This window comes from Monodelphis domestica, chromosome 1 (assembly GCF_027887165.1).
Source record: "Monodelphis domestica isolate mMonDom1 chromosome 1, mMonDom1.pri, whole genome shotgun sequence".
Classification (NCBI taxonomy): Eukaryota; Metazoa; Chordata; class Mammalia; order Didelphimorphia; family Didelphidae; genus Monodelphis; species Monodelphis domestica.
Window position 1 is genome coordinate 238,400,324 of NC_077227.1, and position 72,089 is coordinate 238,472,412.

Below are 72,089 nucleotides of genomic sequence, written 5' to 3' on the forward strand. Positions count from 1 at the left end.
TTTCAGGTAATCTGTATTGATAGGTGGTGAGGAGAGTAAGAGACTATCACCATGTTTATCCGGAAGTTCCTCTATCCAAATTTCTTGTTGCTAATGAAAGAATTAAAATTAAACAATATGTGTCCTCGAATCTAGAGTGTAGAATTTTCCATATTAAAAAAAGGGTTTTTGGAGGAAATTTGTGGATCACTTCAATTGGTACTTTGTTTTCTGTATTTAGAAGTTCTAGGTAAAAAAGTGTGTATGTATTTATGTATGTAATACATGCACCTCTATATAATTTTCAGCATTTTGGTGTATTTTGTCATTATTGTTTGCCATTTTATTTCTTCTGCTCTCCTGGAAGAAATCATCTTCAAGTTATCCTTGTGAAGTCTTTCTTCATGGGCAATCACTGTTTGGTACAGAGATGATATATTCTTTTAATGTTATTGCCTTTCGTTTCTCTTTTTATTTTTCTCCAATTCAAGACTATACCAATGCTTTCATTGAATTGTTAGAGAAATTCTCCACTCTGTATTTATTCTTTCCCATCTGATAATTGAGATATTATTTATATATTTCATATAGATATTTATATACAATCTATATACATATACATATGCATACATATACATATATTATATATATATATGAAACTCTAAGCTCTGAGCAATATTCTTTTCTGCTTTTTTTTATTAAGCATTCCAGGAAATTTTTTGCTGTTTCATATCCTCTTGAGAATCTTGAGGATTCTATATTTCTACAGACTTGATTTACTTTCCTTTTTTGTTTAATATTTGCTAAGTGATATTTACAATATTTTTTGAAGATTTAGTATTTTTTTCCCCTCTAGTTCTAGGATTTTTAAAAAAATCTTTTCCACTTTTGAATATTTGAGGATTTAGATTTTTTATTTCCTTATTGCTATCCAGTTTCTGACCCTTTTACCTTTGCTTATGGGCATACTCATAATGTTGGAATGCAAATCTACCTCATCTTCTCCCACATTAATGGATTTATGGAATATTGATCGATGTTTCTGCCTCAAGTTATCTAAAGAATGAGTTAGGGATCCTTCTTTTTCCCTTTCATGTTTAAAAGCATGTGCCTCACTTCCCTCTCTTTGCTCATTTCCTTCTTCAATTGGGCAGAATCAACATTTTTAACTTTATATAGCATGAATATTGAGGGCAGGTGGAAAGGGTGGTGTGGAGGTTGATGGAAGTGAGCACTCTAATGAATAGAATTCTCCAATGTTAATCCATAAGGATATTAGATTATTATAGTTCCTTCTTCTTTTCTTATGCATTCAGTTATAAATCACCTAAATATAACTTCTCTAAGATTCTGTTTCCTTTTAACATAGTGTAACAATATACATTACCCACTTGAATGCATAATACAAAGAAAATAGTTCCTGGATCTTTAAATATTACAGATTTGAATAATTACTATTATAATTGTTAATACTAATTAAGCTTCATGTGATCAAATAATCACATGGAAAAAGTCACAGGTTAAAGGTTATGAGATTCAAACTGATATATTCCACTAACTAGATACTACTTTGAAAACTTTTTTTAAAAATTTAAAGTCATACTAATGAGTTTCGTTGTAAAAACTGTGCAGAAATATGTCTTTGTGAAGACCAGCATTTTTGAAGACATAAAAAGCTTCAGTATGATTTATCACTTTGAGAGCAATAACCCCTAAAATTGTTGGAGGGGTATTCTTTCATCCGCAGTAAGAACCCATTAACTACAAAAAAAAAAAAAACATACTTTTTTGCATAACCATTTTTCTCATGAAATCATTAGCTTCCTCATAAAATTGTTAGGGATATAAAATGATTTTTCAAAAAATCATTAGTTACAGGCATTACATTATAAAAATCATGGGCATATTACTCTATCATTTTGCATAAAATGTGTCAGATATGCAAGATCATTTATGTTGATAAATAACTTTTTAACTAGACTCATTGTCCAATAGTCAGCCTGTTGTTAGCTATTCCATTTCAAAAGTAATTTTTGTGGTGAGGACATTTGTTAGTTATGAAAAATCTTGAAATGAACTAGAACAAACATCACTTTTCATCCAACTGAGAATGACATTTTAAAAAAGCAGTTTTGTTCCATGTAATCTACAGCTCAGATGTTCACTGGAAGCAGCTGTTCCATTCTATTTGCCATCATTTTGTCACTGCTTCACTTCTATTCACTAAATTTTTTGGCTTCCTTCCCTCTCTTAAAAAAGGGGGCAATAAAATTTTTTATAAAAAGTATCAAAGAATTGCCAACAATGGAAGATGAAGTGTTAATGACTGATATCACCTTAGAAAACTTGTTATTAGATCAATATCATATAGATAGGAGGCATAAGAGATGACCTATGTAATGGCCATTTCTTTTTTTTCTTTTATCCACAGATTTTTGATTCAAGAAAAATTTCAATCAAATGCCAAAAAGTTTAATGCAGAAGATATAAAGTATCTTCCTTCTCTTTGCTTTAATTTGCTGTAAATAAGGAGGAATTCTATTTGGACTACTCTTCTGCTTTAACAACTGCATCCTGTGATCAAATGTGATCGACTTTGCTACTAAAGGCAATGATCCAGGACAACATTGAAGGACTTATGAGGAAGAATGCTATCCACGTCTAGATAAAGAACCGTGGGAGTAGAAATCTAGAAGAAAATATGTGATTTATCACTTGTATTTATGGGCATGTGATTTCGAGTTTTAGTTTTATAAAAGATTGCTCTTTTACAAAAATGAATATGAAAATAGGTTTGAGTGATATATAGATGTATATACATATATATATATATAATACACACACACACATATATATATACACATATATATATACAATACACACACACACACACACACACACACACACACACATATATATATATATATATACATATATATAACCCAGTGAAATTGCTTGTCAACTCCAGGTGGTGGGGTAGGGATGAGGGGTGAGAGAAAACATGAATCATGTAACCTTGGAAAAATTTAAGAATTAAATAAATTAAAAACAGCTGCATCCTATAATATGTACTTCTTTAATAACAATAATCTATATTGGACTCACCATAGATTTGAACTCAGAATTGACTCAATAAATATCATAATTTTTTTTCATATAAATGAGTCATATTTACTTAGAGAAGGCTTTCAAGAAAATGAGACAGGAATGACTGACATGATTCTAACAAAAGGGTAGACTATAACAGCTATAGGGATTTATCTTTCTTTCCTGTACTATTTTGCAAATGAATAAACTGAGGTTCAGAGATGAGACCATGATGTCACCAATCACATAGCTAAGCAGTGATATAACTAGGGCAAGAGTCAGACAGGTAGGAAATCAAGTATTGTGCCAAGTGCTGTCAACTACAAGCAAGTTGTACAAATAAATCAAAAAGAGACAAATTGTCGCACTCAAGGAGTTACATTCTAATGGAGGAAGACAACAATTTAAAAGGAAGCTGAAAAGCAGAGAGAGAGGAAGAAAGTAGCTTAAAAGTAGAAGAGAGAAGTCTAGAAACTTAAAAGCAGAGACAGGTGGGGAATGAAACATAGGTGGCGTTGGCCTTCCCCAAAAATGGAAAAATAAGATGGTTGAGAGATGTTCCAGGGTATAAGGATCCAGGTGCTGATGGAAATTCCTAGAGGAAGGCAATTGAGTCACGTTGGCAAAATAAAAAGTTAAAAACACAGACAGGAGAAGAATTAGCCCATTGAACTTTCTTGTGGATCTAAGTCCTGGCCTTTCTCCAGTGAATTATATAGTATTGTCTCAGCTCTTATGTCTTTTGAATACTTCACAGGAAGAGAAATTTCAAGACTTTATCATCCTCATGGTCAAGAATGTGACACATCTAACTGAAATTTCTCTTAAATTTCAACATGCTTAAACTATGTTACTTTTTTTGTTTCTCTATTATGAGTAGGCAAAATAAAAGTATATAGAACAAAATTATTAATATTTCCTTAAATGTGTTTTACATAAGTGTATGTACATTTGATACCTCTCTCCACTAATCCCCTTAAGTTTTAACTTGGAAGTTTAAATAATTTCTAGAAATTATAATGCTACTTAAAAGAAGTACAACTCATAAAATAACCAGTTTTACTATTTCCATTCTGCTGTTTACACGTAGATTAAAAAAAAAGACTGAATCAACATATAAATGTGTAATTTATGAGAAATTATACTTTCCTTAACTTCATAAACATATCTTCATCAATTTGCCAAGCTGCTTCCAGGATGCTTTGTTAAAGGCATAGATGATAGATTGCTCTCTTTATTTTCATACACTAGATTATCATGAGAGCTTATTCTGTAACACTGAGAAATTAAGATTTTTCCTGCAAGAACTAAAATGAGATGCTATTACTAATTGAACATAATGGTATCACCTTTAGTTTTATAAATATGGAATTTTAGAATCAAAAGGTGGCCAATAGAAGCTCTCCCTAGCAAGACCATCTCAAGTAGGAATGTGAACTTCTAGGGATTGCCTCCAACCTCTCTCTCAAGGGTGGGAAAATGACCCTTGAATATTATTCTACCTTTTAATGGATGGAATATAGAGTAGAGAAGGACTTATGTATAATTTATTACATCTAAATCACTGTGCCTACCTTATAAAGGTGCTAGGAGAATACTTAGGATATTTGGAAATGCTGTTTGAGATCTATGAAAAGGTGTCACATAAAAGCATTTCAGGCATGCAACCTCCTTCTCTGCTTCTTTCATATAGACTCATTTTGTAGAGGGGAAAAATAAGCAGAATCTGTTCCTGTTATTGTAACTGGTCAGAACAAATAATTCTAACTCTTCTCTTATTTTCTTTAACAATCAGAAACCTAAAGATTTATAGGAAATCAATGATGCTGCCCTGCATTTATAACTAATTTCCATCCAACACATATCTCTAGTTTTTGTGTATGTGTGTGTGTGTGTGTGTGTGTGTGTGTGTGTGTGTTTGATAGATTAATAGGTTAATGTTTCTAGCAGCTTCCTTCCTTTGCTCAAGAGAAAGAAACAAATCAAGTGGGGAAGAAGGAAGGACAGTGTCTGAAGGTGGGAAGAAAGTTCACTAACTGAGGACCTCATGTTACAATTATGTAGAGGAAAATATATTATTTTTCCTCTCACTTAAATAGGGGTGGGGTAGTTAAAATCTTTTGAAGAGAGAATTGAGACAATTGTTTAGAGGATTACAAATTAGATGGTTCCTAGGTATGTAGAAGGGTAAGAAAAGAGTCAATGAAAGAGTGGTACTGGTTTGGGGTTGGGATTTGGGGCAGGAGTGCTGAAACTCATTGTTTCAATCAGTTCCTATTACTGTCACTGCCTCTCTCCCAATTGGGGAAAATAAATGTGTGGGTGGAGGCAAAGAAAAGACTATAAGTGGTGATATTTATCAAGAGCTACAAATGAAAAAACTCGTGCCTTTCTTGTCTTTTACCTTCTTTTACTCTCACGTAAGATCAATATATTCCAAACTATATTTTTGAAAAATAGTCTGTTTTCTGCATTTTTTCTATATACTTCTCAAAAATAAACTTCTTTTTCCTTTTATAATTTATATCATGTATGTGTGTGTGTGTGTGTGTGTGTGTTTGTGTGTGTGTATCTGTTTTTGACCAAAAGTAAAAGTAGCTAAGCAGGATTATGGTTACTCTCAAGGATACCCAAAAAGAGGAGAGGGCAGGATACTCCTTTTTAGTGATCCAAATGAGTCAGCCACTCTTTCAGCTCAGTGGCCAATAAGAGTATTGCTTTGTCATTTAAAGCTACAAGTCTATATTGTTAAGCAACGTATATCATTGGAGCCCTATAGACCTAGTCCCATGAATACTACATGGGGAAAACCTCCTGGAAATAAGGAAATAAAGAAGAGAAAGAAAGTCAATGTAAATAAAATGAAATGAACTATATGTGGTTCTACTTTGATCTTGTTTTTTTTTTTTCCCCAAATGCTTCTAGCTCCAATTTCTATCATTTATTTGTCTATTTATTATGAAAAAAAAAATCCTTATGTCTCACACAGCTTCTTTCTCTGTACTGTTCTGGTGCTCTTAATGTTTAATAAATGCACAAAGCTAGAGTTCTAAAAATAATAGCCCTCCCAAAAGACAATTTGCTACCCAACATAGTACCCACTGTATTTATCACCCTTTCTCTATAGCTGTTCATATTTTGAACAGTAAAGAAAACAGCTTCCTGCCTGATGTCAAGAAATATTCCTCTCCACCCAATTTGTTTGCTCAGAGCCAACAAGAAGAAAAAAGATGAGTATCTTACTTAATTATTATTTTGCTTTAAGAATGCTCCAAAGGATTAAGGCCCTTAAATTATAACTGTTTATGTCCAAAGGGTGATAAAAGACTGTCTGCCCTTTGATCCAGCCATAGCACTTCTGGGCTTGTACCCCAAAGAGATAAAAAGGAAAAAGACTTGTACAAGAATATTCATACCTGCACTCTTTGTGGTAGCAAAAAAAAAAAAAGGAAAATGAGGGGATGCCCTGCAATTGGGGAATGGCTGAACAAATTGTGGTGTATGCTGGTGATGGAATACTATTATGCTAAAAGGAATAATAAAGTGGAGGAATTCCATGGAGACTGGAACAACCTCGAGGAAGTGATGCAGAATGAAAGGAGCAGAACCAGGAGAACATTATAACACAGAGATTGATACACTGTGATACAATCGAATGTGATGGACTTCCTTATTAGTAGCAATGCAAAAATGATCCAGGACAATTCTAAGGGTTCTACAAGAAAGAACACTATCCACTTTTAGAGGAAGATCTGTAGGAGTAGAAACAAAAAATAAAAACAACTCCTTGATCACATAGGTTGATGGGGATAAGATTGGGGATATAGACTCTAAATGATCATCCTAGTGCAAACATCAACAACATGGAAACAGGTTCTGATCAAGGACATATGTAAAACCCAGTGGAACTGTGCATCAGCTACTGAAGGGGTTGGGGGAGGGGTGGGAAGGAACATGATTCTTGTAACCAGGGGAAAATATTCTAAATTGACTAAATAAAAATGTAAAATAAAATAAAATAAATTGAAAAAAATGTTTCCCTAAATGATATATGTAGATTCATCAGAAACATACTTAGAAACTTTGCTTCTGTATTATTTGTTTCTTTTAACAATCTTTTCTTTAAAAATTTTTAAGTTTCAGATTCTCTGCCTCCTCCATTGAAAGGAAAACAATATATTAATTACATATGTGAAACCATGCCATATATATGTCCTCATCATTAAAAGGCAAAAAAAGAGAAAGTTATTCTTCTCTTTGAATTCAGATTTCATCACTCCTTTATGGATGTATATAGTATTTTTTCATCATGAGTCATTTAGATTTGTCTTAGATAATTTTATTGATCAGAAAAGCCAAGAATTTCACAGTTAATCATCAATACAACATAGCTCAAATTGTGCAAAATTTTGTTACTGTTTTCACTTCATTTTGTACAAGTTCATAGAAATCTTGTGATGGCTTTTTACCCTTATTTCCCAATCTCCCTCCCCATGGCACTCATAAAATTAATAACACAATAGTCCTCCAGCACTATTATATGCCACAGCTTCTCCAGGTATTCCCCCATGATGAACATCTCCTTAATTTCTATTTCTTGCAATGATAGAAAGATCTGCTTATATATGTTTTTAATATTGGTCCTTTTCCTTATTCTTTCATCTCTCTGAGGCACAGATTTCATAGTAGTATTACTGGAACAAAGAGTATGCACAGTTTTATAGTTCTTTGATTATAATTTCAGATTATTCTCCAGAATGGTTGGACCAGTTCACTACTCAAGCAACAGTTACTTAAAGTACGTTTTTCTTCCCATTGTCTCCAGTATTTGCCATTTCAATTGGTATGAGATGGTACCTAAGAGTTGTTTTAATATTGTAGCAGTTAAAATTTTAGTTTCTCTGCTAAAATTATTATATTTTAGAGGTTTATTAAAGATTAAGAAATAAAGAAAATACAAATATAGAAAGCACGTGTCTAGGCCTAGAGAGCCCATTCACAACCACTCACTCTACATCTTGCCTGCCTGGTAGAGAGCCACATGTGCTAAGAAACAGAAACTGAGAGAGTGAGCCTTGTGTACAGTCAGTTTAAATACCCCCTTTTTTTTTCTCAGCCCAGGTGAGCACTCAGAGAGATTAGAGGGAATTCTGGGAGCTACCAAGGACTCCTGGAAATTGAAGTCTGGGGTTCAAATCTCCATTTTTACATTTCCACGTTTGATCCTATTGGGAAAAGATTTTCTCCAAAAGGATCATGACAACATAATCAACTTAAAGATTATAATAATTTGAGGATAAGAGGAAAAAAGAACAAAACCAAAAATTGCTAGATGCATCGACAAAAAGCCAGTTAGGGGGCAGTCCCCTTTGGCATGAAAGTATACATACAAATAAATGTCCAATCAACCACACCCAAAGTTCATTCTTGATCTTCTCGTGCAGCTTGTGGTCTGGAGGCATCTTCATGGTATCTTCTCCAAACAGTTCAGTTTCTGGATTCAGAGAGGTAGCATGTTTCTTAATCTAAAATACTTCTCAAAAGGAATTTAAACTTTGCAATTTAAAATAATATTATTTTTACATTTCCCCATGAAGAGGGTGATTGAAAAACACAGGATCACTTAGAGATGCATGGCTGAGTTATGAGGTATATGAATCAATTGGTAAGAGAAATTAAAAAGACATCAGAAAAATCCAAATAAAAAAAAAGATAATTTCTGGATGAAAATATAGACTATCAAAGTCTTATGTGTAAAAATTCCAAGTAAAGGAAAAGTAAATCTATAACAGGTCCTTGAATCAGGGCCCAATTAAAATGATCTAAGCAATGATGCATTTACCCAGTCAGTAGCCAGGACTACAGAAAGTTTGCCACACTATAAAAGACAGAAAAGGGACTAGATTATAGGAGCCAAGTAGGAGCCAAGTTTGGGATACTCAATTGTAAGTATTTTCACAAAGAGTGTGGATACAAGGAAGATCTATGTCTTAACATATGTTAAGCATCTCAACCTTGAATCTTCACACTAGGTTCAAGTCCTTTGTATTGGCTTAGAAGTTCATCAATCCATCCTGGATTGGTTTATCTTTGGCCCTATGCAATGGCTCTTTTGTGTATCTTGTCCTGGAATCAGACAGAATCATTAAGCAAAGTCACATAATTTTTTTAAAAAACAATTAGTGGCATCATCTTTTATAAAGAGATTATATCTCAAGATTTTGGGGCATGCATTAGCAAATGTATTTTAAACTTATATTACTGCAAAATCAAAAAGTTAAGGAAAATCTTAATTCTGGTGATATGTGCTCCAAATATAAAAAGGAGAGAAAAAATACTGAAATAGTATATTGCACATGCAAGAAAAATATAATAAAAGAGTTTTAAAAATAAAAATATAGCTTATAATCATTGACACACAGTGCCAGCTAAGAAAATATAGAATACAAGGCTTTCTCACCAAAAATGAGATCCATTTCCTCTTCATATCTGGCCATAATCCACTGTGAGCATAAGCAAATGAATTTCACAAGGTAATTTTTTTTATAAAGAACAGTAGTATAAATATGTAGGAATCAGTATCCCCAAAATTCTCAATAGCCCAGTTAATTACAATAACAAACAAATACACTATTATTTTTACATGACTTGCTGTATGGCATTTTTAAAAGCCTATGAACTAATGGATATTTGTCACAATTTTTACAAACATAGCAAATCTTTCAACCTTGGGAAACATATTTTTAAACAAAGTAAAATGCATTTTGGGTTTAGAACATCATCAAGAAATCTAGATATCATTGCAAAAAATGTGGCAGAGGAGTGTAGGAAAAAACCCAAACCTCTGGAAAGTGAGCTGAAGAGTATAAATGAGAGATACTCCCTTTTTTTGTTTGGGAAGCTTTTTAGGGGTACTATATGCCCTGGGATTAACTTCCCAACTTCCATTCACATTCTTATAAATGCGGGAGTTGGGGTTTATAATTGTATTTCACTTCAGCTATTAAAATGGGCCTTACCTCATGGTAGGGGCAGGCAAAGTGACAAGAGATTGTTAAGAAAAATTCTAAAAATCATGTCTAAAGAACCCTTAAAATCAATTTGAGATATTTAGCTCATTAAATTTTGCAAAAGTTGTAGCAATTTTCTGATGGAGTCCATCTATCCTCTAAGTGACAATTTACAAAGTCAAAAATAGAAAAGCTATTTTTATATGGGCTTACTCAATAATGTTTGTTCAGTATGGTTATAGGGGAAAAGCAACAGAATTTAACAGTAGTTAACACCCAGTACATTAAAATGATTCAGTGTAGCAGAATAGTATTGAATGCAGTAATATATGAACTTAAAATCACAAATTTAAACCTTAAACAAAACAATCAGTAAAATGCTATAGAACACAGAGAACCTTTTTTATAAAACATTGGAGTCTGTAATGCCTTAAAAGTATAACCTCCAGTCTATTTAAAGTTCCTTAGGTTTTTTATCGATTTAGATGCCTATTGTCAGAAGGCAGGAGATTGGTAATGGTTAGGCAATGGGGGTTAAATGACCTGCCCAGGACCACACCACCAGGAAGTGCTATAATTTTTGTATTAATTCATGTTATTTTTGGGAAATGTAGCAAAATGTAGTTTTCCTGATTATCTCTTGGAAAAAGACCCAACTTTGCTTTTGCTTTTATCATGATTGCTACATTTACTCTCTTCACTTTAGCTAAAGCATAATAGACTCTGCTCTGACCCTTCATTTCAACTCTCTGTCTGCCTTTCTGTCCAAGTGTGTCTCTTTTATGCAACATATTGGTGGATTCTTGTTTCCATTCATTATACTATCAACTTTCATTAAATAGATTTGTTTATCCCACTCACATTCATACTTATGATCATTGACTGTGCATTTCCATCCACAGAATCTTCTTGTTTTTCTTTCTTTTTGCCTTCTGTGTCCTTAAAATTCTGTCTTGACTATGACTACTGCATCATATAATCTGCCCTCACCTATATCATTCCCCACATCCAATAATTTTGAAAACAGTTGCCAAAATAAATCTAGCTTGGGACACTGTCCCCATCACCACAGGAAGAGAGGCTAAATTTAATAGTATTTTTAAAGTTAAATGTCATGAAAAAGGCTGGTAAAGTGAAAAAACAATAAGAAAGAAGTCATAAAAAGTTAATATAGAGGCAGGGAAGATCAAACACAAACAGTAGAAAACAAAATCAAAGCTGCTACATTCAAAGCCTCAGAAAAAATGTGAATTGATCTCAGGCCCAGAAAGAATTCATAAAAGAGTTTTAAAAGATTTTTTAAAATCACATAGAGAGGTAGAGGAAAAAATCAGGGAAAGAAATGAATGATACCAGAAAATCTTGAAAAAGATGTAACAGCTTGGAAAAGGGGGCATTCATTACACTAAAGAAAAGAATGTCTAAAAAAGAATTTAGGAGAGGCACAAAAATTCACTGAAGAAAAGAGATGTTTAAAGAGGAGAACTTGTTACAAGGTAAAAAGATATTCAAAAATTCACAAAAAGAGAAAACTCCAATACAATTAGAATTAGAAAAGGAAAAGCCCTTATTTGTACAAAAACTATTTGTAGCAGCTTTTTTTCATGTGTGGTAGCAAAGACTTGGTAGTTGAGGGGATTTCCATCAACTGGGGAATGGCTAAACAAATTATGTTAATATGATTGTAATGGAACACTATTGAGCAATGATAAATAACTACCAGTTATTTTATTTATTTTTGATGAACAAACTGTGAATGAGCTGGTCTCAGCAGTAAAGTGATCTAAGACAATCTCAAAGACTCATAATAAAAAATGCTACATGTTGATGGACTATGAATGCAAACCAAATTTTTTTCCTTCCTTCCTTCTTTCCTTCCTTCCTTCCTTCCTTCCTTCCTTCCTTCCTTCCTTCCTTCCTTCCTTCCTTCCTTCCTTCCTGCTAATAATTATAATTTGTCTCCAATGTTAATTTAACAATAAATGACCCCAGAGAATCAACCAAAAATCTAATAGAAACAATGAATAACTTTAGCAAAGTTGCAAAATATAATATAACCCCATAAAATCATTAGCATTTTATACTACCAGTAAAATCCAACCAAAAGATAGAAAGAGAAATCCCATTTAAAATAACAGTAGACATAATAAAACATCTAAAAGTCCATCCACCTGCCAAGAAGGACTCAGAAATTATATGAACACAATTATAAAACAGTTTTCATATAAATAAGGCATATTTAACAACGAGAAAACATTAATTGCTCATAGGTAGACCAAAACAATATAATAAAAGTGACAATCTACCTAAATTAAGTTTCTTATTCAATGTTCTTATTTCAATTTCAATTTCATTATTCAATTAAACTACACAAAATTATTTCATAGAGTGAGAAAAAACAATAAAATGTATTTGGTAGAACAAAAGGCCAAGAACATCAAGGAAATTACTGAGAGTAAATGAAAGAAGATGGTTTAGGTGTTTTGGACCTACCTTAAACTGTATTATAAAGTGGCAACTATCAAAACAATCTGGTACTTGAAAAGGAATGAAATAGTGGATCAATGGAATCAAATTGGAACTTGCTATGTAGTAATAAATGACCATATTAGCCTAGTATTTGTCATAACCAAAGATTTATGTTTTTGGAAGAAGTCATTATTTGACAAAAAAAAATACTCTGAAAACTGGAAAACAATAGTACAAAAACTAGGCCTAAACCAACATCTCACACCATATCCCAAGACAAAGTCAAAATGGATACATGAGTTAGAAATAAGGTGATACCACTAATATATTAAGGGAGCACAAAATATTTTTTTGCTTGGGAACAGAAAATATTGTTTTTCATACTTGTGGGTAAAGTAAGAATTATGACCAAATAAGATTAGATGTAAAATAGATAACTTTGACTACATTAAATTATTTTAAAAAGTTTTTGCATACAGACCCAATCCATTGTCTGAATATAAGATTAGGAGGGAAACAAGAAATATGGAAAAAACCCTTTTTGTAGCAAATGTCTGATTAAGGCTTCATTTTTTTCCAATATATAGAGAACTGCGTGAAATGTATAAGAATATGTCATTCCGTAATTGATACATGATCAATCTCAATGACTAGACAATTCTAACATAAACCAATTAAAACTATAGTCATATAAAAATGTTCCAAATAAAATTTAATTGGAGGAATACAAATTAAAATAACTCTGAGGTAGTATCTTATTCTTTTCTGATTGGCTAATGTGACCAAAAAAGAGGAAAATGACAAATGTTAGGCGAATATGTGGGAAAATTGAGAAATTAACACATTGTTGGTGAAGCTGTGAACTGATATAAGCATTCTGCAAAATGATTTGAAAACATGTCCAAAGGGCTATCAAATTGTGTATATCTTTTGATCCAGTAACATCACTACTAGGTTTATATTCCAAAGTGATCAAAGGGAAGGGAAAAGGATCTACTTGCAGAAAAATATTTATAACAGATCTTTTTGTGGAGGCAAAGTATTAAAAATTAGATATCCAATAATTTGGGAATGGCTGATACCTGGTTTCCATTAATATAATATATTCAGTCAACAACCCAACAGTTGTTTTTTTTAACCCTAAATTTTACCCCTAACAGTCAGTACTGCTAGAAGTTCTACCTCTGACCTAAGTTCTGTGACTACATCTTTTCTTAATGCTATAAGGGGTTTGGTGATTTCCCCATAGCAAGGAATCCACTGCATGCAAAATCCTGTTGTTCCCAAAATATCTCTCAACTGTCTCATAGTGGATGGGGCACTCACATTTTTTATATTTTCAACATGCTTAGGGGAAATGAAATGGGCACCATCCGCTAAAACAAATGCTAAGTACTCCAGTTTTGAGAGACACCTTTGAAATTTTACCTTTGAGATCTTGTGTCCTCTCCCATAATTCTGACAGGAGATGCTTGCAGTGGCACATGGTGAGGCCAAGAGAAATTCATCCACAAAGTGCATTAAACGGCTCTCCTTAAACTCAATATTTGCCTAATGTAGTGTCAAAATATGGGGAAAAAAAGTTGGATGCTCTACATATCCTTGAGGCAAGCAACACCACATTAACTTAAACTCTTTCGAGGTGAAGGCAAATATGTTTTCAGATTCTTCATGGATTCGTACTGGAAAAAAAAAAAACCCAACACAAGTTACTACTGTGAAATATTTAGCAATACTAGGAATAGAGGAAATAATTGTGGATGGCCTTGGAACAATAGGATGTCGTTTGATGACATGATTATTAACAGCCCTTAAATCTTGAACGAATCAATAAATAGGTTTTCCATTTTCATCTAATTTCAGTTTTTTAATTGACATAGGTGTATTGTATTCTGATTTGTATGGTATCATTATTTTTTGTTTTATTAAAGAATTTACCACTGGGGTGATTCCATTGATTACTTCTTTTGATAATGGATACTGAGGAATGGGAGGAGGTAGGAGTTTTATCCACACCCTGACTATCTAGAAAGAGTACAGGGAACAAGTTTAGAGATTCCTCAGGTAGTTCTAATGTAATATCGACATCTTGAGTACATACTATCATGGCTCTTAATTCACCCAAAAGATTTATTTCCAATAAATTAGTAGGGGACTTAGATATTAGAAGGAATGGATGTTCCACAGATAAAGGTCCCAGACACCATTCGTGGTAAAAGCTTTTGGACTTCCAAAGGTGTTCCAAATACTCCCAAAACATTTATAGAGTCAATGAAATTACAATTAGAATCAGGTATATTCATCAGCACAGATCTTGATTCCCCAGTATCTAGAAGACAATTATATAATGTATTTCCAACATTCAGTGTCACATGTGCTTCTTTGCTATTCAAGGAAGTGGATGACTGGTGTAATTATATCAGTGTCTGAAAAATCAAATGTTTTAATCTTTGATTGCAAAGTCCATTTTCCCCCCTCATACTTTCATAAAGGTCTGTATGCATCTCTCTGGGATTACTCCCTTTGACTAGGTTTTACATTTTGGCTATTCTATGAACTAGCCACATTTCAGATAAATTTAAACATGCCATTTGCCTCATTTTGATTATTGGTTCCATCATTCCCACAATTTCCATAATTGTTATTTCTGTAATTGTTTGATATTATTATTTCTAATTGTTCCTAGTTGTTGTTGTTCCTAGTTGTTGTTCCTAGAATAGTTGTTCCTAACATTTCCACAATTATTTCTAAAATTATTGAATACTTGAGTCCAACTTCTGCTATTTAATATTGTGTCCCCTTTTTCTGCATAAGTAACATGATGGTCCTTGGTTTGTAGATTCTCACAAAGAAGCTATAGATATCCCATAATTTGTATCTCTTTTTAAAATTTTCCCTTTAATACTTTTATCTTCTTTCTTAATACCTCCACTAAATCACTATCATTCTCATCTTTCCTTTCATGACCATTATACACATTTACTGCCACTCTCATCAAGGTCCATATTCAGCCAGTTAGGCCAGCAGATTTTTTAAATAGTCCTTGAATACCCTGCAACAATTTTTCACAAACTGCCTTCTTCATTGTCTAAATTCCCTTTCTCTGGTCAAATTTAGATCTATATATCTTTCTCCAAAATTCTACAAGTCTGTCTGTGAACTCTGAAGGATTTTCTCAAATCTCTTATTTTAGTTTTTCAAATTTTGTCCATGTACCAAGTCTGTCAGAAAATGCTCTCGTTGATTGAACTCGTTGAGTACTGATTACCCAGCTTGACACAATCTGGTATAGTCTGTTTCATCATTAAAATCCCACTTGTGGTCTTTCATTGGCCAGTTCCTTTTCCCCAAGCCTCATTAGTAACCATGATAACCTTATATTTTTCCCTTTTTGTTAACAATTTGTCTATAAAATGCTCAAAATCAATCCAGATTGCATCAAATTTTTGGCATATGCTTTCCAGCCTTTTAATAACAGCTTTGGGCTCATCCTCAAAAAAGGGGTGCTTTGCTTAAATCTCTCAATATCCTGAGGGCTAAATGATCTTTGATAAGTCATGTTAACTAGTTTTTCTTTGGGATTAAAGGTCAGTATTTTTCTTAAGGGAATTGAATTTAATTTCCTTTTGGTTTTTTGTTTGAGCTGCCATGGAGTTGGAGGAGGAAGTTGGAACAGTAGGAGAGACCAATTGGTTAAAGTGAGAGATAGTTTCATTCATCTGAGAAATAGTTTTGGCCATTTCAGAGATATTATCTTCAAGGTATGCAATTCTAGTCTCCATTAAACTATCTTTCAGTTGTTTCTTTTTCTTAAAGAGAAAAAGACAAAATATTTGATAAAGCTGTTTACCTTGAAGTAATTCTGTCAAAATGAATAATCCCAGAAATGGTAATAACCAGAGACAATCTAAAATTGTGAGGTGTAACAGCTCAGTAAAGTTCCCCAGGAGTGGGAATTATTTGAGATACAATGGAAGCTCCTCCTTCACTACATGTTCAATGATGTTTAATTGCCTAAAATTTCCTACACTTCTACCTTTTTGCCTATTCTTGAAAAGTAGGGATATTAAGAAGTGAGGAACAGAAAATTAACAGATTAATCCAACTCCTAGTTGGCTCGTCATGCTGTAAGGGTTAAAAGTAGGAATTCGATTTGTGGTGGCCAAAAACTGGAAAATGAGGGGATGCCCATCAATTGGGGAATGGCTGGTATATGTTGGTGATGGAATACTATTGTGCTAAAAGGAATAATAAAGTGGAGGAGTTCCATGGAGACTGGAACAACCTCCAGGAAGTGATGCAGAGCGAGAGGAGCAGAACCAGGAGAACATTGTACACAGAGACTAATACACTGTGGTATAATCAAACGTAATGGACGTCTCCATTAATGGCGGTGTAATGTCCCTGAACAATTTGCAGGGATCCAGGAGAAAAAAACACTATTCATAAGCAAAGGATAAACTATGGGAGTGGAAACACCGAGGACAAGCAACTGCCAGAATACAGCGGTTGAGGGGACATGACAGAGGAGAGACTCTAAATGAACACTCTAATGCAAATATTATCAACAAAGCAATGGGTTCAAATCAAGAAAACATGTAATGCCCAGTGGATTTACGCGTCGGCTATGGGGGCTGGGGGGGAGGAAAAGAAAATGATCTATGTCTTTAACGAATAATGCTTGGAAATGATCAAATAAAATAAAATTTTTAAAAAAAGGGAAAAAAAGTAGGGATTCGATAAAAGTGAGGAGAGCAGTTGAATAAAACACTTAGTTTAATTTGAGAAGAAGTATAGACAGAAAATAGGACTGGAGGAAAGGGAGATTATTATTTTAATATCCAATGAGTATACCTAAATTCCTTATACTAACTAAAATTTCTAATATCCTATACTAAGTATCTTCAAAGGACAGGTTCTTCTTGCCTGGTAAAATCTAGGCCCATCTAACCTACACTATCAGAAATTGATTCACTAACTACCTATCTTCCTAAATAATCAAACATCTGTCATCCACAAACTCCTTCAATAAGTTTCTCCCACCAAATGTCAGTAGTCAACTGTCAGAAGCAGAGACAGACCTCTTGTTCTCTCAAGATCCAGAGGCAAAAGAGTCACAACTTCCAGTGTTCCTTCTTTATCTTCTCCCTATGTCTCCCTGGTAATGGAATCTTCATCTCTGGCTCACAGACTCCTGTAAGTTCTTCTCTATTTAGAAATCCTGCTCTCTTGCCTTTTAAGGAGACAGAGGAAAAGATTAAGAAAATCCCTTTAACAACAGTAACACCAATATTGTGAATGACTTGGCTATTCTCAGAAATACAATAATTCAAGACTATTCAAAAGAACTAATGTTAAAAATGGAAACTTCATTCAGAGAAAGAACTGATGGGGTTGGAATCTAGAGCAAAACATACTATATTTCAATTTCTTTCTTCTTTTTTGTTTACGCTTTCTACTACAAAAAGACTAATATAGAAATTATGTTTTACATCATAACACATGTAAAATCTACATCAGATTGCTTAATGTATGAGGGAAGGGAGGCATAGAGAAAAGGAATTTAGGCTAAAAATTTTAGTAAAGAATGTTTAAGTTGTTTTACACATAATTATGGAAAAATAGAACATTTTAATAAAGAAAAAATATGTGAAAATTTTCTACTATGTCTAAAATTATCTACCTAGAATTCTTTGTCATCCTGAAGCAAGTTAGCTTGATCAGGTAATGACTCCCCTGTGCAAAGTGGCTGAGCTATAGCTTTTCCTTTCCCCTCATCATAGCATACAGAGGAGAAATCAATATGTCTTACCCAGACTATTTAAGAAATGCTGTCGTTGTCTGGGTCATGATATGGAGGCTGATGCTAGATTATTTTTAAATACAAAACTAAAGCATGCACTTGAGAATAGTACACAACTTTTTTTAGTGACAATCAGGACTTCTTCAACTTTAGTCATTTTTATAGGACTATCATTATTTCTACTGCTGAACTTTTCTCCTAAAGATTATACACCATCTACTCAATCTGTCCTTTGATTTCATTCATGGAAAGGCAATCAGTGAAATTTACCTTTTAATGAAAATTTATTAAACATCTTATGTGTCAATCACTGAGTTAAATACAAAGGTACAATTCTATGGACACTGTTCTCAAAGAGCTTGGCAGCAAATGGAGGGAAAGATGGAAGATAAGACCATATATTTAAATAATTCAAAAATAAAGGAGGAAGACATAAAGACAAATCTAAGACACATGAAATGTAGTTTGAGACATATGATGAAACCAAGATGACTATTGCCTGAGATGATTAGGGAAGTCCTCATGGAGGAAAATGAATTGAGTTCATAAGTTCATAGTCTGATGATGTAGCAAGGGTTATATATCATAGAAGATGTATGAGAGTAGACTCATAGGGACCATTCTATATAGGACACATGTTGAATTTCTATGGAAACTTCTTTTAAGCTATTATTTTCTTTGTGTATTACTTTCATTTATTTTCCCACTTTTCTTCCCATTTTTCTTCTATCTTTCTTACTTTGTCCTTGAAATCCTTTTTGAGTTCCTTGAGAGCTTGAGACCAATTTCCTTTGTGTTATTTGTTTTTTGGAAAGTTTGGATGTGTTTGCTTTTTTTTTTTTTTCACTCTCTGCTGTTGCTTCTGTATTTTGCTCTTTTCATACATAGACATTATCCAAAGTCAAGAGGTTTTGTTTTGCTATTGCTCATTCCTTTTGCCACTAGTGGATTGGGGCTCCTATATGTTGGTGGTCATTGCTTTCTTTGCTTCTGTCTCACAGGGTTTTGCGTTGGTAGTATCTTCCCTTCCCTTTCAGAAGCCCAAGTGAGAGTAGGTAGATCTGTGATGTTCTTTGTGTAGCAAGAGCTTTAAAGCATTTTGCCTTCAGGCTATCTTCTCCAACTTCTGGGCTTGGATTTCCAGCTGCACTATGTATTTTGCTGTGTTAAAATTAATTGTGGTTGAGACTGAAATATATTAATTATGTGGTCACCGGGGATTTAATTTCTAAATCCCAAAATGAATTACTAAAGTAAATGGAATTTATGGTAGTTTATTTACATTATTTACAATAGAAGGAAGATATTAAGGAATGGGAGAGAGAGAGAAAACTCTGGCTTATTTTGATATCTGTTACAATCTCTAAGCCCCAGTAAGGGGAAGAGAGTATAAAGAAAATGGGCCTTACCTGGAGGCTTCACACCTCCAGAAAGGGTGGGGTCACTAAGTCAGCTTTTCACTCACCAAGGTGACAGAATAAAAGAAGTCTGGGTGTCTGCCTTCCGGTCGCTCCTCAAGAGTCTGTCTTCCAGGCAATCCTCTGAGTCAGGGCCCGAATCTCCGAACAACTGTCCAAATGTCTGAATCTGAATGAATGATGTGAATCCAAATGAATTATCTGGATGAATGATTTCCTTTTGCCTTTTGTCCCTCTTTTTAAAGATATTTTTTCTCTTCTGTCACCTCCCATCAATTTTCATGTCTTCCAGTCACAGTAGACACTTTTTTCCAGGACTGCCCATTCTTTAGTTCTCACCTTCTTTGGTTAGATTTTTCTCCAGGACTGTCCATTCCTTTAGTTCTCACCTTCTCTGGTTAGATTTTATCTTTTTGGGTTACTTAACACCTCTTTTGGTAAATTCATCTTTTGTAGTTTCTTAACACCTTTTTGTGGTTAATTCACCTTTTGTAGTTACTTAACACCTTTTGTAGTTAAAATCTAAAAATAGATTGTAACTTACAATTCTAGCTTCACTATAAAGGAAGAGCTAAGTACCTTCATTGTTACAATCAGGAGATAGCTAAATCCAGTCTTCACAGCTGTGAGGCTATCTTTCTAGCTCCTAGTGCCTCAGCTATGGCCAGCTGTGTTTTTACTAAGCACCGCATTCTGCTGCCCAAGCTCCATTCTCTTCTGCTTTGAGTCTTGTTGCCAAGGCCTTGAACTGCCCTCAGGGAGTAAGGCTGTGGTACTTTCAGTCAGCTCCGGAGACTTTAGAGATTGCCTCAGTCTTCACTCTAACTCTGGTCTTAAATGTGGTGTGGGGGAGGGATGATCAGCTTGCACTTTGATTAGTGCAGTCTTATAGCAGGGGAATCTCTACTCACTGCCTTCCTTTAATGCTGTGCCCAGTGGGAGAGCCCCTTTACTCATCTGGTTTTGATTTTTGTTCTTTTGAGACATTTTGTAATGATCAGTTGGAAGGAGATTCAGAAGGCTCCTGCTACTACACCTTATCTGGATTTTCCTAACACTATTTTTGAAGCATGAGAATGGGGTCATAAACCTCTTGAAAGTAAGAGAAATATTTTTCTCATCTTTTCTTATTTTGGGGATATATGGCAGGTTAGTATCCTATAGGGATATAGGGTAGGGAAAGGGGACTTTATTCTCCTTCCACTGTGGCCAAATGATAATTTTTAGTACATGGAATATAAACTGATGTCCTGTCTAGCCAATCCTGAAGGTAAATCTCAGAGCCATTGTGGTTTCACCTGTTTTGTTCTTCTTTGTTTGATTATTGGTAATCAGACAGGATTTTGAGATTCACCATTCCAGTATAGCTACCTCAATGCCTCTGTACTTCCTTTGCTTCTTATTGTAATCTTCACTGAAGAAGATGCCTTCTCTCCATCTCCTACAGTATTTTTTAGAGTAAGAGATAGTCAAAGACTGGAGGATGATTCCAAGTCATGACTCTATCTCCCAGAAGACATGGGCCTGGAGAAAACTATACAGTGTAGAACAAGGTAAACATAAAATACCTATTCAGAATTCTCACAAACTGCTTCATCTTCTAGTGTTAAATTCTCAGCTTTCCATAAAAGTCAGTCAATCCATACCTATATTATTGCATCATATTTTCATTTTTATACAATATATCCTGTTGAGTTATCATTTAAGAAAAACATCCAATTTCTGCAGAGAAAATAAATAGCTCTCGTATACATAATTTACCTTGTTCTTTGAGCACTACCTTTCTCCCTGCATTGGAAAGTAACTAGCCATAAATCAAAATTTTAGCCTTTTAGTCAAAACCTTAGAAATTTGCCCCAGCTCCAAGTAGGGGTATAAAGAACAAAGAATATAAAGAAAGGAGCCTGAGGAAAATTCTAAGGGACTAATGATGAAAAAGACTATCCACTGGTATAGAGGAATTGGCAGTGTCTGAATGTAGATTGAAGCATATCATTTTGCATGTTATTTCCTCCAGGATTTTTTCTCTAATGTAAGCAATATATGTCTTGTTTCACAAAATGATGAACATAGACATATGTATTATATGATAATGCATGTACAACCTATATAATATTACCTGTTGTCTTAGGGAGGTGGAAGGGGAGAGAATATGGATCACAAAATACAAGGAAATGATTATTAAAAATGGTGTTGGCATATAATCTGTAAAAAAATTAATTTAAAAAAGAAATAAAAGGGTTTTTAAGGTGGTCAGACTCCCCTAAGAGTGAACTTGGTCTGTGAGGCAAAATAGTTGCCCCTTACTAGGAAGGGTAAGGAAACAGTACCTAAACCTCCTGGGTCAAACAGTATTTTATATAGTTAAGTAATATAAAATATTGAGAGATTGAGGACAGCATAGAAGTTATTTAGTCCACTCTTTTTATTTGAGAACTCAACAGTAAACAACTGAAGATTTTTGCACAGCAGAGTGGTATAATCAAAGTTCTAGGAGATTTTCATTCTTGCTAGGAGAGGAAACAGAAGGTTGAGGCAGAGGGTACTTGACTCTCCTCAGAGAGAGAGTATCAGGTTAGAATTATATATCTCTGATCCCTTAAATATTGTTCATCTAAGTGATATGATCAGGATTGAGATAACTTTTCATTTCTTTGTAATTTCTGGGGGAATACGGGGTCTAAACTCTATATCCAAGACTTGACCCCATTTCCATCTAATACCAGTTTCACAGTGTATTTATCCAAAGCATAGAAAAAAGAAATCAGAGAAGGTATATATAGGAGATTATATATCAGACAATATAGAGTGAAGGAGCTCTCCCATGAGGAATGAGATAACTCAATTCTACTAAGAGAGTGTCATAGATCTCACTCAAAGGGAAACTCACTAAAATCTGTAGTAAGCTAGGAAGAATGGACATGATAGAAACTGCCTACTCCTCTCATGTCTTCTCAGAGTTGTTTTTTTTTCCTTTTAGCCACCTGAAAAGAATTTGTCTGATTAAAGAAAACTTGAAGCTTTTTGAGTCCCCAAAGGAAAGGAACTTGAAAATCCCAGAGACATGAATGTCTTTTTAGAGAGACTCTAAGGGAACTCTCACTTAGAGAGGCCCAAGAGACTGAATGAGGACTGAAGCTCTTGTCTATTGTCAGACATACATCTCCACCAATAGAGAGAGAAATCCTTACCAACAGTCTTTGGGACAAGGTAAATTTACATACCTAAAAAATTAAATTACTTAATTTCCTTAAAAGATTTTAATAGCTTAAAATTTCAAAGTACTTTTTTTGGAATATCTTTTATGAAAGATACTTTTAATCTACAATGGTAATTATTTTATTATTTATAATTATAAAATTAAAATTCTTCTCTAATATTTGTTTTCTGATATTTTGCAGTTCTTGTTTTCTCTCCTTGCCACCCCTCAACCCTCCTCAAGAAAGGAGATAATATAAAATAGATAGTACATATATTACCATATAATACATATTCCCATGTTCATTATTTTGTAAAAGAAGACACATATTGGTTATATTAGAAGACAATCATGGAAGAAGTAAGTAAAGAATGGCATATTTCAGTTTGTATTTGTGCTGCCTTTGCTACTTTTATGGCAGTAAATATCACCTATTTTTTGTCCCAAGCCTCTTGGAGTTATTCTGGATATTTGCATTATTGATAAAAGTTATGTCATTCTCAGTAGATCTTCATACATTATTGTTGTTACTGTGTACAACATTCTCCTGCTTCTGTTCATGTCACTTTGCATTACTTCATATAAGGTTTTCAAGCTTTTTTGTAATCATCTTGTTTGTTATTTTTATGTCACAATAATATCTATTTCAATCATATACCACAATTTTTTAGCCATTATATAATTGATAGACTTAATTATTATTAAAATTTTATTTCACAGATTCATTATTCGTATTGAGCTTTGCTGAACTACTTCCAGTAATTTAGCAATAATCAAAAAATAGCAATTTAAATGTTGAAGAGTTTAATTTTTCTCTTTTCTAGTATTTGGGAATCTATTATCAGTAGTGAATACATTACACTATAAGCATGGTGTAAGGAATTAAATTTTAAGGTTGGACTAAATATATGAGAATTTTAAGATAATACTGTGGTTGCCAATTTAAAAATATTATAGCTCAAGCCAAAATGACTTTTAGTTAGTTTTATTTACAAAAATGTAGAAAGAATGAACATAAGGAAATGTAAAAGAGGGTAGAGTAAGAAGTCTAGCTTATCACCCTAAATGTTTCTCCAGTTCCCAACTCAACCCACACAGGACTCATGAACCCCTCAGTCAGAGGACTCAGTGGTGAATTAAGCAAGATTTCAACTGATGTGACCTCCTCCATGAAGAAGAGCCCTCTCTCGAACTAATCTCTACAGAAGCCAGGAAATAAAGGTCAGCTTTTCACTCACCTAAGCTGAAGCTCCAAAAGGAGTCCCAGTCCAAAATCCTCCAACTGGAAAATTCAGGACAAAGACCACTTGCACAGGAAGTTCATCAACTTTTATAGTCCCTTTTTATGTCACTTCCTGTCCCTTCCTCCTCTTTAGGGGGACCAATTATAGTCTTTAAATTTGCTTAGCACTGCCAAGGGTGTGGTCAGTTACTTCTGGAGTTGTCACCCACTTTAGTAAGTGGCTTGTGGACCTCTCCTACTTAGTGTTAATTAGGAGTGTCTATATTTTTGGTTGACTAAATTTTAAAGTAGGCAAGGGGAGAGTCAATCCCATCTTCACACAAGAAAGGAAGTAGGAAAAATCAATGGGAAGTATTAATATTGAAATAACCCAACTAGGCAAATGTAGTGACAAAGCAACCAACTAAATTCAAAGAAAGAAGGTTAAATGAATAAAGATGACTTCTTGGTATGTATCAATCCTGATAATTGCTAAGTTTCCTTGCAATTACATTTATAGAGTTAAGATAAAGGGAGTATAGCTACATTTTTATATCTCAAGGACTTAATTTCAAAATAGACTTAATTTCAATACATTTTCAGTCAGTTGACTTACATGATCAGACTGTCAACTGAAAAATAAAGTGATCTTATGATATTTATTTGGGATAACTAATGGACAAAATAAGCATGTTCCATTTCTTTATTTGCAATATCAATACAACACAAAGAAGGACCCTAACCCTCTGGAGAATATTCAATAGTACATGGAAGACATCAGAGATCAAATTTGCTGTCCCTCAGTGGCCACAACACTTTTGAATGCAGCTGGAACCAGATTAAAATGTAATTGAGAAATGTTTAACAAAATAAATAAAAATATAATACAATACAAAAAAATATTTAAGTGTCTGCTATATGACAAGCACTATGTTAAGCATGGGGACATAGCAAAGAAAATAAAAACCTTCAGGAGCTTATAAACTAAGGGAGGGAGACAATGCACAAAAGGAGGCAAGAAAAATGAAGAACGGGAGAAATTGGACAACAGAAGGTATTTTGTTCTGTGGAGAGCCAGAGTAACAGATGCAAAATAGTGAGCTAAGAATCTAGTTTCAGCCCTTTGTTTGTTTAAAAAGGCATTACTGGAAAGAGCTTGGTACTCTACCCTCCATCTCTCCCGTTATAAGGGAAATGAGGCTAAGGGAGATGGTATAAATCAAGGCTTGAGCTAGATGTATAGTGGTGAGATTAGAAGGATGATTTTATCCTGGCTGGGGCATTTTGATCCTTGGAGTTGAAATCTGAAAAGCAATTCAAAATGAAGTGTTCATAAAATAACAGCATAGGAATTCCAGTTAATATGGCTGCTATGTAGAAGCAGGACTCTTCCTCTCCTCACCACCAACCAATATAGACTACTACAAAAGGCCAATCCCCCCACTCAAATTCAGATGAATGAAGGGAATCTATAGTAGTACAGCATTGAAGGTATGTGGGATTTGGACATTTTCACAATATAAGAGGGTGAAATAGTTTCCTCCAAAACATGAGTTGATCAGCCCTTCCCCACCCCACCTACAGAGACAGAGTTCTAGAATCAGAGTGAGCAATGGGCAGTCTCTAGCTCCTTGGGAGCTAAAGGGAACACCAGGGCTTTTCCCATGAGAGCAGTTAGACTTACGATCCCAGGAGCCTGAAGAGTGTGGTCTTTAGGCTTTGAGATAGAACAGAGAGGGACAGCATACAGTAGAGGCTACAGAGACTTGAGAGGTGGCCTCAGGCAAAAACTTCGCTCCTTAGCTCCATACACAGAGAGCCTGCCCTCCACATTCAGATTTCTGACTGGAAAGGGAATGAAAAGAATAGCATAGCGATGGCCAGAAATTCTCAGGAAATACAACCTTCAACCACCAAGAAGAACAAGAGAAAGGCACTGACCCTGAATAATTTTAATGGAAAAAAATCAAGACTACAGGGGAAACAGCAGGAAAATGACAAACAAGTAAACACATTCAAAACTTCTAAAAATGGAAATTGGCCACAAGCTCTTGAAATTTTTAAATCCGAGATCATAAGAAAGATGGAAGAGTTTGGGCAAAAAAAGTGGGAAATAATTCAAAAAGAAAATAACAGTTTAAAAGACAGGAGCTCCCAACTGGAGAAAGAAGCTCATAAATCAAATGAAATGATGAATGAATTGGAGACCAAAATTAAACAGCTGGAAGCCATGAAAAGCAAGACAGACCAAACTGAAAAGGAAAATCAAAGGATTATAGTGGAAAACCAGTCTGTAAAGATCTGGCTTGGAGAATTAGAAGTCAATGATCTTGCAATACAGCAAGAATTAATAAAGCAAGGTCAAAAGACTAACAAAATAGAAGGAACCATCAAATAGCTCATGGAAAAAATGACTGATCATGAAAATCAGTCTAGAAGAGACAATTTGAGAATCATTGGTCTACCTGAAAACCCCAAAATAAATAGAAATCTTGACATCATACTACAAGAAATTATAGAAGAAAACTGTCCTGATGTTCTTGAACAAGAGGGCAAAATAGACATTGAAAGAGTCCATAGATCAACCTCTACACTAAATGCTCAAAAGACAACACTACCCTCACCCAGGAATGTAATTGCCAAATTCCAGAGTGTCCAAGCTAAGGGGGGAAAATTTACAAGAATCCAGAAAGAGATAATTCAGATATCAAGGAGCACCAATCAAGATTACACAACATCTGGCAGCTTCCAAACTAAATGCCTGCAAGGCTTGGAAAATGATATTCAGAAAGGCAATAGAATTGGGTCTACAACCAAGGATCACCTACCCATCAAAACTGACTATATACTTCCAGGGGAAAGGATGGGCATTCAATAAAATAAAAGATTCACAAATATTTATGTAGAAAAGACCAGAACTATATAGAAAGTTTGATATACAAACATAAATATCAAGAGAAACATGAAAAGGTAAATAAGAAAGAGAGAGAAAAGAAAAAAATATATAATTTTCTTCTTTAAAGACTTTAATAAGAGCGAATTGTTTATATTCCTATATGGGAAAATGTTATTTGTAACACCCAAAAACTGAATTCTCTATTATCAAAATTAGAAGAATTATTCATAGGTAGAGGTTAGGTTAGTAAGTGGTCTAAGATGACATGGAAAAAAAAAAGGAAAGAGGGGAGGGGTTAGAATTTGGCACCAAGAGAAACTTGAAGGAATAAGATAAATAGGATAATCTATAACACACAAAGAGTCACATGGGAAGAGGAGGGAAAGAATACTATTATAAGGAGAAGAGAGTTTTAATAGTAATACTCAAACCTTACTCTCAGTGGTATCAATTATGAGAGGGAAGAGCAGCTAGAGCCATTGGATTATTGAATTGTATGTTACCCTACATGGAAAGTGATAAGGGAAAAAAACAAGAGGGGGGATAGGCCCAGAAGTACAAAAAGGGATGGAAAGAGAAAGGGAGGGAAGTTAATAGATCCTAAAAAAAAATAAGAAGAAAGGAAAAAAAAGGGAGGGGATGAAAGGGAAGTAAAATAAGGATGGGAATTAGGGGCCCTGATTAAAAGCAAACCACTGGTTTAAAAGAAAATAGCAAAAGAAGAAAGGACAGAACTAGGAGAGGATATCAAAATGTAGGGGAATATACAGGTGTTAATCACAAATCTGTATGTGAATGGGAGGAAATCACTCCTAAAACAAAAGCTGATAGGAGAGTGGATTAGAAAACAAAATCCTACCATACATTGTCTATAAAAAAGAATATGAGTCAGGTAGATGCACACAGGGAAAAGGTTAAAAACTGGAGCAAAATCTATTGGGCTTCAACTGACAAAAAGAAATCAGCAATCACAATCATGATATCTGACAAAGCCAAAGTAAAAATAGATCTGATTAAAAGAGATAGGAAAGTCAATTACATCCTGAAAAAGGCAGTATAGACAATCAGAAAATATCAGTAATCAACATGTGTGAACCAAATTGTATAGCATCCAAATTTCTAAAGGAGAAATTAGTGGAGTTCAATGATGAAATAGATTAAAAAAAAAACTATATCAGTTGGAGACCTGAACCTTCCTCTATCAAATCCAGAAAATGCAACCAAAAATAAATAAGAAAGTAAGAGAAGTAAATGAAATCTTACAAAAATTAGAGTTAATAGATATGTGGAGAAAATTAAATAGGGGAACAAAGGAATAGACCTTCTTTTCAGTAGTACATGCTACATTCACAACGATTGACCATGTACTAGAGCATAGAAACATGGCAAACAAATGCAAAACAGCAGATATAATAAATGTAAATTTTTCAGATCATAATGCAATGATAAATTAGTAAGGGTTCATAGAGAGGCAAATGAAAAATTAATTTTAAATTAAATCATATGATTCTTCAAAATTGGTTAAAGAACTAAGCATAGAAACAACTAATAATTTCATTGAAGAAAATGACAATGATGAGACATCCTTTTAAAATATATGGGATGTAGCCAAAGCAATACCTAGGGGCAAATATATATCCTCATGGGCATATATTAATAAATTAGGGATGGCAAAGATCAATTAATTGGGCATGCAAATTAAAAAAAAAACTAGAAAGAAAACAAATTAAAAATCACCAGATGAAAACTAAATTAAAGATCCTAAAAATTAAAGGAGAAATTAATCAAATTGAAAGTAAAAGGACTAATGAATTAATAAATAAGGCTAGAAGCTGGTACTTTGAAAAAAATAAATAAAATAGACAAAGTACTGGTCAATCTAATAAAAAATGAAAGAAGAAAACCAAGTTAAAAGCATCCAAGATGAAAAGGGAGACCTCATCTCTAATGAAGTGGAAATTAATATAATCATTAAACACTATTTTTCCCAATTAGATGGCAATAAATAGTAAACAGTATCTATCTAAAACCATCAGCAAACACCATCTGCAGTGGGGATAAATTATAAGCCTTTCCAATAAGACCAGGAATGAAACAAGGTTACCCATCATCACCTCTATTATTTAACATTGTACTAGAAACACTAGCAGTAGAAATTAGAAAAGAAATTGAATGTATTAAAATTGGCAATGAGGAGACCAAGCTATCACTCTTTGCAGATGATATGTTGGTCTATTTAAAGAATCCTAGAGAATCAACTAAAAAGCTAGTGGAAATAATCAACAACTTTAGCATAGTTGCAGCATCCTAAATAAATCCACATAAATCATCAGCATTCATCAGCAATCATCCAACACATCCAGGCAGCAGGAGTTAGAAAGAGAAATTCCATTTAAAATCACCCTAGACAATATAAAATACTTAGGAATCTATCTGCCAAGACAAACCCATGAATTATGTGAACACAACTATAAAATGCTTTCCACACAATTAAAACTAGATCTAAACATTTAGAAAAACATTAATTGCTCATGGCTGGAGGAGCTAACATAAGAAAAATGACCATCCAAACCAAATTAATTTACTTATTTAGTGCAATACCTATGAAACTAACAAGGAACTCTTTTACTGAATTAGGGAAAAAAAAAACTATAGGTAAGTTCATTTGGAAGAACAAAAGGGTAAGAATATCCAGGGAAATAATGAAAAAAAAATGTGAATTGAGGTAGCCTAACAGTATTGGATCTTAAACTGTACTATAAAGGATTGGTCATCAAAACAATGTTACTGACTAAGAAATAGAAGGGAGAATCAGTGGAATAGGCTTGTGTTACATAACCTCAGCAAAACATTATATGATAAACCCAAATTTCCCTGATTTGGGGACAAAACCCCCCATTTGACAAAAACTTCTGGGAAAATTGGAAAACAGTATGGGAGACATTAGGTTTATATCAACATCTCATACCCTATTCCAAGATAAATTCAGAATGGGTGAATGACTTGATTATAAAGAAGGAAACTATAAGTAAATTTGGTGAACACAGAATTGTATACTTGTCAGGTCTTTGGGAAAGGAAAGATTGTAAGACCAAACAAGAGTTAGAAAAAATCACAAAATGTAAAATAAATAATTTTATTACATTAAATTAAAAAAGGTTTTATACAGACAACAACCAATGCCACCAAAATTAGAAGGGAAGCAACAAATTGGTAAACAATTTTCATAACAAAAACCTCTGACAAAGGTCTAATTACTCCAATTTATAAGGAGTTAAATCAATTGTACAAAAAATCAAGCTATTCCCCAACCATTCAGGAAGGCAATTTGGTACTATGCCCAAAGGGCTTTAAAAGAGTGCCTACCCTTTTAACCAGTCATACCCTAGTTGTGTTTATACCCCAAAGAGATCATAGGGAAAAAGACTTGTACAAAAATATTTATAGCTGCACTCTTTGTGGGGGCAAAAAATTGGAAAATGAGAGGATGACCTTCGATTGGGTAATGGCTGACCAAATTGTGGTTTCTGTGGGGGATGGGATACTATTGTGTTCAAAGAAATAATTAAATGGAGGTATTCCATGTGAACTGTTATGACATCCAGGAATAGATACAGAGTTAAAGGAGTAGAAACAGGAGAACATTATACATAGAAACTGACACACTGTGGTACAATAGAATGTAATGGACTTCTTTACTAACAGCAAAGCAGTGATCCAGGACAAGTCTGAGGGACTTATGAGTAAGAATGCTATTCACATTCAGAGGAACAACTGTGGGAATAAAAACACAGAAGAAAAACAACTCCTTGCTCACATGGGTTGATGGGGATATGATTGGGGATGTAGACTCTAAATGATCACCATGGTGCAATTATCAATAATAGGGAAATAGGTCTTGATCAATGATACATGTAAAGCCCAGTGGAACTGGGCATTAGCTACAGGAATTGGGGAAGGGAGGGAAAGAACATGAATCATGGAGCAATGGGAAAATATTCTAAAATAATTAATAAAATTAAAAATTTCTTAAAAATAAATAAAATAACAGAATAAACATATATAACATTACATTTTTGGCAGCTGGGGGGCAGAGAGGCTAGAGCACTGGACCTCAAGTCTGAAAGACATGTCTTCTTGAATTCAAACCTTTCCTCAGACACATCCTATCTTTTTAACCTTGGGCAAGTCACTTAATCCCTTTTGCCTCAATTTCCTCATCTTTAATATGAACTAGAGAAAGAAATGGCAAACCGTTCCCTTATCTTTGCCAAGAAAATTTCAAATGGAGTCCCAAATGTTCAGATACAACTAAAAAACAAAGTAAAGTAAAACAAAGCAAAACAAAAAACCAACAACACATTTAAGGGCCACTTGGCATGGATTTTTATGTTTGGTTTGATGCCTACCTCTCTTCCCTGTTGCAACCCATTTTTTAAATATTTGACACCAGTAGACTAGATTAGATAGTATAGACAAGCATGGAAAACTTGCTATTTGCATCACAGAAAGAATGACCATTTTGAAGAAATAACAGATACATTTGCATATTTGGGAATATATTTCCTAATATCTTCAAGGCTATATTTCACAGACTTCGACATTTACCACTGGGAAGACAAATAGATGACAAAACAGTCTCTACATTTCACAAATGACAAAACTGAAGTCACATAAAGTGACTTCTAGTGGATACATCCAGTAAGTGGCAAAGGTGAATTATAAAATTATACTTATTGTCTCCATTTCCACTATGCTTTCTCCCAAACCATGGGGTTCCTTCTCACAGTTCCTTCCCATCATTGTCTTTGTATTTGATTACCCTTTTGAGAGCTCAACAAATCTTGCCAAGAGCATTTTGCTGAATAAGGGCCTTTCAAATAAAAATGCTATTTTCTTAATGTTTCCTATCTAACTAAAAATGCATAAACCCTTACTTTCCATCTTAGTATCAATACTATGTATTGGCATCAAGACAGAAGAGTTGTAAGGGCCAGATAATGAGGAGTTATATGACTTGCCCAGGGTCACATAGTTAGAAAATATCTGGATCAAATTTTCTATTTACTTTATCACATTTTACCATTCATATGCAAATACCTATCTCTTTCCCAGGTTTTATTTCATCCTTTGCCCAGTTGTCTCTGTTCTAAAACAGATCTAAACAATGGAAGATTGTGGAGTCAGAGTTTGGATAAGTATTTAAATGTTCATCAGATACCAAGTAACTCCAAAACCAAACTGTTAGGAACATAAGTCTTCAGGAAATAGTTTTCTATGAAAATGAATAACAAGGTCTAGGACATAATATAATCATTAACTATGGACATTAGTCAAAGTGCTTAAAGGTAAATTTCCTAGCTAGGTTCCCACTCCATTGAATGATCACTTCCCAGTATCCATTGCCTAATAATCTAATGCCTTTAGCTGACCCATTGTAAAGTATATTATTAATAGATTTTTAGCATATTCAAAACTCAATCAGAATATTTTATTAATATATGCATTTTCATTGATTTAAAAATAACATTTCTAATGCAATATGTCCTATCTACTTGGAGAAGATAAGCTGAGGTCTGCATTATTCTTCGCAACTTAAGGTGGTATAAATGGTTGTCTAATGTTGTACGGCTCAATGCCCCAGTGCCACATCTATGCATGCCATAAAAACAGTGATAAACATGATATATTTTTATTACTCTGAATGCTTGATGTGTCAATAAAATATTTTTTGAGCTAGAAGCAGGCAGCAATGGACCTGCATCCTCACAGGAGCACATAGGCTGTGTCCCTGGCTTGTTCTGGTTTGGATGACAGACACATCAATCATCTCTGATGAAATTAGGCACTGAGTGCTTATGGCATATGCAATGTTTTAGTGCTAATGGGCGAAGAGTCCTCCCCCACCCCCACCCAATGCACATTGAGAAATGCTTCCCTTGCTTCTTGTAGATGAAATGGATCAGAGCTATAATCGACCAGATGAGCTAAATGACCTTTCCTTATTGAAATGCCCAGGGACTGTACAAGAGGAAAAGATCTATATTTGCAAGAGAAATTGTGAGAGTAACTCTTAAAAGGAATTTCAACAAGCATATTTTCATATATAATTTAAATCAGATTATGCTATTGACATCTGGGCAAAGGATGAATTTCAACCACCTTGAATATCACCTTGCATTTTAGGTAGGCTTTCTCTAAGGTTCTTATTGTATAATAGGTAGGAAAGAGAGAAAGGAATATGCACCTTATAGTGCCTACTATGTACCAAGCACTCTGCTAAGCACTTTACAAATATTATATCATTTGATCTTCACAATAGCACATAACAGCAACAGAAAGTAGATGCTGTTGTTGTCCCTGTTTTACAATTGAAGAAACTGTAAAAGGGAAGTTAAATGATTTTCCCAGGGGCACACAGTTAGAAAATATCTGAGGTCAGATAAGACTCAGGTCTTCTAAATTCCAAGACTAATATTCTATCCACTGTGACACTTAATTGCCTCTGTATTATACATATATATGTCATCATCTATACTATTCTATACTATACTATGCTATATTATACTATACTATATATACTACTATACAAAATATATCTTTTATATATGAATATGTGTAAATTATCTCTGTCTTTCTATCTAGCCATCTATCAATCTACATATACTATCCTCATCTATAAAATAAACTAGAGAAGGAAATGGCAAACCATTACAGTATATTTGCCAAGAAAATCCCAAAAGGTGTCACAAAGAGTGGGACATAATTAAAATGACTGAATGACATACTTATATAGTATACTATGATATGTTATATTATATTACATTATACTAATTATGTTATTATACTATAGTAAATCACATTTTTGTCTTATTATGCTTTCTAGACTATACGGTACAAGAAAGAAGGGACTGCATTACTTTTAATTTTATTACTTCCCCAACACAATACAGTGTTTAAGAGAGAGTATATGTGTGTGTATATGAGAGAGAGAAATAGAAAGAAACAAAGAAAGAAAAAGAAAAGAGAAAGAAAAAGGAAGAAAGGAAGGAAAGAATAAATGGAAGGAAGGAAGGAAGGTAGGAAGGAAAAGAAAAGAAAAGAAGGTGTTTAATAAATATGTGGTGAATGAATGAATGTGTTATAGAACAAGCATATTTTATTACTTACTATGTAGAATTAAGTTTGGGGAATGTGAATAAATGTATAGTAAATAATAGAATGAACATGCTATAGTAGACACTAGACCTGGAGTCAAATACCTAGCTCAAAAGCTGACACTCATGTTTAATAGTTAGTGACCTTTGACAAAACATTTTACTTCCATAGCCTACATTTTCTCTTCCTGTAATGAAATAATCATAATCTCTATCCTGCCTACCTGACAGGAATGTTGTCAAGATCAAGTGAGGAAATGTGTGGAAAGTATTCTATAACTCTAAAAGTGCTGTACACGTGTGATTTATTGGAGTAGTGTTAGGAGCCTTGGACACTGAGTCAGGAGCTTGAAGTTTAATTCTAGTACTTGTGCCCCCACTGCTAGGACAATCAGCAAGGAATAGTGCAAAGAATTCCACACTAAATTTGGAGTCAAAAGACAGATATGATCTCTAGCTTTGCTACTGATTTATATGAACTTGGGCTAATCACTCATATTACCCAGCAGGAATATTGTAAGCTACAAACCTGATTAGATGAAACCTACACTGTACAGTCTTATGCCTGTTCAGATGTTTAAGTTCCCACTCAGCATGTGGGAGTTCTCAGGGAAAACACCTACTATTCTGAGGTTCAAAGAAAAGCATTAACTCCCTCTCCCTATCTTCCCATATTATAAGTTGTGCTTATTTGGACAATTTCAGGGCTGTGATTTTTATCCCATTAAGTTGTTGAAATGAGACCACTCCCACTGGGAAATTTCTTCCTTCTTCCTTGAATGGTATATATTTGTGAATCCTAACACTGCAAGGATCACATAATGGATTCAATCTAGTTTTTTTTTTTTTTTTTATGTACTGATATTGTCAAAATGGGGCAGCTAGGTGGCCCTATGGATGGAGCACTGTGCTTGGAATCAGGAAGATTCTTTTTTATGAGTTCAAATCTGGCCTCAGACATTTACTAACTGTGTGACTCTGGTCTAGTCACTTAACCTGTTTGCCTCAGTTCCTCATTTGTAAAATGAACCGGAGAAGGAAATTGCAAACTACTCTAATATGGGGTCACAAAGAATTGTACACAACTGAAACAACTCAACAACAGTAAGAAATTGTCAAAAGCAATAAAATACAAATAGAGTAGAACTAGCATAGACTATAGCATCACAGTTCTTTTCAGGCCAGTACTTGGGCACACACTCTCAAAACCCATCAATTTCTGGACATACTTCAGGTGCATATATGCACCCTGTATTCCAAGTGTCAGAATTATCAATTGTTTCTAATACATTCCATAATTGCTTTAACACTCATGACTTCCTAGAATGCCGAAATCAGGTGAGATAAGGTGCTCAGAAACAAGAAACAACTGCCAGTGACTTTTTTTTCTTCTCACAGCTCACAGCTCTATGTTTTCTCTATCAATTTTGTTTTTGAAAGCAACTTCTGATCCTACTTTCTGGCTATTTCTTGGAAAGACTGGCTCATCACCTGGATTATATGGAACTCTCATAAATCCCCATGATCTGTTTTATTAGTAAATGGAGCAGTGGAGCAGACTTAGGCACAGGCTAGGTATGGGGCAGAGATTTGGATCACTGCCTTTGAGACATCCTCTTTCTCTGAAAGGTTATGCTGACTGAATCTGTCATTTCTACACCAGACATTTTGATTCTTTTCATACCAGCTAAAACATTATGTGTAGGGTTGACCAATAGAGTGGGAATCACAGCACATCATATAGGGCATAATATATGCTTTATTGCATTAAGTTTCCCTTTCCTCAGCTCCTTTCTTCTTTAAATGAGACAGCTGCTAATAGAACATGGACTTTACAGTCAAGAAAACCAAATTTTAAAACCTGCCACAGATAATTTCAAGTTTTGTAACCCAAGTAAGACACTTATCATTTTTAGTTTCATTTCTAAAAGGGGACTAATAATATTATCTTCTGCTCATGATTGTTAGAAGAATTAAATGAGATAACACTTAAATACTTTATAGACCTCAAAGTAATATGTAAATGCTAATTATTGCTTTTATTATAAGTTGAACTTTCCTCTATATTCTATGACTATAGTATTACCATATACCAACTATTTCTCTAACATAGTTGACTCCGACTTCCCTCTCTCAGAATCAGAGCATTTAAATATTTCCCCTTTAAGGTTCTCAGTTGACTTGAAGAGGTTAAGATACTTCTTCTCTGCTACCTTTAGATACCCACACTAACTAGCATTTCAATTCTATTAACCACTATCCAATGATGAGCTTTTTTATAGGGATTGTAAAGATTAAAATTTAGGGGAGATGGGGAGACTGAGGCAGGTAGAAATTAGTTTCTCTCTGCAAGGAGTGTTATATTTTTTAGAGGTTTATTAAAGGTTAAAGATTAAGAATATACAAGTAAGAAACATGTGCCTAGGCCAGAGGCCTAGACAAAATAACCTCACATCATGGAAGAGACGCCTCTGCTCCAAAACGGAAGTCCAAAAGAGCCCAGAGCCTTCAAAAGCCTTTGCTTAAATATCTTTTCGATCTCGGCCCAGGTGAGATTACAAGGCATTCTGGGGAAGTGGAGCAAAGGCTCGTGGGGATTGTAGTCCTGTATTCGAGTCTATTTTTTACATTCCCCCCTTTGATCATTTGCAAAAAAATTAATTTTTTTCCAAAGGATCATGAAAACATAATCAATTTAAAGATTACAATAATTGAGGATAAGAGAAAGAAAAGAATAAAACCAATAATTACTGGACGCATTGACAGAAAGCCAGTTAGGGGGCAGTCCCCTTTGGCATGAAAGTATGCATGCAAATAAATGTTCATTAACCACACCCAAAGTTCATTTTGTGCAGTTCGTGGTCTGGAGGCTTCTTCATAATGGCTTCTCCAACAGTTCAGTTTCTGAATTCAGGGAAGTAGCATCTTCTTTACCTAAAATTCTTCTCAAAAGGAATTTAAACATTGCAATTTAAATAATGATATTTTTTTACATTCCCCCCGTTAAGAGGGTGATTGAAAGATTCAGAATCAGTTAGGGATGCATGGCTGAGGTATGAGGTATATGAATCAATTGGCAAGAGATATTAAAAAGACATCAGAAAATCCAAAAGAAAAGAAAAATTTCTGGATGAAAATATAGACTATCAAAGTCTTATGTGTAAAAATTCCAAGTAGAAGAAAAATAAATCTATAACAGGTCCTTCAATCAGGGCCCAATCAAAATGATCTAAGTAATGATGCATTTACCCAGTCTTTGCCAGGACTACAGAAAGGTACCACACTATGAGAGGCAGAAAAGAAAGGGACCAGATTATAGAAGCCAAGTAGGAGCCAAGGTTTCGGGGATACTCATCTGTGAGTATCTTCAGAGTGAGTGTAGATACAAGGAAAGCCTATGTCTTAACATATGTTAAACATAGTAACCTCGAGTCTTCACACTAGGTTCAAGACCTTTGTATTGGCCTAGAAGTGCATCAATCCATCCTAGATTGGCCTTTCTTTGGCCCTATGAAATGGCTCTTGTGTGTATCTCTTGTCCTGGAATCAGACAGAATCATTAAGCAAAGTCCCATAATTTATTTAAATAATTAGTGGCATCATTTTTATAGTCACAAGCTTTTTAGGGCATGCATTAGCAAATGTATCTTAAACTTGTAGCACTGAAAATCAAAAGGTTTAAAGAAAATCTTAATACTGGTGACATGTGCTTCAAATATAAAAAGGAGAGAAAAAATAATAATAAAAACTGCAAAAGTATATTGCCATTGACACTCTGTGTCAGTTAAGAAAATATAAAATACAAGGCTTTCTCACCAAAAAATGAGGGCCATTTCCTCTTTGTATCTGGCCATGATCACTGTGAGTAGAAGGCAAATGAATTGAACAAGGTTAACAATTTTTCATTTTTTAAAAATACAGTAGTACAAATATGTAGATATCACAATCCCCAAAATTCTCAATAGCCCAATTAATTACAATAGCAAACAAACACACTTTCATATTTCACATAAGTTGCTATATGACATTTTTAAAACCTATGAATTGATGGACATTTGTCACAATTTTTACAAACATAGCAATCTTTCAACCTTGGTATTTAAACATATTTTTTTTAAACAAAGTAAAACTCATCTTGGATTTAGAACATAATCAAGAAATCTATATATCATTCTGGTAGAAGTAAAATAGTGAGCTGAAGAGCATAAACAAAGGGCTGCTCCTTTTTCTTGGAGGCTTATAGGGATACAAATGCCCTGAGATTAACTGCCCAACTTCCATTCACATGTGGAAAGGTTGGGGGTTATAAAATGAATTTCACTTCAGCTACTAGAATGAGCCTTACCTCGTGGTAGGGGCAGGCAAAAATAACCAGATTGTTAAAAAAAAATTCCAAAAATCATATTTAAAAAACCCTTAAAATCAAATCATTTGAGGTATTTAGCACATTAAATTTTCCAAAGGTTGTTAATACAATTATAACCAGTTCTTAAAAGCTGTTTTTTCATATATGGGCTTATTCATAATAATATTTGTTCAACACAGTTATAGGGGGAAAACAACAGAATTTCAAAACTCAGTACATTCAAAATAAATTCAATCAACCTTCAGTTCAAGCAGAATAATATTGAATCCAGTAATATATGAACTTAAAATCACAAAGTTAAACCTTAAACAAAAAATGCAATAGAATACAGAGATTTTTTTATAAACCATTGGAGTCTGAAATGCCTTAGAATATAGTTCCTTGGGGTTTTTTTGTTTGTTTGTTTGTTTTTAATTATCCATTTAAATGTCTATTGTCCGAAGGTAGAGTAGTAAAGGCTAGGCTATGGGGTTCAAGGGATCCGTCCAGGGCCCCATAGCTGGGAAGCATCTGAGGCCAGATTTTAACTAGAGACCTCCCATCTCTGGGCCTGGCTTCCAGTTCGCTGGGCCACCCATTTTCCTCCCCAAAGGTAAAGTTGAATCTTTGGGCTGAGTCTGCTCCCAGACAGGCAGGCAAAAGCAATGAAATTGCCAGAAGAGTCAAAAATCCTTTTAAACAGCCCATTGCTATTAAGTTTCTGTTTGAAAAGTCTGTTTCTTATCTCTAGTCTTTTCTCTCTTTCCCCTCTGATCCCCCTGTGGCCAATACCCCCAGCCACGTGGAGGCTTAGCCTAGGGGAAAATTTCCCGGTCTTCTTTCCCTCTCCTCTCTCCCCTCCACCCACATGGCCAATACTGTTACCAGCTGGTCGCAATGAGTCCTCAGCAATCTGCTCCAAAGATCTGGGTGATGAGCCGGCTTGGTGTCACGCTCATGGGTCTGGGGAGCAGAAATAGGCAGGCAGCGGGCTGGTGAGAGGCCAGGAGCTGGAGTGGCTGGGGGGGTGGGCAAGGCCGGGACCAGGTACCAGGTGAGGACAATCAGGGCTGCAGGTTGCAGGCAGGAAGCGTCGGGGCAGGTCCGGAGCCTGTAGCAGCTTTGCGAGGGTAGAAAACCTTGGCCAGAGAGATATGGCTCAAAAAAAAATTTTTTTTTTCTAGGTACTAGATATTAAAACTGAATTTAAGATCAGAAAAGAAATCAGAAGACTGAAAGTTCTTTTTTCCATTAGGTCGCCAACTGTAAAGATTAAAATTTATGGAATATGGGGAGACTGAGGCAGGTAGAAATTAGTTTCTCTCTGCAAGGAGTGTTATATTTTTTAGAGGTTTATTAAAGGTTAAAGATTAAGAATATACAAGTAAGAAACATGTGCCTAGGCCAGAGGCCTAGACAAAATAACCTCACATCATGGAAGAGACGCCTCTGCTCCAAAACGGAAGTCCAAAAGAGCCCAGAGCCTTCAAAAGCCTTTGCTTAAATATCTTCTCGATCTCGGCCCAGGTGAGATTACAAGGCATTCTGGGGAAGTGGAGCAAAGGCTCGTGGGGATTGTAGTCCTGTATTCGAGTCTATTTTTTACAGGATATTCACTTGGCAGATATAACGAGTACATATATGAAAAAAGGCTAATATTTGATAAACTCAAGGATTCCAGTATAGGAAAATGACAAATATTGGAGGGGTTGTGACAAAATTAGGACGCTGATGCATTTTTGGTAGAGTTGTGAATTGTCCCAACCATTCCAAAAGGCAATTGGGAATTATTTCCAAACAGCTAGAAAAGTATGTATACCCTTTGATACAGTAATACCACACTAAGTCTGTATCCCAAAGTGATATAAAAGGGGAAAGAGCGTATTTGTACAAAATATTTATAGCAGTTCTTTTTTCTGGTGGCAAAGAACTAGACTTTGAAGTATATCCATCAATGGGGGCAATGGCTAAACAAACTGTCATATATGATTGTAATAGAATACTATTGTACTATAAGAAATGATTAGCAAAATGATTTTAGAAAAAACAAGAAAGATCTACATGTATGCAGGCAGGTTGAAATAAACAGAATCTGAAGAACATTCTACACAGTAACAGTAATGTTATATGATGATCAATTGTGAAAGATTTAGCTCTTCTTAGCAACACAATGATACAGAATAATTCTAATGGAATTATGACAAAGAATACTGTCCACCTCTAGATGAAGAATTATTTGCATCATAATGCAGTTAAAATACTGCATTATAATAATATATATAATATAATAATAAAATAAAATTCATTTTATTCGTGTTTTTATTGGGTAGTTTTGGTGTTATTTGAGTGTTCTCTTACAACAATTATCAGTATGGAAATATGTTTTTCTTGATCTTACACATATGACCCAGATCAAATTGCTTACCATCTCTGGGAGGGGGGATTATACTTTCATAAAACATGTTGAAAATAGTTATTACATGTAACTGGAAAAATAAAGTATTTTAAAAAATTAAATGTCTGAAATTTTAATAATCGCTGATCTTATTTTAACCCTGGTTTGTTTTAAGAAACCAGAGAACAACACAATAAAGAAATGAGGCATTAGCAGTGATGGTTGGAGTGTTGTCTTATTTTTTCAGGTAAATACATCCTGCATACAATACTTAGCTGAACCTCCATTTGACTATAGGAGAACAGATTTTTTGAAAGGAAAAGAAGAGGAACAAAATAAATACAAATTATGCTATATGGGATGAAGCTCCTCATCCCAATTAAAGGTCAGCATAAAACAGCATCCAGCTCTGCTTTTCATTACTAACTGGTAGGTAGTTTTCAGTAAGGAAACTTTTACAGATTCCTACAATAGGCGTACATATTAGTTATGTAAAAGAGATTATTCATTTTGAGGCTCCTTTTTACCTTCCATAACCAAATGCAACTTACACCTTTCCTAACTTAATAGTCCAATTCCATTTGTCTGTTATCATCAGAAGCCAGTAGCACATATTGTTAAAAATGATTTGATTTTCTTTCACTCATTCCAGGAATAGGATGGCCTCTTCTTTGAGGGGTCCATTGCATTATCATTGGGACCTTAACTGCAAATCTCCTCAGGAATGGCAATCTTTTCATAGTAATTTAACATAAATTAAGCATCTAAGGTTCATGCCCTAACTTGTTAATGTATACACCACTTACAGGGAATCAAATGCAAAATATTAAAATGGGGGTTTGCATTCATTTATATGTCATTTTGCTCAAAATTTAATTTGACATCATTTTAACCTATTTTTGATGACAGGCAAATGTCAAATGAGAAATGAGCACTAGAACATGAAAGACTGATAAGAAGTCCATAATAATTAGTCCTGCATAGACTATCAGGGTACAAACTTAATGACACATTCTTAAAGATGAAACTCTTGGTGGACTTAGGGCAGTAAATTTCTCTGTTATTACTGACATTACTAAGGGACCTCAGTAACAATAATGGTGATGATGATAATGATGATGATAATAACAGTTTTCATTTATATGATACTTCATAATTGATAAACTCTCTCTCTATGCATATATATTCAGTTTTATATTCTTAACAGAGATAATTAGGATGGTCAATGTTATTACAATTTCGCTAATGAGAAAGCTAAGACTCAAAGGATAAATGACTTGATCAAGGTCTCATAATTAATGATTGACATGTCATACCATGCCTACATTACATATGATTGAAAAAAGATGAATATGTTTTATAGATATTCTAATAATTTTTATTACATTGACAAGAAATTTCAGTAAGATGATTTACCAAAAGCAGAATATGAATTAAGTGAAAGCACTAATATGAAACTTAGCTGGGATTCAAATTGAGGATTTCCAACCCCAAATCCAGTGTTCTTTCTACAAACTTTTCCACCAATGCTTTCAAAGTAATCAATAACCAAGAGTCACTACCATGTTATGATAAAGTATTGAAGTAGATATTTATTAAAAGACAACTAGCATAGGGGAAACCAGATGGTATTGTGGATAGAGTGTTATTTGGAGTAAGGAAGACCTGAATCCACAAACCAATTATAAATTGCCATAACAGGCAATGTGACCCTGGGCAAGGTGTTTAACTGCTCTCTGCCTCAGTTCTTTATCTATAAAATAAGGATAATAAATGTCTCTCACCTCTAAGGGTTACTGAGAATATATTAAAATAGTATTTGAAAATTATTTAGCAAATTTTAAAATGTTGGCTAATAGAGTTGTTTATATTATTACTATAATACAATACCTACTATTTTTCCTTTAAAGGGTATATGGAATTAAATTCTTTTTTTTTAAACCCTTACTTTCTGTCTTGGAGTCAATACTGTGTATTGGCTACAAGGCAGAAAAGTGTTAAGGGCTAGGCAATGGGGGTCAAGTGACTTGCCCAGGGTCACACAGCTGGGAAGTATCTGAGGCCAGATTTGAACCTATGACCTCCTGACTCTAGGCCTGACTCTTCATCCACTGAGCCACCCAACTGCCCCCTGGAATTAAATTCTTACTAGCAATTCAGCTTATATTTTAGATAGCTAACTATAATGTATAGTTTTTGAAAGTAGCCTAAAGAACTAAAAGGTTAAGTACGTTTCACACTGCCACATAGTTAGTATGTGTCAAAGATTAGTCTTAAAGTTAGGGCTTATAGGAAAGAAAAACTTTCCATCTACTATGTCATGTTGAATTTGAGATGGAAGATAAATATGAGGTAATTAATTAAATTAAAGACTGAGGGACTGATGAAGAGTGAACATAGCTGATTTTTTTTTTTTATTTCTTATACTCACTTATTAAACTAGACTGATGAACTGAACATTTAGCATACCCTATCTTTTCAGGTGTTAGGAGAAATGATTCATGAGCAATCACATCTGATTAAAAAGCTATTTTCCCAAATACTTTAGCTGTCATCTCAGACTTCCCTCTCCTACATTTTCTACTGGGCCTTATAATCCCACAACCTAGTTAGAAGCATAAAAAACATCATTTTTTCACTCAGAACTGCTTTTTTGAGGAGAGTTGTGAAAGTAAAAGGAATAAAATTAATTGTAATATCATACTTATGCAAAACATTTTGTATATTTCATATGTATTACATCAATTGTTAAGAATATTTCAGAGCGGTTCTTTCATTTTGAACATCCTTACAAAGTTATGAAAGGGAATGAATCTCTGCCTCTATTGGATTTAAGAAATTTTGGATTACAATAAGCATTGGAATTCCTGATAGGATTAGTTTGGAAATCAAAAATTTTCTGGCTAAAATGTTATCATTGACTAGTAATAATCAGTAAAATAATAAATATCTCATTTAAAGATATAGATTTTGAGGTCCATGATACCTTATATTGAAAATCCCAGAAATCTGATAAACTGTCCTAAATGTTTGTTAAATGAATGAATAAGGAAGATCTAAGAGTTTCAAAGTTTGTACCAGTAGAATTTAATATTTTGCAGGTTCTACTAATCTTCAAATATAGACATGGAGTGTCAAAGGTTGTCTACCAGGTGGTGAATTGAATTTGCTTAAAACCAGATGGAACCATCTACTAAAGGACAGAAATATAGAAATGTATATTAATAGGAAGTCTTAAAGTGATAAAATCACAGATCTTTTGAGAATTACAGAATATAACTGACTGACTTTCTGTAACCTCATTGTTAAAATTGACATATAATAAGGTATTAAGGATCAGTATATAGAACAAAATTAAATACTTAGTAAATCAAGCAATTGAATCTGGATTTCCCTAACTTCTTTATTGTTCCCTCTGACAATAACAGAAATCAAGAATCCCTTTTTTTCTTTCCATATATTTATCTCAACTATCCATTCCAAAAAAATTCTAAACTATTGGATAACTACAGTTAAAATGACATTTTTTAATAAGGAAAAACTCTGAGATCTAAAGGAAGTCGAATGTAAGAATTGATAAACCAGTTGGAATATTTTGAGATCCATTTATCTAGAGAAACCTCTCCTAAAGTCCTACTCTGATGCATTAATGTGTCATGGATATGACCCTTAGTTTTTAAATGATATATCTATATAGCATTATCTCTGCTAAACTCTATCAAGATGGAATGACTTTGACCACATTACATATTATATGTTGATTGTTTGAGGATCAATCCATCACTTTCTTCAGCCACAATAACTTTAAAAAGTCCATCTAGTTAGTAAGACATGGAAAGGTAGTATTCTGCAACAATGAAAGGAATCTTTGACAATGAAATCATATATCTCTGTGGAAGGGTACCATTAAGATTACTGGACAGAGATGGAGAGCTACAAGGGAGATCAACGATCAGCTTAGCTGATTTTTAAACAGATCTGTGGGTACCAACTTGAACATATGCTTCCTGTTTCTTCAGTTGTCATGCATTCATCTTAGAAGTCTGATGGTAGAGACTTCCGGGTAATCATGGCTGCAATCTAGATGCTGCACGCTTTCTCTCCCCAGCACCGAACGAAATAGACTACATCAAAGGAGCATAAAATCACCTTTGGAGGAACAGAAGGACTCCCCAGTACCCCACAGAGGCAAAGGTACGTGGGGCTTGAACATTTCAACACTAAAATAAGAAGGAAAAGCTTGCACAGATAAGTGAACTGAGCCGCCCTTCCCCCACCCCACCTCCCCCACTAAACCAGAGTGAGCTACCTGAGCGCTCACCGGGACAGCGAGTGAGTGGGGAGCGTCTCTGTCTGGGGGGGCACTCCAGGGTCCTTGGGATCTGGGGACTGCCAGGAAAAAACGTCTCAGGGCGCTTTCACTGGAGAAGCCAGCGGACTTCGGGCGGGCTGCGCTGAACAAGGCGCGCTGATTATCTGGGCGGAGCTGAATACCTGGGCTCTGAGGCTGGGAAGAACTAGTCTGAAGCAACCTAAATTCACAGAAAAACCACTCTTATAACCCAGACCCCAGACCAAAAAGGAAAGGGAAATAAAACCACCAAAGGGATGGCTCACATGGCCCAAAATCAAGCCTCCAGGAAGAAAGGGAAAAAAGTGACTATTGAAAACTTTTATGGTGGAAGTACCCAAGGAAAAGAGGAGAATGAGGAGGAAATCCAAAAAAATTCAGAACACGCCTCCCAAAATGGAAACTATCAACAAGCTCTGGAAGATCTCAAACTGGAACTTATCCAAAAGATGGAAACCTTCTGGAAAGAAAAATGGGAGAAAGAGATCAGCTGTCTGACAGATAAGACTGCTCAATTGGAAAAAGAACTCGAAGCATCCAATACAAGGGCAGACAAGGCTGAAAAGCAAATCCAGTCCCTAATGACCAGAATCAAGCACCTAGAAGAAAGTGAGATGATAAAACATCAAGAATCAATAAAGCAAACCCAAACAATTAATGAATTGGAAGAAAACATAAAATATCTCACTGAGAAGGTCACGGACCTGGAGAACAGAGGAAGACGAGAAAATCTCCGTATCATCGGTCTCCCAGAAAAACCAGAGGTAAACAACAAATTGGATTTTATTCTAGAGGAGATTATAAAAGAAAATTGCCCCCACGTTCTGGAGCAAGGGGGCAAAATAGAAATAGAAAGGATTCATAGAACACCTTCTATACTAAATCCCCAAAAGACAACGCCTAGGAATGTAATTGCCAAATTCAAGAGCTTCCAAGTAAAGGAGAAAATCCTACAAGAAGCCAAGAAGAAGAGCTTCAGATATAAGGGGGCTCCCATAAGGATCACACACGACTTAGCGGCTAATACACTAAGAGACCGCAAAGCATGGAACACGATATTTAGAAAGGCAAGAGAGCTGGGTCTCCAACCAAGAATCAACTACCCAGCAAAACTGACTATATACTTCCAGGGGAAAGTATGGGCATTCAACAAAATAGAAGATTTCCAAGCATTTGCTAAGAAAAGACCAGAGCTCTGTGGAAAGTTCGATATCCAAGCACAGAAAGCAAGAGAAACATGAAAAGGTAAATATGAAAGAAAGGGAAAAGGAGATAAATCTTATCTTTCTCTTTAAGTCAAACTCTCTTCTATAAGGACTACATTTACATCTAATTATATATATTAATATGTGGGGAAAATGTTCTGTGTAACTCTCATAAATTGTATCATCATAAGAGTAGTTAGAAGAAACATGCATAGGGAAAGATTGGGGAATTAAGAAGATTTGGGGAAAGTTGGGGCAAAAAAAGGAAAAGGGAGGGGGGAACCGTGATAATACTAAGATTAACTTCAAGAAATAGGGGGGGGGGAATCAATAGAATAAACTTTCCCATATAAAGATACACATGGGAAGGGGAGGGGAAGAACTCTCATATGAGAAGGAGAGGAAGAGAGCGTGAAGTGGAAGTACTTAAACCTTACTCTCAGTGAAATCAAATCTGAGAGGGAAGAACATCTAGATCCAGTGGGATCCTGAATTCTATCTTATCCATTAGGGCAAGAAAGAAAGGAAAATTAAGGAGGGGGAGGGGGGAGGGAGTACAAAAAGGGAGGGAAGGAGAGGGGGGAGGGGAAGGGAGCATAAAAAGGGAGGGGCTAGAAAGGGAAGCATCTCAAGGGAGGGGACTAGGGGGACTGACCTAAAGTAAATCACTGGTTCAAAAGGAGAAAGCTAAAGAAGAAAGGTCAGAACTAGGGGAAGACATCAAAATGCCAGCGAATCCACAAATAACAATCATAACTTTGAACGTGAATGGGATGAACTCACCCATAAAACGCAGACAAATAGCAGATTGGATTAGAACACAAAACCCTACCATATGTTGTCTTCAAGAAACACATATGAGACGGGTTGACACTCACAAGGTTAGAATTAAAGGTTGGAGTAAGACCTTTTGGGCCTCAACCGATAGAAAGAAGGCAGGAGTTGCAATCATGATATCTGACAAAGCCAAAGTACAAATAGACCTGATCAAAAGGGACAGGGAAGGTAAATATATTCTGCTAAAAGGAAGTATAGACAATGAGGAAATATCACTAATCAACATGTATGCACCAAATGGTATAGCATCCAAATTTTTAATAGAGAAACTAGGAGAATTGAAGGAGGAATTAGACAGTAAAACCATATTAGTGGGAGACTTGAACCAACCACTATCAAATTTAGATAAATCAAATCAAAAAATAAATAAGAAAGAGGTAAAAGAGGTGAATGAAATCTTAGAAAAATTAGAATTAATAGACATATGGAGAAAAATAAATAGGGACAAAAAAGAATACACCTTCTTTTCAGCACCACATGGCACATTCACAAAAATAGATCATACACTAGGTCATAGAAACATGGCACTTAAATGCAGAAAAGCAGAAATATTAACTGCAGCCTTTTCAGATCACAAGGCAATTAAAATATTGATCGGCAAGGGTGCATGGAGACCCAAATCAAAAATTAATTGGAAATTAAATAACATGATACTCCAAAATCGGATAGTTAGAGAAGAAATCATAGAAACAATTAACAATTTCGTTGAGGAAAATGACAACGGCGAAACATCCTTTCAAACCTTATGGGATGCAGCCAAGGCAGTACTTAGAGGAAAATTCATATCCCTGAGTGCATATATTAACAAATTAGGGAGGACAGAGACCAAGGAATTGGAAATGCAAATCAAAAAACTTGAGAATGAACAAATTAAAAACCCCCAGAAGAAAACCATACTAGAGATCCTAAAAATTAAGGGAGAAATTAATAAAATAGAAAGTGACAGAACTATTGAGCTAATAAACAAGACTAGAAGCTGGTACTTTGAAAAAACAGACAAAATAGACAAAGTACTGGTTAATTTAATTAAAAAAAGGAAAGAAGAAAGGCAAATTAATAGCATCAAGGATGAAAAGGGGGATCTCACCTCAAATGAAGAGGAAATTAAGGCAATCATTAAAAACTACTTTGCCCAACTATATGGCAATAAATTTACCAATCTAGGTGATATGGATGAATATTTACAAAAATATAAATTGCCTAGACTAACAGAAGAAGAAATAGTTTTCTTAAATAATCCCATATCAGAAATTGAAATCCATCAAGCCATCAAAGAACTTCCTAAGAAAAAATCCCCAGGGCCTGATGGATTCACCAGTGAATTCTATCAAACATTCAGAGAACAGTTAACCCCAATATTATGCAAACTATTCGACATAATAAGCAAAGAGGGAGTCCTACCAAACTCCTTTTATGACACAAGCATGGTACTAATTCCAAAGCCAGGCAGGCCAAAAACAGAGAAAGAAAACTATAGGCCAATCTCCCTAATGAATATAGATGCAAAAATCTTAAATAGGATACTAGCAAAAAGACTCCAGCAAGTGATTAGAAGGGTCATCCACCATGATCAAGTAGGATTCATACCAGGGATGCAGGGCTGGTTCAACATTAGGAAAACTATCCACATAATTGACCACATCAACAAGCAAACCAACAAGAATCACATGATTATCTCAATAGATGCAGAAAAAGCCTTTGATAAAATACAACACCCATTCCTACTAAAAACACTAGAAAGCATAGGAATAGAAGGGTCATTCCTAAAAATAATAAACAGTATATATCTAAAACCATCAGCTAATATCATCTGCAATGGGGATAAACTAAATCCATTCCCATTAAGATCAGGAGTGAAACAAGGATGCCCATTATCACCTCTATTATTTGACATTGTATTAGAAACACTAGCAGTAGCAATTAGAGAAGAAAAAAAAATTGAAGGCATCAAAATAGGCAAGGAGGAGACCAAATTATCACTCTTTGCAGATGACATGATGGTCTACTTAAAGAATCCTAGAGACTCAACCAAAAAGCTAATTGAAATAATCAACAACTTTAGCAAAGTTGCAGGATACAAAATAAACCCACATAAGTCATCAGCATTTCTATATAATTCCAACACAGCTCAGCAGCAAGAACTAGAAAGAGAAATCCCATTCAAAATTACCCAAGACAAAATAAAATACTTAGGAATCTATCTCCCGAGACAAACACAGGATCTATATGAACACAACTACAAAACACTTTCCACACAACTAAAACTAGACTTGAACAATTGGAAGAACATTAACTGCTCATGGGTAGGACGAGCCAATATAATAAAAATGACCATCCTACCCAAACTCATCTATCTATTTAGTGCCATACCCATGGAACTCCCAAAAATTTTTTTTACTGATTTAGAAAAAAACATAACAAAGTTCATTTGGAAGAACAAAAGATCAAGGATATCTAGGGAAATCATGAAAAAAAAATACAAAGGAAGGGGGTCTTGCAGTCCCAGATCTCAGACTATATTATAAAGCAGCGGTCATCAAAACAATTTGGTACTGGCTAAGAGACAGAAAGGAGGATCAGTGGAATAGACTGGGGGCAAGCAACCTCAGCAAGACAGTATATGACAAACCCAAAGATCCCAGCTTTTGGGACAAAAATCCACTATTTCATAAAAACTGTTGGGAAAATTGGAGGACAGTGTGGGAAAGATTAGGCTTAGATCAACACCTCACACCCTACACCAAGATAAATTCAAAATGGATGAATGACTTGAACATAAAGAAGGAAACTATAAGAAAATTAGGGGAACACAGAATAGTATACATGTCAGACCTTTGGGAAGGGAAATACTTCAAAACCAAGCAAGAATTAGAAAGAATTACAAAATGCAAAATAAATAATCTGGATTACATCAAATTAAAAAGTTTTTGTACAAACAAAACCAATGTAACCAAAATCAGAAGGGTAGCAACAAATTGGGAAACAATCTTCATAAAAACCTCTGACAAGGGTTTAATTACTAAAATTTATAAAGAACTAAATCAATTGTACAAAAAATCAAGCCATTCTCCAATTGACAAATGGGCAAGGGACATGAACAGGCAATTCTCAGCCAAAGAAATCAAAACTATTAATAAGCACATGAAAAAGTGCTCTACATCTCTTATAATCAGAGAGATGCAAATCAAAACAACTCTGAGGTATCATCTCACACCTAGCAGATTGGCTAACATGACAGCTATGCAAAGTAATGAATGCTGGAGGGGATGTGGCAAAGTGGGGACATTAATTCATTGCTGGTGGAGTTGTGAATTGATCCAACCATTCTGGAGGGCAATTTGGAACTATGCCCAAAGGGCGATAAAAGACTGTCTGCCCTTTGATCCAGCCATAGCACTGCTGGGCTTGTACCCCAAAGAGATAATGGACAAAAAGACTTGTACAAAAATATTCATAGCTGCGCTCTTTGTGGTGGCCAAAAATTGGAAAATGAGGGGATGCCCCTCAATTGGGGAATGGCTGAACAAATTGTGGTATATGTTGGTGATGGAATACTATTGTGCTAAAAGGAATAATAAAGTGGAGGAATTCCATGTGAACTGGAACAACCTCCAGGAAGTGATGCAGAGCGAAAGGAGCAGAACCAGGAAAACATTATACACAGAGACTGATACATTGTGGTACAATCGAAGGTGATGGACTTCTCCATAAGTATCAATGCAATTTCCATGAACAATCTGCAGGGATCTAAAAAAAAATACTACCCACAAGCAGAGGATAAACTGTGGGAGTAAAAACACCGCTGAAAAGCAACTGCTTGACCACAGGGTTGGAGGAGATAAGACTGAGGAGAGACTCTAAATGAACACTATAATGCAAACTCCAACAACAGGGAAATGGGTTCGAGTCAAGAACACATGTGATAACCAGTGGAATCATGCGTCGGCTATGGGAGAGGGAAAGGCGGGGGGGGGGGGGGGGGGGGGGAGGGGAGGAAAAGAAAATGATCTTTGTTTCCAGTGAATAATGTATGAAAACAACCAAATAAAATAATATTAAAATTAAAAAAAAAAAAACAAAAAAAAAGATTAAAAAAAAAAGAAGTCTGATGGTAAAGTCTTTGCTTTATTGATTATTCATGGAAAGATCTTTTCCAATACTTTCACATCACATTTGAGGAAACTAAGGCCATTTGAGGTTAAATAACTTGTCTAAAGTCACATAAGTTGTAAATATCACAAGTGAGATTGAAACCCAGGTCTTCCACCTCTAGAGTATACTTCCATTATATTAAATCCATCTGGTTCAGCCAATAGTCAATTTAGTCCTTGTAATCATCCCTTAGTCCCAATGGTACAGACTTCTAATTATTCATAAAAAGTCATAGAGCAAATGCTTCAGAAACTAGTCCTTTGAAATTGAAATGATGAATTTAGATGAGCTTAATAGTTTGGGGGTTCAGAAATTACTTAATGATGATCTCTAAATCAGTTTTGTAATCTTATAAGACAAGTAAACACAGCAACACATCTCAATATTAATATCATGCTCCACATTTCATTTGCAGACAGAAAATCAGCAATGTGAAGTTTATGCTCCTAATCTTTAGTCTTTCCTGTCATCTTAGTCCATTCTTGACTTAGACACTAAGATACTGTCAAGCTCTTTTCCTGATATGAGAAAACCTCATTAGAGTTCAAGACACATTTGTCAGCATGCATATGTATATGATGGAAAACAGGGGGAGGAAGTAATATCTTTACATGGGTGGAAGCATGTATATATATTAAAATATCACATCCAATATCTTCTGGAGCAGTTTCCATGATACCAAATTCAAACTTGTGTGGTTTGACAACTAATGGGTCAATTTTTTTTTTTTCATTCAGTCAGCACCCTTTTAAGTGCTTGGTCCCTGGTCTTGGTAAGGCCATTCCAAATCTCCTTGCTTTATATGACTGATTTCTCATATTTCTTTAGTTGAGAATTTAACTTCCTATTTTACTGAGAGAAATTTAAACAAAATTCTTCTGAGTTTTCTTTTCTGCTCCATTAGGAGCCTGAAACCCCCTCAACATCACCTCTCATTCTTCAATCTCTGGTAAATAACTGGACCTTCTGTTAATGACCCCTCAACTCATGCTCTCTGGATCCTATCATTTTCCCTGATCTCCTAATAGAGAATACCCATCCAGTCATTGCCCTCTGTCTACAGAAATTTTCAGATTTTCATTTTCTACTGGTTTCTTTTGCCTTTCCTACAAATATGACCAAGTCTTTCCAGTCCTTAAATAATAATAACAAAAATAACAAAAGCAGCTTAATTTGACCTTTCCATCCCCTCAAGTTCTTTTTCCCTTCACAATGAAACTCAAAGGAGAGAAAATATTACAATTTTCACAGTTTGGCTGACCACTTAAGGTTTAAAGAGTCCCCTCAAAAATTTCCTGAATTTTCTTGCCTCTTACTCTACTTCCTCCTCACTCAGTCAGTCCTTTTAACAGCTAAGTTGGCTTAAAGACACAGCTGCTAGAACAGGTGAGTATAAACCACTTTTTCTCTCTTCTCTTTTCTCCTTAAATTATATTGGAATCAGCAGTTTTTTTCTTTTTAATCTTAAGGGGACATCTGGGTGGCTCAGTGGATTGAGAGCCAGGCCTAGAAATGGAAGGTCCTAGGTTCAAAATCTGACCTCAGATACTTCCCAGTTGTGTGACTCTGATAGCTAGATAGATAGCTAAATCTAATTGGCTGACCCTTGTTGATTAGCAGTGAGGAAACTCTGGGAAAGGGAGCCCTCCTTGGATCTCTCACAATAAAAACAGCTAGACCACCAGAGTAAAGGTATTGAGCCAACATAAAGCCCATTTTCCTGCTTTCCAGCCTCTCTAATTTTTTTAAAAAAAAGCTTTGCTGAAGGAGAATAGCACATGGTACTAGCAGTTTTAGCCTGAGGGCTAAGGAAGGATCACTTGGGGACCTCTCCCAAACACACATTTGAAAAGGAGTCTCAGCTTTACCTTTTGTTTCATGGCCTTTTCACTTGTAACCTCTCCCAAATTTACTTTTCAAAAAATCCTGCCCTTAGGCCCAAGGCTTTGTTTTGACTCCTCTCTCACTTGTGACCTCTCCCAGACTTTTACAGAGAGCTCAGTCCCACCCAAAAAGCCTAACCCAAGAGAAAAGAAAGAATTTATAACAGAATAAGACCCTTGGCAGTAGGCAGTAAGGAGAGTCACCTACTGACAACAGGAAAAGGTTACAGGCCACTTAATAATTGACTTTTAAAAAAATGTGGATACAACCCGTGCATGATTTACTAAAGAATTGGCTTGTGAGCTCCATCACCAAATGTATGAATTTACTAGTCTTTGTCTCTCTAAGATGGCTCATCCCAGAGGATTTATGGCTATACCTGATCACTGCATTCCTCTTCCTTGGGATTGTAATTGTTGGCACTGTAATATCATATCTAATTTCTTCTAAGAGAGCCCTGGAAAATACCATACATAAGATAGAGAAACAAATAGGATTATGTCAGTCTCCCCCTCAAGACCATGTTTCCCAACAAAACCAAGTGATTGTTCCTTTTATTAATCAACAATTTGTGAAACATGAGGAGCTTATGGAGGAAAGATGGGGGGAGAAGGTAGCTTCTATACAAAGCATTAGAAGAGACTTAAGGGCATCTCATAATAGGAGTGATTTATCTCTCCATTCTTCATCATTATCAGATTTCCTGTCCCACCCTGCCCTACACAATTTGGTTCCTTTTTCTCAAATAGTTCCCCCCACTCCTAATCAACCCTCTTCTCCCTCTGCACCCCAAGCCCCCTCCCCCAGATCCCTCAACTCTCTCAGCTCCCACTCCTGACCAACCAGATCCTCCCACTCCTGACCAACCAGCTAACCAACACACTCCTGCCCCCTGCTATGTCCCCTCAACCCTAGACCCACCCAGTATTCCTGCTGCCTATCCCGCCCCCTTAGCTCCAGCCCCCCCAAACCCTTTCCCTTCTCTTACGTACCCCATTGAAAATGGAGCAGGAAGTCTAGAAACAGTAACATAAGATAATTTGGATAGAAGTTTATTTCCATTGAGGGAAGTATCCACCTTTAATAAAGATGGGAACTTGGTGTCTGTAAGACACGATATACCTTTTAAACCTGACGATTTAGAAAAAAAATTCAAGCAAAATGTTCCAACATTTGAGGCAGAACCAATATTAATTATAGAAAAATTTAGAGAATATATTCAGAACCTTTGACCCCTCTTGGTTGGATGTGGAAAATCTGTTAGATAAATTTCTGACAAAGAGAGAAAAAAAAATAATGTCATATCTCTGGCTAATCAGAAAAGAGGTAAAGGAGCACACCATTGGCCAACTGTAGATCCACACTGGAACCCCAATGTTGCACAAGATCACAAAAACTAGCTCTGACCAGAGAAGCATTATTGAAAACCATGAGAGATTGCTCTGATAGACCTGAAACATGGGAAAAATTTGAACTGTCCCGACAGGAAATTGATGAGACCCCCTCCCAATTTATGGACAGACTTATTGATGTAGAAAATACATATATGGACCTTGATTTGACCAGAGAAAGGGACAATTAAACATATATGCAGGCAATTTGTTAAGAATTGTTGTTCAGTGGTAAAGGACTACTTTAAAACTAGCTATCCTAATTGGGACTCTATGGACCTCGAAGAACTGAGGAAAGTAACAACCTATGTCTATAAGGGTCATGCAAAAAGACCTGAGACTCACAATAAGTCAGTGAATGACTTAATGAAAGAAATTGAAAGGATACAGGAACAATTGAAAAATAAGGGAGAGACCTTAGCCCCTTTGCAGGAATCCACAGATAAATCATTAGCATGCTCTTTAATATACTCTTTCTATGGAAAGAGAGGCCATGCAATGATGGTCTGTAGGAGCTGGCTATGGGGAAAAAGAAAAACTTTAGGAATAATAACTATAGGAACAGTAATGCCAATCAAAATAATGACAGTGCTCCAAATGCGGAAAATGATAATACCCAACACAATGACCAACAACAATATATAAAAAATGGAGCGTGACCATGCTACACTCAGGATGAATACCCCCAACAGCATGGAGGATCTCAAAAAACTGCCCAAGCATCTTTATGAAGGTATGAAGGGGGTGTGAGGGTCTTGGAATCAAAGAATGAAAACTGATTTTCCAGACCCTGATATTTTAATGGCAATAATACCTATATATTCCCCCCCACAAATAGTAAGGAACCTCATGTCACTTTAAAGGTGGGAAATTCATATTATGATTGTCTTTTGGACACTGGAGTATCTAGGTCAGTTTTAGTAAGCAAACCAGATGGAAAATGTGACTCTATTGGCTCTCTAAATGTAGTAGGTATATCAGGAACACTTAAAAGTCCCAAAATTTTCTCCTCGCATGGTATGTATGGGACCCCTAACTGTTGAACATTCTTTTCTTTTAATGAATGGATCCCCCACAAACTTGCTGGGGAGAGATTTACAATGCAAATTACAAGCCACAATAATTTACACCCCAGATGGCTCTATGTCCTTAGAAGTGTCCGAGGAATCCTTAAATTTACTCCCTGTACTCCTCTCAGAGAGCCAGAAGGCAAAAGAGGTTCCCACCTTTGAAATACCTACAGATATACCGGAGTCTCTTTGGGTCACATCTTCTACTGATGTAGATTTACTTAAATCAGCTGTTCCTGTGCAAATAAAAACTAAATCCAGCCCACCTCCTTCCATTCCTCAGTATACTTCTCTAATTGCTACTGCTAGTGTTTCTAATATAATGTTAAATAATAGTGGTGATCATGGGCATCCTTGTTTCACTCCTGATATTATTAGGAATGCATCTAGTTTATCCCCATTGCAGATGATGTTGGGTGATGGTTTTAGATAGATACTGTTTACTATTTTTAGGAGAGACCCTTCTATTCCTATACTTTCTAGTGTTTTTAATAGGAATGAGTGTTGTATTTTGTCAAAGGCTTTTTCTGTGTCTATTGGGATAATCATGTGATTTTTGTTGGTTTGCTTGTTGATATGGTCAATTATGTGCATGGTTTTCCTGATATTGAACCATCCTTGCATTCCTGGTATGAATGCCACCTGCTCATAGTGAATAACCCTCCTGATTACTTGCTGGAGTCTTTTTACTAGTATCCTGTTTACGATTTTTGCATGTATATTCATTAAGGAGATTGGTCTGTAGTTTTCTTTCTCTGTTTTTGACCTGCCTGTCTTTGGAATCAGTACCATATTTGTGTCATAAAAGGAATTTGGTAGAACTCCCTCTTTGCTTATTATGTAAAATAGTTTGTATAGTATTGGGATTAGCTGTTCTTTGAATGCTTGTTAGAATTCACTTGTGAATCCATCAGGCCCTAGGGATTTTTTCTTAGGGAGTTCTTTGATGGCCTGTTGGATTTCTTTTTCTGATATGGGATTATTTAAGAATTCTATTTCTTCTTCTGTTAGTCTAGGCAATTTGTATTTTTTGTATATATTTGTCCATATCACCTAGATTGGCATGTTTATTGCCATATAATTGGGCAAAATTTTTTTTTTAATGATTGCCTTAATTTCCTCTTCATTGGAGATGAATTCTCCATTTTTTGTCTATGATACTATTTATTTGGTTTTCTTCTTTCCTTTTTTAATTTAGCTTGACTAGTACTTTGTCTATTTTGTTTGTTTTTTCAAAATACCAGCTTCTAGTCTCATTTAGTAGTTCAATAGTTCTATCACTTTTGATTTTATTAATTTCTCCCTTCATTTTTAGGATCTCTAATTTAGTTTTCTTCTGTGGATTTTTTATTTGTTTACTTTCAATTTTTTTATTTGAATGTCCAAATCATTGACCTCTGCCCTCCCTAATTTGTTAATATATGCACTTAAGGATATAAATTTTCCCCTGAGTTATGCTTTGGCTGCATCCCATAGATTTTGAAAGGATGTCTCATCATTGTCATTTTCTTTAATGAAATTATTAATTGTTTCTATGATTTGTTCTCTAACTAAGTGATTTTAGAGGATCATATTGTTTAATTTCCAATTAATTTTTGATTTGGCTTTCCATGCACCCTTACTGATCATTATTTTTATTGCCTTATGATCTGAAAAGTTGCATTTATTATTTCTGCTTTTCTGCATTTGTATGCCATGTTTTTATGACCTAGCGTATGGTCAATCTTTGTGAATGTACCATGTGGTGCTGAAAAGAAGGTGTATTCCTTTTTGTCCCTATTTATTTTTCTCCATATATCTAGCAACTCTAATTTTTCTAAGATTTCATTCACTTCTTTTACCTCTTTCTTATTTATTTATTTTTTTTATTTTTCTAAATTTGATAGTGGTAGGTTCCAGTCTCCCACTAGTATAGTTTTACTATCTATTTCCTCTTTCAATTCTACTAGTTTTTCCATTAGAAATTTGATTGCTATACCATTTGGTGTATACATGTAGATTAGTGATATTTCCTCATTATCTATACTCCCATTTATCAGGAAGTATTTACCTTCCCTACCCCTTTTAATCAGATCTATTTTTATTTTGGCTTTGTCAGATATCATGATTGCAACTCCTGCCTACTTTCTATCAGTTGAGGCCCATAGGTCTTGCTCCAACCTTTAATTCTGACCTTGTGAGTATTTACCCACCTCATGTGTGTTTCTTGTAGACAACATATGGTAGGTTTTTGGATTCTAATCCACTCTTCTATTCATCTACATTTTATGGGTGAGTTCATACCATTCATATTCAAAGATATGATTGTCACTTGTGAATTCCCTAGCATTTTGATATCCTCTCCTAGTTCTGTCCTTTATTCTTTTGCTATATCCTTTTAAATCAGTGGTTTACTTTTAATCAATCCCGCTAATACCCTCCCTTGATATGTTTCCCTTTCTGGCCCCTTCCTTTTTGTTCCCTTCTTGTTTTTTTAAGGTCTCTTAAGTTCCCTCACCCTCTCCTTTGTAAAAAATAGACTCGAATACAGGACTACAATCCCCATGAGCCTTTGCTCCACTTCCCCAGAATGCCTTGTAATCTCACCTGGGCCGAGATCGAGAAGGTATTTAAGTTGATTCAAAGGCTTTTGAGGGTCTCTCTCGGCTCTTTTGGACTTCCGTTTTGGAGCAGAGGCGTCTCTTCCATGATGTGAGGTTATTTTGTCTAGGCCTCTAGCCTAGGCACATGTTTCTTACTTGTATATTTTTTAATCTTTAACCTTTAATAAACCTCTAAAAAATATAATACTCCTTGCAGAGAGAAACTAATTTCTACCTGCCTCAGTCTCCCCATCTCCCCTAAATTTTAACTGTTACAGATGGTGACCACTAGATTGTATGAGAACTTCTCAAAATTTTTTTAGCCTAGAGAATTTTTTTTAAAGCCAAAGTTCTCCGAGATGCTCTTTAGAAAACCATCTTGATCAGCTCCTGCCTGCGGCCCTCTCCAGCTCCTGCTTCTGCTCCTGGCCTCTCACCTGGTGCCCGAGCTGTGCTCCAGCTCCCAGCCCGACCCACCCTGGTGGTTTGTCTCTCACCCATCTGGCCTCCGACCCAGCCGGCTCATCACCCAGATCCTTGGAGCAGATTGCTGAGGACTCATTGCGACCAGCTGGTAACAGTATTGGCCACGTGGGTGGAGGGGAGAGAAGAGAGGGAAAGGAGACCGGGTAATTTTCCCTTAGGCTAAGCCTCCACTTGGATGGGGGTTACACCTTCCCTCCCTTTTTGTACTCCCTTCCCCCCACCTCCCTTAGTTTTACCTTCTCCCTTACCCTGTAGGATAAAATAGAATTCAAAATCCCAATGGATCTAGATGCTCTTCCCTCTCAGAGTTGATTTCACTGAGAGTAAGGTTTAAGTATTATCTATTAGCACTCTCTTCCTCTCCTTCTTATAAGAGTATTCTTCCCCTCCTTTTTGCATGTGTATCTTTGTGTGAAAAAGATTATTCTATTTATTTTATTTCTTCAAGTATCTCTTTGTTCCCTCATCAATCCCCCCTTTTCTTTTTTGCATATCATCTCATAGCCCTTAATGCCCCAATCTTTTCCTATGAATGATTCTTCTAATTACTATTATAATGAATACAAATTTTTAACGGTATAAATAATATTTTCCCCATATATATATATATATATATATATATATATATATATATATATATATATATATATATGTGTGTGTGTGTGTGTGTGTGTGTGTGTGTGTGTGTGTGTGTGTGTGTGTGTGTGTGTATAATTTGATCCAATTGTAGCCCTTAAAGAAGAGATTTTGAATAAAGAAAAACATTTTTCTCCTTTTTCCTCTCTTTCTGATTTACCTTTTTATATTTCTCTTGATCTTTGTGTTTGGTTATCAAACTTTCCACTTAGTTCTGGTCTTTTTTCTTGGAAATCTTCTATTTTGTTGAATGTCAATACTTTCCCCTGGAAGTATATAGTCAGTTTTGATGGATAGGTGATTCTTGATTGAAGGCCCAGTTCTCTTGCCTTCCTGAATATCATGTTCCAGGCCTTGTGGTCCTTTAGTGTGGTAGCTGCCAGGTCTCGTGTGATCCTGATTGGTGCTCCTTGTTCCTGAATTGACTCTTTTTGGCTCCTTATAGAATTTTCTCCTTTGCTTGGAAGCTCTTGAATTTGGCAATTACATTCCTAGGAGTTGTCATTTGGGGATTTAGTATAGAGGGTGTTCTATGAACTCTTTCAATGTCTATTTTGCTTCCTTGTTTAAGAAAATCAGGGCAGTTTTCTTGGATGATTTCTTGTAGTTTGATGTCAAGATTTCTATTTATTTCTGGATTTTTCAGGTACACCAATGTTTCTTAAATTGTCTCTCCTTCCTTTGTTTTCCTGATCAGTCATCTTGTCAATGACAAAGTCAGTATTTTATGTTTTCTTCTATTTTGTCAGTCTTTTGACTTTGCATTATTAATTCTTTCTGTTTTGCAAGATCATTGGTTTTCAGTTGCTCAATTCTAATACTTAAGGCCTGGTTTTCTGCTTTAACTTTTTGATTTTCAGCTATAATTTTTTGGCTTTATGCTATAATTTGTTGATTTTCTTTTTGAACCATTTCCCACTTATTTTGCTAGAAGGCTTCCATCTTTTGATAAGCTCCAATTTAAATTCTTCCAGAGCTTGTGGACAATTTCCATTTTCTTAGAAGATTTTATTTTTGTTTGAATTTCCTCCTGTATATCCTCTGTAGCCTGGGTTTTTCCTCTGTAAAAATTTTCGAGGGTCACTGCCTTCTTTTTTTTGCTTTTTTTTGGAAGGATTTTGGGGCTCCTGTGCGCAATTAACCATCACTGTGGAAGATTTACCATTCCTTTTTAGTCAGAAATCTGAGTGAGCTTGGCAGGTTCTCTGTGTGTGGAGTTAAGGAGCAAGGATTTTGCCTGAGGTAAGCTCTTGAATCTCTGCAGCTGTGCTACCTCCCCGGGGGGTGCCCACGGTCTGTGCTCCCCCACCCGCTGGAATTTTGGGTGTAACTACTCTCAGGGGTAGGTCCTTGGGGGTCTTAGTCAGCTCCCAAGACCTAGAGGGGCCCCTTGCTCACTCTAGAGGTGCCCCTCATGCACTCACTGATTCTGGCACTAGCTGGCTCTGAGCACCAAAGGTCTGTGCTCCCCCACCTGCTGGAGTTTTGGGTATAACTTCTCTCAGTGTTAGGTCCTTGGTTCTCTTAGTCAATATCTGAGACTGAGAGGTGCCCCTTGTTCACTCCAGAGGTCCCCCTAGCTCACTCGCTGATTCTGGCATGAGCTGGCCCTGACTCTCGCTCCATAGGTGGGGATGAGGGAGGGTAGATCAGCTCATGTTTTGGTGGGAGCTTTTTCACCCCCTCATAGTGTGGAAATGACCAAATCCCATGTACCTTCAATGCTGCATCCTACTGTAAAGTCCCTTCGTTCTTATGAAAAAAATTTTTGGGTCTTATGAGGTAGTCTATATTGGTGGATCTGAGGATAGGAAGCATCCCGCGTCTAGACTACTGCCATGCTTACCCAGAAGTCCCGGCCCTCTTTCTTCATGATGTCTCTATTAAATTTTATATAATTTATCATTATTTCACATTCTCCTTCCCACATTTTTAAAATTGATTTTTTTCAACCAATTTGACCATTCTTTTTCAATCTACTCTGCAAGATCATCATTCATATATAACCCCTAAACATGGATGTCCTTCTAGGCTCTCTCATTGGCTTTCTTGTTTTCTCCCTGTCTACTCCTTTTTGAGTTAACAAGTTAAATTACCATCTCTGGGAACAACTTCTAGACTATAGACTCTGCTCTATACTCTCTCCTAAAGACTGGTATTATATCATAAACTTCCAGATGGACAACTCCATCTGATTGCTTCATTTGCATTTCAAACTCAGCATATCCAAAATAGAATTCATTATCTTCCCCCACTCTCCTGATTTTACTCTTCTCCAAACTTTATTGTTTCTGTTGAAGATAAGCAACATAGAGCAGTGAGAACAATATTGGATCTGGAATCAAAGGACCTGAGTTTAAATTTTACATTTGGCCTTTATTACCTGTGTGATCTTGGAAAAAATCAGGTAACCTTTTTGAAAATCACAAAAGAAGGGCTTTGGATTAAATAATCCCTAAATTTCCTTCTAGTTGTAAATATATGCTCCTTTTTGTTTTTGTTCAGTCATTTCAGTCTCGTCTATCTCTTCTTGACTGCATTTGGTATTTTCTCAGCAGAAATACTGGATTTATTTTCCATTTCCTTCCCTAGCTTATTTGAAGTTGAGGAATTAAGGAAAAATAGAATTAAATGGCTTGCCCAAAGTCACTCAACTAGTAAGTGTCTAAGGTCAGATTTAAAGACAAATAGATGAGTCATTTTGACTTCAGTCTTAGCACTCTATCCAATGAGCCACTCAGTTGCACCTGCATCTGATGATACTTCTAATAAGTGAGATTTGGAGGCTGCTGGGTAGCTCAGTGAATTGAGAGTCAGATCTAGGTATGGGAGGTCCTGGGTTCAAATTTGGCCTCAGATACTTCCTAGCTATGTGACCTTGGAGAAGTCACTTAAACTCCATTGCCTAGTCCTTGAAACCAATACATAATATTGATCCTAAGTTGGAAGTTAAGTTTTTTTTAAAGTGAGATTGAGTGTCATCTACATATCTTTCCCCTCTATATCTAATCAGTTACTATATCTCTTCCTCTACAACATATCTTCCATCTTCAACTTCTTTCCACAAATATTGACAGCACCAAATCATGTGACTTCATGCCTTCATTCCTTCTTGTTTATGGTACTTCCAACGCCTTCTAACTGCACTCAACTTCAATTCTCTGTCTTCTACACCTATCCTCTAAACCATTGCCAAAATACTTGCCTAAAGCATTTTGGGCTATATCAAATCTCTGTTCAAGCAGATTTATTTAAGCAGATTCAAGCAAGCTCACCACAAACCCTAAAAGACAAAAATAAAATCTCCTGAGTTTGGCATTTAAAACCATAGTCTGCCTTCAGACACTCTTTCTAGGCTTATTTCACATTATATTCATTCACTTAATTGTTTTCAAAGCCAAAAGGATCTATTTGTTGTTTCTTAAATGTAGCATTGTAACTTTCTACAATCTCTCAATCTTAAATTCATTCTCTCTTCATCTCTATCACTTGAAATCCTTTGCTAAAGTGTCATTTCATGTGCCATCTTCTAGAGGAAATATATATATATATATATATATATATATCACCCATCTATAGCTATATTTATGTGTTTATCTGTGTTTATATTTGTTTCTATATCTATAGTTACCTCTCTATCTCTCTTTATCATATTATGTCATGTCTTACCTATCTCTATTTCTAATTATATCTTTTTTGGAAAAAGGCAAACTTTAATAAGTTATCATATCATCAGCCAAAGGGGACAAATATTTTGTAAAATAAAATCTAACCTTTACTCTGACACCTTTACCACCCTGGAATGTTGCAAAAGCCTTCTGGTTGGTTCTTTGCCTCAGGTCTTTCCACTACTGTAGTCTACCCTTCACTTAGCCATCAAGGTGACCTTCCTAAATAAAGCACAGATCTGACCATATCATGCTCTTATTCAATAATTTCTAGTGCATTCCTTTTACTTCTTTTTTTTAACATGGAAAAATATTTTTAATAAAAATTTTAAATGCAAAAAACAAATCCAGTTTCCTTATTTTTCAGAAGAGGAAACAGAAGCAGGTTAAGTGTTTGCACAGGGTCAGACAACAAAGTTTCAGAGGTAGGATCTGAAATAAGGTCTTCCTAACTCCAAGCCCAACTTTCTATCCTTTTATAGCATCGGAATCTGTCTGGGTGCATAATACATCTCCTCAACAGAATGTAAACTTGAAGGTAAAGATGATTTTATTTTTGTCACTTTCTCAAAAATGTCTAACAAAGGGCTTACACATCATAGCCAATTAATACATCTTTGTCAAATGAATAAATAAAGGCTATGAGTGGAATTAATGCTTGGGATAGTCATTGGACTTGTCCTTCCAATTCTTTGATTTTATGATTCTAAAGGGCTTTGGGAACCCATTAGATAAAGGACAATCAATATCTGCATTGAGCTTCTGTGACACTTGACCCAAGCATAGTGAAGGACCTAGGTTGGTGAACACTTTATTTCATTGGTTCCTAAACATATTGATTGGGTTTATGCCTGTTTTAACATATGGAATTTGCTTTTGTGTTTTTTTTTTTACTTTTTAAACATTATTTTATTTGGTTATTTACAAACATTAATCATTGGAAACAATGATCATTATATTTTCCTCCCCTCAACCCCCTCCCACCAGTTCTCCCATAGCCGGGGAACAATTCCACTGGGTTTCACATGTGTTCTTGGTTCGAACCCATTTCCATGTTGTTGGTATTTGCACTAGAGTGTTCATTTAGAGTCTCTCCTCAGTCATTTCCTCTCAGCCCCTGTAGTCAAGCAGTTGCTTTTCATCGGTGTTTTTACTCCCACAGTTTATCCTCTGCTTGTGGATAGTGTTTTTTAGATCCCTGCAGATTGTTCAGGGACATTGCATTGTCCCTAGTGGAGGAGTCCATTACCTTCGATTATACCACAGTGTATCAGTATCTGTGTACAATGTTTTCCTGGTTCTGCTCCTCTCGCTCTGCATCACTTCCTGGAGGTCGTTCCAGTCTCCGTGGAATTCCTCTACTTTATTATTCCTTTTAGCACAATAGTATTCCATCACTAACATATACCACAATTTGTTCAGCCATTACCCAATTGAAGGGCATCCCCTCATTTTCCAATTTTTGGCCACCACAAAGAGCCCAGCTATGAATATTCTTGTACATGTCTTTTTCCTTATTATCTCTTTGGGGTACAAGCCCAGCAGTGCTATGGCTGGATCATAGGGCAGACAGTCTTTTATCGCCCTTTGGGCATAGTTCCAAATTGTCCTCCAGGATGGTTGGATCAATTCACAACGCTACCAGCAATGAATTAGTGTCCCTGCTTTGCCACATTTTCTCCAGCATTCATTACTTTCCATAGCTGTCATGTTAGCCAATCTGTTAGGTGTGAGGTGATACCTCAGAGATGTTTTGATTTGCATCTCTCTGACTATAAGAGATGTAGAGCACTTTTTCATTTGCTTATTAAAAGTTTTGATTTCTTTGGCTGAGAACTGCCTGTTCATGTCCCTTGCCCATTTATCAATTGGAGAATGGCTTGATTTTTGTACAATTAATTTAGCTCTTTGTAAATTTGAGTAATTAAACCTTTGTCAGAGGTTTCTATGAAGATTGCTTCCCAATTTGTTGCTTTCCTTCTGATTTTAGTTATATTGGTTTTGTTTGTACAAAAGCTTTTTAATTTGATGTAGTCGAAATTATTTATTTTATATTTTGTGACACTTTCTATGTTTTCCTTGGTTTTAAAATCTTTCCCTTCCCAAAGGTCTGACATGTGTACTATTCTGTGTTTACCTAATTTACTTATAGTTTCCTTCTTTATGTTCATGTCAGTTACCCATTTTGAATTTATCTTGGTGTAGGGTGTGTGTTGTTGATCTAGTCCTAATCTCTCCCACACTGTCTTCCAGTTTTCCCAGCAGTTTTTATCGAGTAGTGGGTTTTTGTCCCAAAAGCTAGAATCTTTGGGTTTATCATATATTGTCTTGCTGAGGTCACTTGCCCCAAGTCTATTCCACTGATCCTCCTTTCTGTCTCTTAGCCAGTACCAAATTGTTTTGATGACTGCTGCTTTGTAATATAGTTTGAGATCTGGGACTGCAAGGCCCCTTTCCTTTGTATTTGTTTTTTCATTATTTCCATGGAAATCCTTGATCCTTTGTTCTTCCAAATGAATTTTGTTATGATTTTTTTTAAATCAGTAAAAAATTTTTTTGGAAGTTCTATGGGTATGGCAATAAATAGATAGATAAGTTTGGGTAGGATGGTCATTTTTACTATATTGGCTTGTCCTACGCATGAGCAGTTAATGTTTTTCCAATTGCTCAAGTCTAGTTTTTGTTGTGTGGAGAGTGTTTTGTAGTTGTGTTCGTGTATTTCCTGTGTTTGTCTCGGGAGATAGATTCCTAGGTATTTTATTTTGCCTAAGGTGATTTTGAATGGGATTTCTCTTACTAGTTTTTGCTGCTGAACTATGTTGGAGATGTATAGAAATGCTGATGACTTATGCGGATTTATTTTGTATCCTGCAAATTTACTAAAGTTGTTGATTATTTCAATTAGCTTTTTGGTTGAATCTCTGTCTATTTCTTCCTTCAATTCTCCTAGTTCCTCCATTAGAAATTTGCGTGCTATATTATTTGGTGCATACATGTTGATTAGTGATATTTCCTCATTGTCTAAAGTCCCTTTTAACAAAATATAATTAACTTCCCTATCTCTTTGATAAGGTCTATTTTTGCTTTGGCTTTGTCAGATATCATGATTGCCACTCCTGCCTTCTTTCTGTCAGTTGAGGCCCAGAAGGTCTTACTCCATCCTTTAATTCTGACCTTGTGGGTGTCTCCCTTCCTCATGTGTGTTTCTTGAAGACAACATATGGTAGGGTTTTGGATTCTAACCCATTCTGCGATTCGTCTACGTTTTATGGGTGAGTTCATCCCATTCATGTTCAAAGTTATGATTGTGACTTGTGAATTCTCTGGCATTTTGATATCCTTCCCTAATTCTAACCTTTCTTCTTTAGCTCTAACCTTTTAATCCAGTGATTTACTTTAAATCAGTCCCCCTTGTCCCCTCCCTTGATATGTATCCCTTTCTAGTCCCTCTCTTTTTGTTCTCTACCCCACCCCCCTCTCCTTCCCTCCTCTTTTGTTTTCCCTCCCCCCTCCCCCCTCCTTGGTTTTCCCTTCTCCCTACCCTTGTTGGGTAAGATAGAATTCAAGATCCCAATGGATCTGGATGTTTTTCCCTCTCAGAGTTGATTTCCCTGAGAGTAAGGTTTAAGTAAAAACTCTCTTCCTCTCCTTCTTATAGGAGTTTTCTTCCCCTCCCCTTCCCATGTGAATCTTTGTGTGAGAAAGATTATTCTATTTGATTTTCCTTTTCCCCCTATTTACACATTACATTTTCCATATATTAACATATATATAGTTTGATATAAATGTAAGCCTTATAGAAGAGAGTTTGAATAAATGAAAAGATAACAATTTTCTCCTTTTCCCTTTCCATCATATTTACCTTTTCAGATATTGCATACTCTTTGTTTTTCGATATCAATCTTTCCACAGAGCTCTGGTCTTTTTTTTGCAAAAACTTGGAAATATTCTATTTTGTTGAATGCCCATACTTTCCCTTGGACGTATATAGTCAGTTTTGATGGATAGCTGATTCTTGGTTGGAGGCCCAGCTCTCTTGCCTTTCTGAAAATCATTTTCCATGCCTTACGGTCATTTAGAGTAGAACTTGCAAGGTCTTGTGTGACCCTGATTGGCATTCCTTTATATCTAAATTGTCTTTTTCTGGTTTCTTGTAGGATTTTTTCTTTTGCTTGAAAGCTTTGGAATTTGGCAATTATATTCCTGGGAGTTGTCTTTTGGGGATTCAGTGTAGAGGGTGTTTTGTGAGCTCTTTCAGTGGCTGTATTGCCCCCTTGTTCTAGAATCTCTGGGCAATTTTCTTTGACTATATCTTGTATTATGATGTCTAGTTTACTGTTTATTTTTGGCTTTTCTGGTAGTCCAAGTATTCTTAAATTATCTCTTCTTCCTCTATTTTCCAAGTCTATCACCTTGTCCCTGAGATATTTTATGTTCTCTTCTAATTTCTTGATCTTTTGGCTTCTCTTTATTCATTCTTGCTCTTTTACCTGCTTTTGTCTTCCAGTTGCCTAATTCTGACCTACAAAACCTGGTTTTCCTTTTCAGTTTGGTCAAACTGGTTTTGTAGTTGCGTGAAATTCTTTTGCATTAGTTCCCACTTTTCCTGCCAGAAGGCTTCCATCTTTTTGATCATTTTTGATTCAAATTCTTCAAAAGTTTGTGGAGAGTTTCCATTTACTTTGGAAGGTTTCGGCGCATTTTCTTGTGTTTCCTCTTCCATCTCCTCTGTATATTGTATTTTTGCCCCATAAAATGTGTCCAAAGTTGTCCCCTTCTTCTTTTTCCAGTTGTTTTTTGCCTTTTTTGCTTCTGTGCTGTTTGCCATCTCTATCTGAGTGAGGGGGGATGGCTCTTCTGTTATCTGTCTGATGTTCAGTGGCTTTAGCCCTAGGAAAATTGTCTGTCTTCCCCAGGAAGCCCGGAATTGCTGGTGTTTCAGTGTTTTGGTGTTACTGCCCTCCTCAGTTCCCTCCCGATGCTTCTCTGTTGCCTTACTTCTAAGCTCTGCACTGGCTTGACACTCTCAGATGTATTTAAATGCCTTTGCTGTCCAGAGGAGCCTGTACTCTGAGGGGGAGGAGCTGTGGCTTCCAGGAGCTCCAAGGGCTGGTGATAGGATTAACCTTGGACTGAGTATGCCCTGAGGCAGGGACCTTTGGTGAGACTCAGATGGAAGGATCTGGTCAGGGGGCTACAGGCTCCTCCTTTCTCTCTCTGTTTCCCTGCTGTCTGGGTGCCCTAGAGACTGGCTCAGGTTGTTTTCAGGGTGTGGCCTTCAGAATAGCTGGCTCCGGAGGCCCTTTTGCCTGCCCTGAGGTTCCTGCTGCTGCCTCGGATTAAGTGATCTGGGTTGGGGGGGATGGGTCCTTGGACCTTATTTCTGCCTACCCCTTAGATCCGAATGATCTCAGGTTCTGACTTTTGGGGGGCCGTACCTTTTGATCCAGGTCCAGGAGGAGTGTTCCCGGGGTCTATTCTGTTTTTTGTTTTGAATTTCAGTGCCCTAGGAGCATTCAGTTTGATATTGGGAAGGAAGGGTTTCTGGAGCTCTGAACTTTAGCTTTCTCTAAGCTTCCATCTTGATCGGGAGTCCCCATTCCTTTTACTTCTGAGAACAAATACAAAATTTTCTATTTGACTTTTTAAAGCCCTTAATCACTTGATTCCTAACTCACTTTCCAGCCTTCTTGTACCTTACTCAAACATTTGCATCTGGCAATTGGAGACATTGACCTCTTTGCTGCTTCTTAAACAGGACAATCAATCTCCAGCCTTTGGACATTTTCACTAGCTCTTCCTCATGACTGGAACTCTCCCTTCGCATTTTCATCTTCTGGCTTTCCTGTATTCCTTTAAGTGCAACATAAAATTCCATTTGCAATAAATCCTTTTTAGCCTTCTTCCCCCTTTAATCCTAGTACTTCCGAGATTAATCCAATTTATCCTCTGTATATCTTGTTTGTACATATTTGTTTATATGTTGTCTCCTCTTTTAGACTGGGAGTTTTGTGAGATTAGACACTTTTATGTTCCTTTTTTTTTTGTATTCCTAGCATTAGTATGTGCTTAATACGTGTTTATTCATGACTAAAAAGTTCCAACCCAAATTTATAGCAGGTCTCATATTCTTGATGAAAATATGATAATGTGATAAAACTTAAAGATATCTTCATTTAAAAAGAAACCCACATCCCTATAGTGTTTGCACTGATTTTATTTGTTGATAAAAAATCATTTGATGAGTTTACATACAACCTTCAATGAAGTCACCTTTATAAAGGTAACTCTGAGGCATACATCAGAAGCCTCTATAACCCTTCATAAATTCAACCCAACAGATAAATTTATCTAATGTTGTCTGACTGTTAATAGAATGTGAAGCTCAAAATATGGGAATGCTTTCTTGCCAAAGTATCCATCATTATTGTATGTAGTGTTCTGAAGGATTCCTTATAGATGTTTAATTCATCTATATGACCCTGTTTGCATAAGGTTGGCACCATCCTAATTATAATGCTAGACTCCAGAATGTTAAACAGCCTTTATTATGGTGAGAAGATCCTCTAAAGAGAATGATACAAAACCTTATGTTACAAGATGGCCTGGATTGGTTGAGACCTGGAATGATAAAGTTACCCTCATTCTTGAGATGATGGATGTATTAGAGCTTTTTTCTTAGGATGGTATGGGAGAAAAATTTGGTGACCTTGCTGATCTGTTCAGATTTGCTGGTAGACTGGTTTTTTTTTTCATTCTATTCACCTTGCCAATGTAAAAATAACCTTGAACAAAGAAATTCTTTTAAATGCTTAAACCACAATTCTTAACATGGTTTTATTTTGTTTTGGAAATTGGATCTCATAATCTTAGCTATGTTTGAAGTATAGTGGCCACTTATGAGGTCCACAAATTAAAAAATAACTCAGGGCCTTATTTCTATATATTTCTGATGCAAATGAAGGTTCCATGATATGTTAGGAGAAAAAAGGACAGACAAAAATGTCCTTGAAGTTCCCTCTACTTTTAGTATATTCAGTATTGGTTGACTCTGCATTTTTTAAAAATAGTACTTTGTTCCTTCCTGCCTTCCATCCTTTCTTCTTTCCTTCCTTTCTTTTACCACCACCACCACTAGTACTACACTATTACTAGCTCTACAGGGCAGTTATACTTAGAAGATGCCAAATCATATTATAAATTTGAACTATTTTCATATTGATAATGGTGAGAAAAAGTCAGGGAGAAGTTATTATATGACAATGCCATTATTTCAGATAGAAGAAATTAATGATGAGATATTGCCTTTTGGTTCAGGGTTATTTCTGACTTTATGCAGGGAATGTGGTTGGTCTATTTGCTGTCTTGGTTTATTTGGATTTTACATATCTCTTTTGACCTCTTAAGCAAACAACTTATGGCATTAATGGATCACTCTCTTGAGCTTATGTTTTGATACAGAATTTAGAATTTCTTAAATTTTATATTTCAAATTATACATTACAGGCATGTGTTTTTGAGTAGGGCAGAAATTGGAATAGGAAGTTCAGAGAAAACTTATGAAACAGTCCAAAATCTTGAATGGATATTAAATGATCTTTCATACTTTTCTTGTAATAAATAATTCTATGTCTTTTATGGTTATTTAGCAGAATGAAAATCTCTCCATTTCTAGGAGACTCTCTGATTCCCACATTTGAGGGTTTCTTTTTATTCTTTTCTTCCCTTCTCTCATATTTTTCCTTCACTACCCTCCCAATATGAAACTTAGGGCATATTTCAATGGTGAATTAAATGACAAAATGAAACAAAAATTTATCAACGAAAAACATATTTATTCTTTTCGAGGATCAGAAGTCTAGCTTTGTGCCCAAACTTCCAACCCAATTTCAGCAGAAAGTGTGGTTAATGACTTTTCTGTTCCCTCCTTTATAGTTTCCTCTCTTGTATTTATCAGCCTTGTCCTCATTTTCCCCATCTTGTGTTCATTATTCTGTCTTCATTTTCTCTTTCTTTGAATTGTGTTGTTTCACCGGATTATTGCCAGTTACTATGTTCAGATTGCTGTTTGTGTACTTGTTTCACTGATAAGGTGTCTTATCTCTTTTCAGAAATGTCTTGTTTCTTTGTCCAAAGGTTTTTCTCAGTCACTCTTACCTCCCTCTTGCAGCCTAAGGGGGAAAAATGAAAAAGAGAAAACACACACGCAAACAAAGTCAAAGAAAGAGAACCTATTCAGCCCCCAGCCATTTACGTTTTCACAAGGAACAACAACAACAAGAACCTGTATCCCACAATACCAAAATAGATGTAATATATAGCATTTTCTTCTTTGCTTCCCATGAAAACAAAAATCTGTGGGTCACAGTGCTATATTATGTTTAAGAGAATAACCACATCTCATTTTTTTGCTAATCTCTGGAAAGACAAGATAAGATTTCTTTTCATTATTTCAGTGGTTTTTAAGTTGCGTTATTAAGTCATTACAATTGTGTCCAATTCTGTGATCTCATTTGGAGTTTCCTTGGCAGTGATTTGTAAGTGGTTTTCTGCTTTCTTTGCCAGATCATTTTACAGATGAGGAAACTGAGGCAAAGAGAGTTAGCTAACTTGCCCAATGTCCTAAGTATCTGAGGACAAATTTGATCCCAGGTCTTCTTTACCCCAGGTCCAGTGGTCTAACTACTGCACCATCAACTAAAGTAGGTTTAAGTTTTCATTGGACTCTATTACCTGACTTCTTGATCTTGGCATTACATCAAAACTCCCAACAATCATTGATTTTATTTCCCAGGGTGCTAATCAATCCTTTAATTCCTCAGATTTTCTTCCCTTATTTGTTCAACA